The sequence below is a fragment of the Helianthus annuus genome, chromosome 16, assembly GCF_002127325.2.
Source record: "Helianthus annuus cultivar XRQ/B chromosome 16, HanXRQr2.0-SUNRISE, whole genome shotgun sequence".
Classification (NCBI taxonomy): Eukaryota; Viridiplantae; Streptophyta; class Magnoliopsida; order Asterales; family Asteraceae; genus Helianthus; species Helianthus annuus.
The window spans coordinates 12,878,120-12,950,208 of record NC_035448.2 but is presented as its reverse complement, the minus strand read 5'-3'; the positions used below and the strand labels follow the sequence as shown (position 1 = coordinate 12,950,208).

Below are 72,089 nucleotides of genomic sequence, written 5' to 3'. Positions count from 1 at the left end.
ACCCTGTACGGTGATAGAGCCTAATGGCAAGTTGGGTTCAAAGAACATTGAGGGAATCTTTGTTGGATATTCAAGTCCTACACGGCGTGTCTTTATTCCAAGCGAGAAGCGGATTATTGATGCAGCGAATGTTGAATGTCAAGGTTACACTATGCCGCCACAGAATCCTGGTGATTCATGGCGTTATCATTATGACAAACTTTGGGATTCCTTTGACATGAGAGAAGAATTAGAGGAAGAAGAAGATTTCTTTGATGAGCTGGATATTTTGCGAGAGTATGAATCGACGCTCAGGTTCCCAGCAGAGTATTCTAGACGACCTAGGGAGACTTCAAATGACGATGAAGCAGGTCCTAGTAATGCTGGTGAGCATGATGATGAAGTTGCTCCTGGAAATCAGTCGGAGGTGAATGATGATCAAGAAGCTGAAAATATGCCAGTTTTTGACCATGGTGACTCAGACCTTGAGGGGGAGCAGATCCAGTTGTCAAGTCAAACAAATCAAGTTGGTGAACAAGATGCAGAGCAAAATGTTACTAATCTGGAGGGAAATGTAGAAGTTCCAAGCGAAGTGATGCCGCGAACTCTTTCTTATCATCCAGAGGAGTTGATTATAGGAGAATTGCAATCGGGCGTTCACACGAGACGTCAAATTGACCAGGGCTTAACATGTTTTTATTCTACAGTAGCACCTTTACAAACTGAATTTTCATTAAGTTGTTTTATCTCGCAGGTCGAACCAAGAACTTACAAAGAGGCGCTTACTGAAGACTCTTGGGTCATAGCGATGCAAGAAGAGTTAAGTCAGTTTGAAAAGTTGGTAGTATGGAAGTTAGTTGATTTGCCGGATGGTCAAAGGAAAATCAATACAAAATGGGTTTTCAAATGTAAGAGGGACAATAGAGGAGTGGTTGTAAGGAACAAAGCTCGACTCGTTGTTCAGGGTTTTAGTCAACAGGAGGGGATTGATTTTACCGAAGTCTATGCTCCTGTCGCACGACTAGAGGCTATCAGAATTTTCCTAGCATTTGCGTCTTGGAAGAATTTCAAAGTATATCAGTTAGATGTTAAATCAGCGTTTCTTTATGGGAAGGTCAAAGAGGAGGTCTATGTTGGTCAGCCGCCGGGCTTTACTGACCCAGTCCACAAGAACAAAGTTTATTTGCTGGATAAAGCGTTGTATGGTCTATATCAGGCGCCGAGGGCCTGGTACGAGACTTTGTCTCAACACTTACTCGCTAACCAGTTTATACGTGGAAAAGTGGATGCCACTCTCTTCACTAAAGTCGTTGATGGTCATCTTCTGATAGTACAAATTTATGTGGACGATATAATTTTTGGGTCAACAAATGAGAAATTATGCAAAGATTTCGAACAGGTGATGAAGCAAAAATTCGAAATGTCATCAATGGGGGAGATGAAATTCTTTCTGGGTTTACAAGTTGAACAACTTCCTGAGGGAATTTTCATTCATCAAACGAAGTACGTGCATGATATTCTAGAGAAATTTGGAATGTCAAGTTCTACTCCAGCTGCTACCCCACTTGCGACTAATCATGGGATTCACCCAGATCTCACCGGAGACAGGGCTGATGAAACGTTCTACCGTTCCATGATAGGTTCTTTGATGTATCTGACTGCTTCACGTCCTGACATCATGTACCCAACGTGCCTCGCAGCAAGATTTCAGTCTAACCCGAGAGCATCGCACATGATTATTGTCAAGAGGATATTACGTTACCTGAAAGGTACTCCATCATTGGGGTTATGGTATCCTAGAAAAGGCGATTTTACGCTCGAAGGGTATTCCGATTCGGATTTCGGATGCTGCAAAGTCAACGCGAAATCAACAACTGCAGGATGCCAGTTCTTTGGTCCGAGATTGGTTACCTGGCAGTGTAAGAAACAAACATCTGTGGCGCTATCTACATGTGAAGCGGAGTATGTTTCTGCTAGCAGTTACTGCTCTCAGATCCTGTGGATACAGCAACAGATGCGCGACTACGGTTTGCAGTTTCTTAACACACCTCTGTTTGTTGATAATGAGGCCGCAATTAATATAACTAAAAATCCAGTACATCACGCTAAAACTAAACATATCGAAATTCGTCATCACTTTATTCGCGATTGCTTTGAGAAAAAGGTGATACGAATTGAGAAAATCCACACTGACGAACAAAAAGCTGATTTGCATACCAAAGCTTTTGATAAAAATCGGTTTCAATATTTGTTAAAACTTAATGGTATGAAATTGCTTTCGGTGTCGGATGGGGTTGTGAGCGTTGATGAGGGTACTGTTGCGGATGAAGATGAGAAACAATCTGCGATGGTTTGTCGGTTTTTTACGTGTTTTGGTATTTAGGGGGAGATAGATAGTTGTACATAGTTTATTTTCAGAAAAATACAAAAACAGTAAAAAATGCAAAAATCCAAAAACATGATAAAATTGAAAAAGAGCTTGTGTTTATAGGGAAAATGATTGTACATCGGCTAGACAATTACAGTATGCTAAGATTTGGAAAGTCAAAATGAGTTAAACAGTCTCACTAATGATGTGTCGATAGGTTTTCGTACATTTAGTAGATTTATTCGCGATATAAACCTAAAAATTTCAAACTTGCGAAATTCGTGGGGAACACTACTTGGATATATAGGTAACCCCTGAAATCTCGTTTGAAAGGTCTCGTATTCTGATATACTAGGTGTTTGTACTCTATGATGTCTGGGGTATTATTCCGGGACTTCTGCTGAACGGTAGTTCTGACCTAGTCCTTGGCTAATACTTTATCCAAAATGCTTGAAATATAGCATAAAGCCCTCAGCTGATTAGACAATAAAATTGATAATCATCTGTTGTAGCTGAAAAGATCCTCTAAAGGGGACACACTGCTAAGTCAAAGCTGATATCTCTCTGCTGAACGGAAGTTCTGACCTGAGATCCCTCAGTTCTCGCATTTAACCCCTAATTTATGTACAAACATCATTGTAGTGTGGATACCTGTAAGACTGAATATTGAGATTCTGGATACGGGAGTATATTCAAGAGGTGGGACACATGAATTGATCTAAGTTCTTAAAACACTTAAATGGTATCTTGAATAGATTGAAGTTTGTGTGAGAATTTAAAATGGATCAGTATATCGACAATCGAGGTGAATTGTTTAAGTCTAAGTATGAAATGTAGCTTAACGGTACTTGTAATCTGTCTAAAAAGCTGATATGATTCCCTGACACGCTCGCAAAAAATAAACCTGTAAATAGTTTACTTTCTGCAATTTAAGTTTTCTGTATTTCATTTCTTAGTTTAGATCACATTAAAAATCCAAAAAGATTTTACATTTCTGTTTTATTTTAGACAAACCAGAGTGGAAAGTTGATTGTCGGATTCTAGAAAGATAAAGCAGATGCAGGAGTTTATGAGCTGAAGAATGAGGAGAGCTTACATTGTTGGAAGATTGAGTGTTTTCAAAGTCACAAACAAGTTCATTAACTTGATACTTGTTATTTAAAAAAAAAATTTTGAAAATGATTTTACTAAATCAGTTTGATTCGTCAATAAGATCAACCAGGGTCATTAAATTGAACTTGGTAGATTAATCAGGTGATCAGGGTCATTAACTTGAACCTGAATACTTAAGTGGATGTTTATAACTGATTGAGTGTGAGTTTTATTGTTAGAAGAGATAGATTGTAACGTTATTGGTTGAGTAACAGGTTTGGAGACTTCATTATTCTCACGGAAGCAAATTGTCAAAGCTTGAACCAGATACCTCAGATCCCAGCATGCTGAGAGGGGGAGTCTGTGAAAGGGGGAGTCTGGATCAATAGCTAATGGGAAGCTTGAAGTTAGAGCTTGGAGACAATCCTGAAACCTGTGAAGAATGCTTGTGAGAATAGACAGAGTTGAGAAAAAGTCTAAGACTGAAGACTATGGAACTGAAGACTGATAAAGACTACGTCAACATCCAAGGGGGAGTCTGTTGATACACGGAATGTCTGTTGACTGCGTCTACAAGAAGTCTGAAGTCAAAATTGGTCAACAGGGGGACAAAATGTAAATATTATGTAAAATAGAAGTCGGTTCGCTTATTAGTCATGTTGCATAGTGGTCCGCTTATTTGGTCTTAGCTGGTCCGCTTTTTAGTCAAGTTGTATCAGGTCCGCTCATATGGCATGTCATATGAGCGAACCAGGATGTCTATAAATAGTGTGGTCATCTGAGCGGACCATAGACGTGTGTTGGTGCTTGGAGCCGAAACTCTGTCAAAATATCTTCAGAAAGCTAATAAAAGCCAGGAAATTAATAGTACAAGCTGTTGTAACCTTGCATATTCTGATTCCGCCTTTATATGTGAGGATGAGCTACTCTGACTGACTTTTCGGGTCAAAGAACGGTCCAACATTATCCCTTCCACGTTATTTATGCAAGTGACGCTCCTCAGCAGTTCGGAGCTTTGGGAGACTGTGGAGTTTGGGTTTGCATATATCTAGACAGGTTGATAAATAAAAAACCGTTGAACGATGGTGAAGATACTGAGGCAACTGCGTACCGAATGAGACGTCAACTAGCTTTACTTTTTTACGATTCCTTGTTACCTGATACTGCTAGTGACAACGTGTTAGATGACGAAGCCGTATTTGTGAGATAATTGTACGACTGTTAATGTCATATATAAATCGTTAAAAATTATTTTATTTTATTTTCATTTGGTTTAAAAAATTAAATACATTTGTACTCCTCTCTATGTGTATATATATGTGTGTTCCACCATTATACAAAAACACATTTTAAGATAATAGCAATGACAAGCATTTCTCTTTCCGTACAAAACACAGTTTGGATCAATCAATAGGATCGGGTTGACCATTGGTCTCCAAATGTTCTTGAATTTTACTACGATGGCGATACTCCTACTTGCTATTCTTCATACATGGGGATAACACCACTAGGAAAAGACTGGTGGGGGGTACTACTTGGATTTAGTGGAGCTGGTTTTATTCAACAAACGGTACCTTAATAAGAAATAATTTCGTAATAATAATTAGTTTAATAATTTTTTTAATAAATAAATTACCCTTATTTTATAGCACGTGAAAGCATGGTGTAACCAACTCATGTATCAACAAGAGATTGAAATAAATGGAAGTACGGTGTTGTCAAACGATTATTGTTGGACAATTCTACCGCCAAATTTTATCAACATGTTAAACGAACAAGATTTGCTGCAAACAGATACGCAGATGGTTCTACAGCTACATATCCTCCATTCTGGGAAATTGATACAGTAGGCTTAATCATTTTTTTTTATTTTTTTTATTCAATTTTAAATGAGATTTATATTTACGGTTGTTTTACCGGTAAACATGTCTACCATATATATACCGATGCACGAGTCCCATTCTTACTCCACACCTATTTAAACAAATCTTTGTCCACTACTAAACTGGTATCCCCTTTTTTTCCTCATGGCGAATCAAGAACACAACATTCACTTACACATTCATATCAACATCAACATTTCCCAAACGCCTAACCACCCAAACCCACCCTCAGATAACCCCAAACCAAACAATTCCCAAACCCCTAAAAACCTAAACCCGGTGCAACAGCCAACATGTGAGACACCCATGAACGACAATCTCCTTGTGCCGTTACCTAACACCCATGAACGACAACGTCCATTGGACCAGATTATTCCACAAGAATGTTTGACGGTTACTACTGACGAAGACTCTGACGAGGAATTGGATTTCGAAAGATATTACGATGAAGTGCGTTTTGAAGCTTATCGTGCAGAAATGGAAGAAGGATTAGAGTATGATTCTGAAGCGGAAGACCATGCCGACTAGCTTAGTTCAGTTTTATAAACGTTGGGGTTTTTTATGGAATAAGAGCTTAAACGTGTTTGATGTAATGTACTTTTTTGTTAAGATATATTTTTTTTAATTTACAACATTGATTTACAACCTAAGATTATACATTTTTTGCAGGTTTACATTCCTATACCGGACAAGGAACAAAATTGGTTGCTTTTTAAAATAAATATAAAGTCACTAGAATTAAATGTTTTTTTTTGCCAATACTTGAGACACGATTAATTGCAGAGATTCATTTTGCGTACACAGAAGAGTACATTAAATTGTGCTGGAATTTGAGTCTCTATTCTTGTGGTTCTGGGACGTATATCGTACTGGCAACACTCAGAAATATATGAGACGGGTGCCATGCAAATCGTAGGGGATGTCGTGTGGCCTGATCACACAGATCGTATTGGCAGAAATTCAGGAGTCATCATATGTATGCTAATGGAAAAACTTGTTCGCGAACGTTCGTTAACATGGAACGAAGGAAATCTTTAGGATGCTTGTTTTAGATATAGACGATACATCGTAGATGAACTCTACGTCGGGCGCTTCACACTTGTTAATGTTTAATGGTTCTATGTATGCATGTAATATAAAAAAAATAATAGAAGATTGAAATGAAATGATTTTCAATATTAACTATTTGCAAGTAAATAGATTTACTATGTTATTTGAGAAATTACAATACACAAAAAACAATTTATAATATTAAAAGTCTCCCAAGTTATAAGATGGAAACATATAATTAGACGGAGATTGGGTAAGATGATCAGGATCATCGGTTTCTTTCCCTTTCCCTTTGTCTGGGCCTTTGCGAATACGAATTTCTGACGGCATGGGCTGCCGAAAGACATCCCGATGATGACCGTATGAGCTACACTGGGTACAATACAGGGGAGTAGGTTCTTCCCCGCGGGACAAAATCCGGTGGTTTTCTCGAGGGCGACCGGCCTGTCGCTTTGTCATATGCGGTGATTGAAGATTGATAAGGTCTTCTGGAGTCTCCTATTCAGACCTATGAGGAAGAGGATTAATCGCTTCTTCATAAGTTTTTTTATGATTGGTGAGTTGACTCAAGCTCCGTTTCTACCGGTTTGAAGGCATTGAGTGTAAAAGAGTTGAAAGAAAGTTGGAAATCCTCCTTTTAATCTCTTACACCATGAAAATGTTTAGATCTGTGATAGATCTTAGCTTATTTATGTGGAAATCGGTTAGATCTAAGCTATTCATAGTGGAATGAGGCCAAAACATGATGTTCTTGAAGAACACCATGATGACATCATCCTAGAATGCTTAGATCTTGATGATTTCACGGTTAGAAATCAAGATCTGAAAGATAGAAAGGTGTAGGAGCATGTTTTGATCAAGAAAGTACAAGATTTAGGATGAAAACTTACCGGAATCGGATGAAATCTGAGAAAGGAAGGGGAGCACGAGCTGGTCGGTCAGAGGGTTTCCAAAAGTGGAAAGAATGACAATGGCAACCCTATTTATAGGCTCCAAAAGAGGAAAGGGTTGGCCGATCGGCCAGGCATCCCGATCGGACAGCCTGCTCGATCGGACAGTCCGTCCGATCGGCTAGGCTGTTCGATCGGCTGACAGCCTGATCCATCAACAGCCTGGTTCGAGTGTTCGGTGCGACGATTTCTGATATTTCGATTTCGATTGGAGACGATACGAGTACGATAGAGTTTTCCTATTCAGATTACTTTTAATCCCAACCACTATATCTACATACAAGCATCTACATTCCATACTATCCTTACGTTACCATTCGTCATAATTCAATTTCGATTGCATTCGATTTGAGATTCGAGTTTTGATTGATTCGACTGATCACCACACAAAACATAAAATAAACATGCACAGGTAACACATAAGGCACACACACAAGTAATATAACACCAAATTCGCATAGTTCGAGTCTCGAGTTCGATTGATGATTTGATTAGCTTGATTATTGATTGATTAACTTTATCGCATTGTTACTTCCTACTGTTCACAGTAGTAAATCGGTTCGCGTCGATTAAACATTCGATTACTTCGATTTCTTAGATTATCAACACTTACTCCACATAATACAATTAAAACATAAGATAGACTAATTATAGTCAAAGAAGTCAAAGTTGGCTTGGACTTTGACTTTGACTTTGACAATCGAAAACACGGGGTGTTACAGCCTCCCCTTGATTAGGGAATTTCGTCCCGAAATTAGGCTCGAAGCTGCACATCACCGTGAATGATTTTACCAATTTCTCGCTTTAGATCTCCATTCAAACAACTGCGGGTACTTAGCCTTCATGTCGCTTTCGAGTTCCCAAGTGAACTATGCGCCTCGTTTGCCTTCCCATCGGACTTTCACGATAGGGATGCGCGAGCGTCTGAGTTGCTTGGTTTGGCGATCCATGATCTCGACAGGCTTTTCCATGAAGTGTAGCGTTTCGTTGACCTGAAGATCGTCGAGAGGTACAATCAGATCATGATCAGCTAGGCATTTTCGGAGGTTTGACACATGGAAAGTCGGGTGGACGTTACTAAGTTCCTCCGATAGTTCGAGTTTGTAGGCGACCTTGCCGATCCATTCCAGAATCTTAAAAGGTCCAACAAAGCGCTAGTTTTCCTTTCTTGCCGAATCTGACCACACCCTTCCAAGGTGATACCTTTAGGAGTACGTAGTCGCCAACGTCAAATTCAAGGGGCTTGCGTCTTCTATCGGCGTAACTTTTCTGTCTATTACGCGTAGTACCTGCACTTAGTCTTTTTGGGAAAATACGTCAGTTTTCACTGGTAAATACAATTTAACTGACTCATTTTGAAAATGTTTTAGAAAATTGATTTGAGTGCAAACGGCACAAAACTTTTTATAACTTGGGATAATTATTTGAATATAATACTTGTAAAGAATTACATGTCTGTTATGCGTTCAGTTGCTCGGTTCATGCCAGGTTAAAGACTAATAGACACACCACAGGTATAATGCCCACAAGGTTATTCCTTTAAGTGGGATACCAGTTTTTACATATGCAGGTGTCAGGTGTACCCTACACCCCGTGCTTAGGTCGTGGCCATTTCATGAATGATGCCAAGGATATCCGGGACATGGTCATTAAACTCCCAAATGCGTAAAACAAACAAAACAAATTTTAAACGGGTCATCTTGCTAATACTTAACCATCAATCGATTAAGGTCAAATGCCCGACCAAGCGGTATTTTATATACCGTACCCCAAGCCCGTATAAAGAAAATAAGTTAAAAGTATTTACCTGAGCAAATTTATACAATTTATCCCAGCCGGATACCACCAAGCAAGTACATATAGCTTTTACTGGGCTCCTAAATCTGGAACGAAGGTTTTTAATAACCTATTAGATTCCTAACGGGTCTTTAATTAAGCCTAAGCTTAGACCGATTAGTTTTAAAGGAGGATACGGTTCAAAACGCATGATTAAGCGAGAACCGGATTAGAATGTGGTTTAGACCCGACAAGCTTGAATACTTGTGTAATAAGGGTAAACTAAACATATTCTGGATTTTGAGATAAAAATGATAAGGTTTGACCCGTTTCGGCTAGTTTATGCAAACTAGTTACATAAGCCGATCCAAACGCGAAAAGCGCGTAACGGGTAACCAAAAGAGTCATGAACAGGTTTCCTAAGTTAATATGCCTTGAATATGTTGTGATATCAGTAGGATACCTTCCATTATGCCCAAAACGAATTTAAAACCAATTTTGCCCCGTAGGGTATTTTGGTCATTTTAAAGGTTATAAGAGAGATTAAATATTATTCTGAGTTACAGGTCTGATTTAATCAGTAAATATACTTAATTTAATAAGTTATAACAGTAGGGTATCATATATATGTGAAATTTATTAATTATAACCATATTATGCACCATAGGGGCATTTTGGTAATTTCTCCTAGGCTTAAAAGGTCAAAACTGAAAACCTGAGTTTAAAACTTTTCCTTACTGTTAAAGTATAAAAATTTACTGAATATATCAGTAGGCATCAACCCTTATATGTTTAAAATAGTTTTGATACATACTATGCGTTAAAAACGCTTAAAAAGACGATTTGGAGCCATTTCCGGGTTTTCAAAGGAAAGCTGATGTTTTTATTATTCCAGAAGGCTCAAAATATTTTATTTATCATATTAGATCAGTAGAAAAAGGTTTGACATCAAAAGGATTTGTAAAACTCATTTTATAGCCCAAAAGGGCAAAACCGACAACTACCGAATCAAGCTTAGAACCCTATGTTATGCTCAGCCAAAAAAATAAATAAAAATCTTTAAAAATCCCAAAATATTATTTTATATCAGTGGGTAAAAAGTTTGGTATTAAAAATTGGGTTTAGATAGGCTATACGCTAATTATGTCGCTTAATTGACAAAAAGCTTTCTAATTACGCTATTGAGCATAACTCTTAATCTAGACCTCAAACTGATGTCAAGTTTTAAGGACAAGTTTATAAATCATTAATAAGGATTATTGTCCTCTCACATTTTCAAATTTCTCATTTTAGGGTCAAAAGGCATAACGGTCAACATTTAGGCATTTAACGGAAACATGCATGAACTAGGATTTCTATGGAACCAAGTTGCATAACCTTGGAGGGTTATACTAACTTATAATATGGTCCTAATGGAATCCTAAGGCATATCTAAATTAATCTAAATCGGGTCAGAACTGAAAGTCAAAGCAAAAGCCAACTTTTTGCGACTTTCGGTTCCGAACCGAGCCTATACTTAGAATTGTCGGGTTGAATCATGCTTAGGCATGTTCAACTAATATTTACCAAGTTATTTAAGTGATAAAACTGATTTTATGGCCTTTACATTACTAGATGTGAATTTATTCAAAAATAACCCGTTTGACTACCATTTGACCCGACAATTTAACTAAGTAAATGTGGTAATTAGGAGGTGCCCTTTTGAGGGTTAAACACCTACCTAATTACGGTCACGTAGCCATGTTCGTTGCGAACAATGGCTTAACCGTTTTAAAAGTCACAGCGTTTATCGAAAACGTTTGACTTTCGGTTATAACCGCTAAAAATTAAACTAAGCATGAAAGGACACTTACAAAGGGTCCAAGCAAGGAGGTTTGATCCCAAATTCTCAGGTATGAAGAGCAAGGTCTTCAACTTAGAGAATTTAGAATCAAGGTGTGAATGAAATCCAAGATCAAATGGGTTTATATAGGATTTCAAGAATCGTTAGGATCGTTTCTCGTAACCCGTGCTTCAATCTTGGCCCTCCATGTGTGCCCAAGGTTTCTAAATACAATGGGTGTTGAAAACCAGCTCATGGTATTGAGAATTTTACCTAAAAGCCCTTGAAAAATGACAAAAATGCTGAAAATATGAATCTGACCAGACCTGGGCGTAGGCTACGCTGCAGGGGGCGTAGCCTACGGCCTGCACAGCTCAAACAAACTTTCAAAAGTGTAGTTTTGGTCCCTGCTTGCATAATAATGTGTTTCTGACACATCTAAGGCATGTTAACCTCATTTCAAGGCTCTAACATGATGCCTAAATATAGGGGACATGAAACATACTCAAAAACATGTCGGATCTCGGTTCGTTTGGCCGTACGGTCACGTTGTTCTTCTAATTACGACGAAACACGGACGGACGCGAAAAACGATCAAAACTACGCGACGAATGGAATTTTATCAATCCAAACACTAAAATAAAATAGCTTAATGCTTACATAAATTTATGGGTGTCCGGATATATTTAGAATGCAAGATATGCGCGAAAATGCAAACTTGTGCACTTTTTGACACTTTTAGTCCCTGCATGACTTAAAAGTTTATTTTTGCGCACCAAACACCTCCAAGCCTATATCTAAGCTATATAAAGAATAAATAGGGTATGATTAACTCATGGACATATCCCGGAAGGTCCGTTACCATACGAATCAACCTACTTTTGCAGTTTGACGCAACTAGTCCTTTAATTGCGCAAAGTAGCGTGGAATGTCGTTTAATGACATCCAAGCCTTCCATGGACCATAATAGGCATTCCCATGCATATATTTAAATATTACTACGCTCCCGTTCACTTAAATGGTCACTGAAAGGCGTAGATTCAAAAGTTGACGCTTTAGGTCCCTCTATTGCGCAAATTTGCGCATCTCATCATTTAATAGCATTGAAGCCTCATCTAATCCATATTAGGCATTCTTGAAAGTATTATTAAACATCACGATGCTTCGGGTTCACTAAAAGGTCATTCAGAGGTATAGTTAAACATATTGACACTTTTAGTCCCTCTAACTTGCAAAGTTGCGCGTAACTTTACTTATAGGCATAAAAACCTTAGACGGCCATTATTTGGCATTCCCGAGAGTATAATTAAATACTATAAAGCTCCCGGTTTGTTAAAAGGTCACTCAGAGGTAAGAATTAATATGTTGACGCTTTTAACCCTTTATTGCGCAAACTTCCAATTAATTACGCAAACGGCTACACTTAATCATCAAGTGGCTCATTTGTGAATATAATCATCGTGAGAGGTTATTTAGAAACTTATTTTAGGTATGCTGTAGGACCGGTTTTCACACCGTTCGATTGCGTAACGAACGTTTCACGTGCGGAATCTGTGAACGAACGTGACCGAACACACGATAACGTACTAATAATGTGATTCCATTGCTGAATTTGACAAGATCGATACAAGAATCACGTATCTACAACTTTCTCTCTCTACTTTCTCTCTCTAGAAAGTCTTCTCCAAGTCTTCTCCAACTATCTCTCTAAAACTCTTCCAAAAGTCTCTACCAAAGTCTAACTAAAATCATGACATATCTCCTATTTATATGGTCAAGGCAACTTAGTGAAAGTTCACACTAATTACAAGTTTGCCACCTTGCCATTTCTAACTAAATATGACAATATGAACTTGATTTCTTCTCGGCTTTTCACTATGACTCGGATTAACCGGATTGACGAAGGCGATAGACAAAATATGCATCAACAATCTCCCCCTTGGATATTGCCGTAGTCAATCTCGTAGTGAAACTCGTAACAACTTGTCTTTCTCTCTCTCTAAGACTCGAACAAAGATGTAGACGACAGACAACTGCACTAACAAACTCCCCCTTGGATGTTGACGGAATCTTTAGTGAGAGTCTTCAATCATTCACAGCACCTCAATCTTGTTCGATCTTCTTCAGGAACTCAACCTGGAATCATATGCCTGGATCTTTCTCTGGCTCTAACTTTCATCAGACTCCCCCTATCATCGTGCTGGGATCTCTGTCTGGAAATCGTTATCACCATTGAAATCAACTCCTGGCTTTCTCTGTTTAAGCTCTTCTCTGGTTCTGATGAGTCTCCTGGCTATCCGTAACAACAGGATCAGAAACCTGCAATACTCAAATACACTATCACAAAACAACACAATTTGTAATTCAACTTAATGAATTAACTAATCGTATAAGAAAAACTATGAAGATCAAATTGTAGGTTACCATTCAACTTAGTCATCAAGTTAATGAACCAATTTTGCATTTCAAATCTTCACAAGTTAATGTACGTTATCGTGTTTTCACACCGTTCGATTGCGTAACGAACGTTTCACGTGCGGAATCCGTGAACGAACGTGACCGAACACACGATAACGTACTAATAATGTGATTCCATTGCTGAATTTGACAAGATCGATACAAGAATCACGTATCTACAACTTTCTCTCTCTACTTTCTCTCTCTAGAAAGTCTTCTCCAAGTCTTCTCCAACTATCTCTCTAAAACTCTTCCAAAAGTCTCTACCAAAGTCTAACTAAAATCATGACATATCTCCTATTTATATGGTCAAGGCAACTTAGTGAAAGTTCACACTAATTACAAGTTTGCCACCTTGCCATTTCTAACTAAATATGACAATATGCACTTGATTTCTTCTCGGCTTTTCACTATGACTCGGATTAACCGGATTGACGAAGGCGATAGACAAAATATGCATCAACAATCTCCCCCTTGGATATTGCCGTAGTCAATCTCGTAGTGAAACTCGTAACAACTTGTCTTTCTCTCTCTCTAAGACTCGAACAAAGATGTAGACGACAGACAACTGCACTAACAAACTCCCCCTTGGATGTTGACGGAATCTTTAGTGAGAGTCTTCAATCATTCACAGCACCTCAATCTTGTTCGATCTTCTTCAGGAACTCAACCTGGAATCATATGCCTGGATCTTTCTCTGGCTCTAACTTTCATCAGACTCCCCCTATCATCGTGCTGGGATCTCTGTCTGGAAATCGTTATCACCATTGAAATCAACTCCTGGCTTTCTCTGTTTAAGCTCTTCTCTGGTTCTGATGAGTCTCCTGGCTATCCGTAACAACAGGATCAGAAACCTGCAATACTCAAATACACTATCACAAAACAACACAATTTGTAATTCAACTTAACAAATTAACTAATCGTATAAGAAAAAATATGAAGATCAAATTGTAGGTTACCATTCAACTTAGTCATCAAGTTAATGAACCAATTTTGCATTTCAAATCTTCACAATTTTACACACTCTCCCAAACCACAAGTTCAACATGTTTAGCACTTGAAATGTCGAAAATCAGTTCTTCACACTCTGTTGTCGAAAATCTTTTTGTAATTTTCGAATATCAAACAAAAATACAATATTTTTGGATTTTTGAATTTATAGAAAAAACAAAAATGAACACTATTTTTGAGAGATTGTGCAAGAGGATCATATCGGTTTTTTAGACATATCACCAACACCGTTGATCTTGATTAATCAGCAAATGTTAAAAAACAAATTTACTTCTGATTGTCAGTATTGTTGTCCACTTAAACCTCTACACAAATTTTCAATTGATTCAAGATACGTATTTAATGTTTTAGAACTTAGACTTATTTGAGTGTCCCACCTCTTGAATATACTCCCGTATCCAGATCTCAATATTCTGATCTACAGGTAAGTATAACTACAAATGATATCTGTATATAAATTAGGGGAAAAATGCGAGAACTGAGGGATCTCAGGTCAGAACTTCCGTTCAGCAGAGAGATATCAGCTTCGACTTAGCAGTGGGTCCCCTTTAGAGGATCTTTTCAGCTACAACAACTGATCATCAATTTTATTGTCTAATCAGCTGAGGGCTTTATGCTATGTTTCAAGCATATTGAAGCAAGTATTAGCCAGGGACTAGGTCAGAACCACCGTTCAGCAGAAGTCCCGGAATAATACCCCAGACATCATTTGAGTACAAGAACCTAGTATTCCAGAATAAGAAACCTTTCAGACGAGATTTCAGGGGTTACCTATATATCCAAGTAGTGTTCCCCACAAAATAAGTAAGTTTGATTTTAGGTTTATATCTCGAATACAATTTACTAACTGTGCGAAGTCTACTGACACATCATTAGTAAGACTTGTTTAAAACATTTTTGAATTTACAAATCTCTAGCATGCTGTGATAGTCCACCGATGTACTATCATCTCCTCTTTTTGCAACAAAACTCATTTTCAATGTTTCAATTTTTTTAAATTTTTCAAAATTTTAATACTCCCCCTAAAATCAAAATATGTTTCAATTTTGATTTTCTGAAGAAAAATTGAAAACAAACTATATAAGCAACTTGACAACATTATGTGAATTACCTCAATTCACCATTCTCGTGCAAAAACAATCAGAACTCCCCCTCACAACAAACTATTTTCCCATTGTGATTTCAAAACACTTAAGTTTGTTTTAATCAAAATGGTTTTTCCGGAAAAATTAGTTTGTGTTCCAACCATTTGTAAATTTGGGGTTATCTCATCATCTTGTTTTCTTCAAACCTTTTAAAAATTTATCATTTCCAGTTTTAACATAAACCATTTGTAGAAAATCAAGTACAACTTAATGTCCTTGATTTACCACATTTGAGACGAAAAATCACCAAAGTGAAATTTCTCAAGAAATGTGCCGATTCATGATCCACGATACCATCTTGGGATCTCCGGCAAGTCAGGTTTTTCATTTAAACAGATTCACCCAAGCCTGACGGTCCTTGGGTGATTTCGAATTCTTGTTCAACAATGGTGGAAAATTTGCATCATCCATTGCTAAACCTGAATTCTCCTTTTTTACCTCAACCAGAGGCTCCTCTGGTTTTAACGAACCAGAATCATTGCCTGAAGGTGGCTTGTCTGACTTTGATCTGTCAGATTCATCGCCGACCTTCTCCTTTTTCTTCTTTTCCTCTTTAGTCCTCAGATTTGTATCTGATGAATCTGTCTTGCTAGACTTTGAAATCGAGGAAATTGATTCATCAGAACTTTTACTCTTTCTATTTGGTGAATCCGAGGACAAAATTTTCTCGAGATACTCTCTCGCTTTCTTCCTCTTTTTCCTCAGTCTGTCTTTCTGCCCCTGTGAAAGTTTGACTTTCTTTTCCGGAATTGACTTTTCTTGAACTTTAGGTTTCAAAACCTTCTGTTCCTGGGGCTTGACTTTGACTGGAATCTTTGCCGTTTTCTGAGAATTAACCCTCAATCTTTCACTAGATTTCCTTGGGCAATCTCTGGCAATGTGACCTTTGATGTTGCAATTAAAGCATCTCCTGGTCTCATAGCTCCAATACCGGCAGTTAACAGCAATGTGTCCATGATAGCCGCAGCTATAACACACTCTGTTATCGTACCTATCACCATTTTTAGTCCAAATGCTCAGATCAAAGCATTGTTTGGCTTGGTGATACTCTTTTCTCAAACTTGCTGGATTTGACTTTGAAGCACTGTGGTCCGACCTGCACCACTTATTACCAACAATTTTAGAATTTTCATTTTTTATATTTTTTAATTTTTTCTTTTGATTGGATGATCGATCTGATGAACTTTTATTATCTTTTTGTTTCTGTTCCACTTTCTTCTTCAAAGGTTTCTGTTTAGAACATTCACCTTTTTCAGTCGATTGTAAAACAGTTTTATGAAATTTTTCTTTTAAATTTAAAAACAATTTTTGTTTTTCTTTTTTAACATTTTCATCATCAGGTGTCTCATCACAATCTTCAACTTTGACAGTGTCAAGTTTGTGACATTGTCACTTATTGGAACAGAATTGATCGGTTTTGGACAAGGAAACTTCAAATTGTCTGATGAAGTCACAAAACCTATCAATTTCTTCTCAAGTTCATCAATCTTGTTTCTGGAATTCTCAGCTTCTTTTTCAAACTGAGATATTCTTTCAAGATGAGACTTGATTGAATTTTCATTTTCATTCTTCAAATTTTCAAGAACAGATTTTTCATTCATCAAAACTTTTATCTGTTCCTGAAATTTTGATTCATTTGCTTTCAGATTTTTGTTTTCAAGCTTAATCCAGAAATCTTCATCTTCTGACGATTTCTGTTTGCTTTCAAACTCTTTTTCCAGCTCTTTGATTTTCTTTCTAGCACATTCACATTCTTTTTCCAAATTAATAATTTTCTGAAGATGTGAATTGATCAGTTTTTGCTTTTCAATGTTGTTTTGGCTAAAAACATTTCTCCCATCTTCAAGAATTTTCAGTTGATTTTGAAATTCTTTTTCCCTTTTTGTTTTTTCAATTTCAAAATTTTTAATTTTCTCTTCAAAAATCTTTTCCTTTTCTTTCAATTTCTTGTTTTCAAATGTCAAACTGTTCAAACCAACCAACAGTTTGTCATTTTCAGCTTTCAGGTTTTTGCAATTTTCCTGCAAAACTAGAATCTGATTATCACCAGCTTGCTTCCTATTTTTCAGCTCTTTGACTTCCAAAGTCAAACTTTCCGCATCTTTCACGAGTTTGTCATTTTCGGTCTTTAAGCTGTCACATATAAAACATACTGATGCAGAATTTGAAGTTTCATTCTTCAAAGATTCTTCAACCTTTGCTTTTTCCTGGATATCCAACTCATGCTTTTCAATTATCTGAATAAACTGTGCCAGATTCATAACTTGAGACTTCCTCATTTGTTTTACAATCAACAGATAAGTTCCCCACTTTTGTTGGGGTAAAGCCTCAGCTAGCTTATCGACCCACTCATCATCCTCTTTCTTAATGTTCAATCTACCCATTTCCAATACCAGATGACAATATCTATCAATTGTTTGCTTTGTTGTTTCATCTTCAAAAGCCACAAACATATCAAATGATTTCTTCAATAACGCAGCTGAAACTGCATCAACCGATGTAGCAAGAGCATTGTAAAAGTTCTCTTCCATGTTTCAAAAATCAGATGATACTTAGGGAAATACTGGTGAAAATTCTGTGCGGACTTGAAAGTTGACAAACTGCGCGAACTGAACGTTTACAGACAACTTGACCCTTTGAAACTTTTGAACTTCAGTGCACACTAGAACAAACTTCCAAGCGAAATGATTTCTTTCAAACGAATCGAATCTTTTCACGCGACCTGACTAGACTTGACTGTATTTGAAATCAGATGAACTAAACTAGAAAGATTGAACAATTATTAAACCTCAAAAACCCACTAGACTAACATCTTATAGGGCCAACAAAATGTTTAATCTTTAACAACTTATTTGATATCAGCCATCGAAGACAAGTATTATAATATTGATTCACATTAATGGGCTACACAAATCCTTCTTTTGATTGGGCCGTGGAGTTTAATGGGCGGCAAATATGATCTGATAGGGCCAAACTTTTATAATGGGGCGGTGGGATTTCAACTTTTTATAGGGCCAAAATGAAGGGCGGTGTGAGTGATGTAAACAAACCCTCAAAAGCCAATGAAACAAAGACAGTACTGTTTCTTTGGGTCGGCAGGTATTGGCTATATGGGGCGGTTGGGCGGTGCAACAAAATTTAATAGGTGGTCAAGTGGGTCGGTGAACATGTGGGTTTCACATGGTACGGTGGAATGATGCTACTCGATGATTTGGCCTCCATTTGGGTTTGTTTATTGACAAGCAATTGTGGGACGGTGTTTATCAACCACTAGGATTTGGCTTCTAACATGCAACCGACAACAACCTGCAAGATTAGATAGTCACGTGAAGAAGATGATTCATAAGCGATCCATACTGACACAATGAGCGGTTTAAGATCGTCAAATAGGCGGTTCAACCCAACTGATTACGAGCGGTTCCAGAAAGTAATTTCGAGCGGTTCCAGTCCTGAATTTACGAGCGGTTCCAGACAGAATTTTCGAGCGGTTCCACACTTTAGTTACGAGCGGTTCCAGTGAGTATTTTCGAGCGGTTCCAGATGTTCACAAAGGCGGTTCCAAGCTGAAAGATGACGCAAATTCGGACCAAAAATTCGCGATTACTCCTAAACGGCTCGGAATTTCGAGCTGAAACTTGGTAGGGTTGTAGATCGGGACTAAACGCACAACCTATCCAAAAATCAGACGATTTGGACCGTATTTACCTGTTCAATTTGACGTTTTTCAGTAAAAAACGTAAGAAAGTGAAGAATTAGGATAAATCGGATCTGAATCTGCTCTGAATCGGCTGAAATCAGTACGAAAACAACGTGTTTGATCAAGCAATCGAGCTCCTAGCTCTGATACCACTTGTAGGACCGGTTTTCACACCGTTCGATTGCGTAACGAACGTTTCACGTGCGGAATCCGTGAACGAACGTGACCGAACACACGATAACGTACTAATAATGTGATTCCATTGCTGAATTTGACAAGATCGATACAAGAATCACGTATCTACAACTTTCTCTCTCTACTTTCTCTCTCTAGAAAGTCTTCTCCAAGTCTTCTCCAACTATCTCTCTAAAACTCTTCCAAAAGTCTCTACCAAAGTCTAACTAAAATCATGACATATCTCCTATTTATATGGTCAAGGCAACTTAGTGAAAGTTCACACTAATTACAAGTTTGCCACCTTGCCATTTCTAACTAAATATGACAATATGCACTTGATTTCTTCTCGGCTTTTCACTATGACTCGGATTAACCGGATTGACGAAGGCGATAGACAAAATATGCATCAACATATGCTAACACTTTCAGTCCTTTCATAATCAAAGTTTTCGATTTTTCGAAAAATTAGTCCCTTAAATTCAATATTGGACTTTGTTAGGGTTTATTACACGTGTCAATACATCATTGGATGTAATTTTACGAGGTGTTACATCAGATTAAGCGACGTACCAAGGGCCGCTTGAAACGTTTCCCACAATCGCGAAGTAAATCGAGCGTCACGGTCTGAAATGATGTCACGTGGCGTACCATGATTAGAAATGATCTCGTCGGTGTAGATTCGGGCTAGTCGTTCTACCTTGTAGTCTTCCCGTATTGGTAAAAAGTGGGCTGATTTGGTCAAACGATCAACTATAACCCAAATGCTATCGTGACCTGATGGCGTGGGCGGAAGTTTGGTTATGAAATCCATAGCTATACTCTCCCACTTCCATATGGGGATTGGAGGTTGTTCGAGTAAGCCAGAAGGTCGTTGATGTTCAGCCTTAACTCTTGCACAAGTCAGACAACTTCCAACATAGAGAGTGATATCCCGTTTCATACCCGGCCACCAGTACTTGTAACGAAGATCCTGGTACATTTTATCGGCACCGGGATTAATAGAATAGCGGGATTTGTGGGCTTCGTTCATTATAATCTTCCGCAAATCGGTCCGCTTAGGGATCCAAATTCGGTCCAGATAATAGAAAATCCCATATGCTTTGCTCACAAGCTGAGCTCCATCGTATTAGATTCTCTCCTTCTTCAAGGTGCGTTCGTTAAAACAGGCATGCTGGGCTTCGCGGATGAGAGCCTCGAGATTGTGTTGGGCTTGGGTATTGCGAATACTGAGCAAATAACTCCCTCTGCTGAGTGCGTCGGCAACAACATTTGCCTTGCCTGGGTGATAACGAATCTCACAATCGTAATCGTTAAGAAGTTCTACCCATCGGCGTTGACGCATATTAAGTTCTTTTTTATTAAAGATGTGTTGTAAACTCCTGTGATCGGTGAAGATCGTACACTTGGTACCATACAGGTAGTGTCGCCAAATCTTCAATGCAAAAACAACTGCGCCTAGCTCGAGGTCATGGGTTGTATAGTTCTTCTCGTGGATTTTGAGCTGACGAGATACGTAAGCTATAACCTTGTATCGTTGCATGAGAACACAGCCAAGACCAAGGTTGGAAGCATCACAGTAGACAATGAAATCGTTGTTTCCGTCCGGCAATGTGAGAACGGGAGCATTGCAGAGCTTCCGCTTAAGGGTTTGAAAAGCAGATTCTTGTTCAGTTCCCCAAACAAAAGACCTGTCTTTATGAGTAAGAGCGGTAAGCGGCACAGCGATCTTAGAGAATCCTTCGATAAATCGGCGATAATAGCCCACCAATCCAAGAAAAGATCGGACTTCAGACGGGTTCTTTGGCGTAATCCAGCTTTTAACTGCTTCAATCTTCGCGGGATCGACATGAATACCCTGACTATTCACGATGTGACCCAGAAACTGAACCTCCTCCAACCAGAATTCGCACTTGGAGAACTTGGCATAGAGTTGGTTCCCCTGGAGTAACTCGAGAACCAAACGTAGATGTTGCGCGTGCTTGGCTTTCGATTTAGAATAAATCAAGACATCGTCAATGAACACGATGACGAAACGGTCAAGATAAGGTTTACACACGCGATTCATCAGATCCATAAAAACCGCGGGCGCGTTGGTTAAACCAAAAGGCATAACAATGAACTCATAGTGGCCGTAGCGTGTGCGAAAGGCTGTTTTGGGTATATCTTCCTCTTGTATGCGCAACTGGTGATAGCCTGAACGTAGATCGATCTTCGAGAAACACTTAGCACCTTGCAGTTGATCAAATAAGTCGTCGATTCGAGGCAAAGGGTAACGGTTCTTGATGGTTAACTTATTCAATTCCCGATAATCGATGCACATCCTGAACGACCCATCATTCTTTTTGACGAAAAGGACTAGTGCGCCCCAAGGAGAGGTGCTCGGGCGAATAAAGCCTTTTTCAAGTAACTCCTGGAGTTGGTTTGAGAGTTCCCTCATTTCGGATGGCGCGAGTCGATAAGGGGCTTTGGCAACAGGGTTCGCTCTAGGAATAAGGTCGATACGAAAGTCGATATCACGACTTGGCGGTAGTCCGGGAAGATCGCCAGGAAACACCTGAGGAAATTCACGAACCACTGGGACGTCTTTGACTTCAACCTTCTTTTTCTTTTCCTTCTCCTCTACTACAATGTTGGCCAAGAAAGCGTTGTATTCCTTGCGGAGATACTTGCTAACTTGGATGCATGACATGAGTTTGAGACCTTTCGAAGCTGTTTCACCGTACACACATAAAAGATCACCATTCGCGAGCGAGAATAGAATCATCTTTTCAAAGCACACAACTTCAGCATGGTTTTCGCGAAGAAAGTCCGTGCTTACTATGACGCCAAAACTTCCGAGTTGCATTGGAATAAGGTCGATTGGGAAGATGTGATTGTTGAGCTCGAGGGTACAATCACGAAGAACAGAGTTAACAGCAACGGTTCTTCCAGTAGCAACTTTGACTTCGAATGACGAGGGGAGATAAGAGCGCTTACGACTAAGGAGCTTCTCGAATTTAAACGACACAAAGCAGTTATCGGCTCCAGTATCAAACAAACATGATGCATAAATACCATTCACAAGGAACGTACCATTAACCACATTGTTGTCAGCCTGGGCTTGACAGGCGTTGATGTTAAAGGTTCTGGCACGGGCTGCTTGCTGTTGCTGCTGAGGCTGCTGTTGTTGGGGTTCTTGTTTCACAACCCGGTTCGGGCACATGTGTTGCAAAGTGGTTAGGATCACCACATGCAAAGCAGACTCGAGCATTGACCGCGGGTGGTTGAGCTGCAGGTTGGCCTTGAGGGGCTGGGAGTAGAGCTTGATGAGCGGCGGCTTGAACTGGGGCTTGACGGGGACCATAGCGACAATTCGCAGTGAAATGCCCGTAGAGGTTGCAGTGGGCGCAGAAACGACAGGCGATTCCCACTGGGTGATGGTATGAGCATGTCGGGCAGAGCGGGTGGGGACCTGTGTAAGCGCGCTTCGCTGGCGGCGCATTGATCACTGGAGCTTGTCGGTGGTGAGACTGCTGCTGAGCCTGTACGGCTTCCAGAGGAGCAGCAGTTGTTGTCACAGCACAGTTCTTGTTGCTGGAGCTGTTGTTGTTGTTGTGCTTCTTCTTTCTTCTTGATGACTTGGAGGGTTGAGCAGTGGTGGCGTCGACGGTTGATGTGGCGGTGGCTTGGTGCAGAGACTTGGTATGCTTATCCCAAAAACCAGACTTCACTCGTTTGTCATTGATCTCAGCGGCAAGCATGAACAAAGTCGGCAACACAATCGGGTAGAGCTCGAATATACTTCTTGATGGCTATATCTGGCGTCTTAACTTGATCAGGACAGATAATGCTAAGCTGCTTGAAGCGAGCAGTTAAAGCAGCGTTGTCTCCATCCTTCTGCTTGATGTTCCAAAACTCATCCTCCAGCTTTTGGCGTTCATGGGGAGGGCAGAATTCGTCCATCATGATGGCCTTCAACTCCTCCCAAGTCAGCTCATAAGCTGTATCATTTCCGCGCTTGTTTCGTTCGGCCGTCCACCAGTCTACAGCTCGGGACTGGAAGACGCCTGTAGCATTGAGGGTGCGGAGATTCTCAGGACAGCCGCTTTGGCGCAGAGTGACTTCGACCGAATCAAACCATTGAAACATAGAGGTAGGGCCATCTTCTCCGGTGAATTCTTTGGGTCCGCATGCTTTAAACTGTTTGAAGCTGAAACCAGTCTTGTTGGCATCCTTAGGAGCTTCAATTCGCGACTCCTCGGACGACTTGCTGACGTTCTCATATACATCGCTTACAGCTTTTGCCACACTCTTGGCGATGATAGCAGCGAGACGTCTGTCTCTCTTCTCTTGGCGAGTAAGATGGTGTCGGGATCCAGACGACATTGTCTGCAAGAGACATCGTCACAGGACTCAACACAACATGATTGAATCTCACCTCACACGTCTACTACTAACTAAAGCTCAGGAACACGTCAAAATACGCATCACATAACACATAGACACATAACCACAGATTCACGTACTCACAGAAACACATAAGCACGTAGGCACGTAGAGCACAGAGACACATAAGCACAGAAGCACATACACATTTAATCACAGAAGCAGTCAGAATACAGAAACCTATTATCCAAAGCTCGCGAGTCGTTCGAATAGTATTGCATAATCGTATAGCATGTCGAGTATAGTATAGCGTATATCGTATCATAGTATCATCTAGAATTGCAGCGACTTGTTAGCGTATTGAGGTAGAATAGCAATGCGAGTCGTGTGTGTCGATCGAAGTGATAGCAAAAATCGAATAACGCTTCAAAAATTTAAACACGTAAACAGATATATACACATAAAATTAACGAACAATCAGAGTAGGCAGTTGCAGGCTCAGAATCAAAACTCATAAAAATCGAGAGATAGATTGTCTGCGGCTACTAGACATTGACTACCCAAAGCGATTCGACTATTCACAATAGACTTGTCATCACTCTTACCTTTCGGGCTCGCGTTGCTGCCTCGATTCTTGGGCATTCAACACGTATTCCCTAGGTCATACTTGTGAGTTCAGGTCGTTGGAGTCCGTCGAGGCTTTGGTGAGATAAATAAAATCCGGAATAAGTTGTCAAGGTTAAGGTTTCACCCCTAGCTTAGCAACTTCTTCCTTGTTTTAGTAAAATTGAGGAGATTATTCATCAAAATATGGATTTCACTCCTGATTTGGTATAATTCTCCTTGTTTGTTATTGAAAATAATGAGGAAATCACTGATAAATTGATAAGGTCAATATTGACCAAGCAATTTAGTCGAGAGTTTGCGGTTTTCACACCTAATCCCTGACTGAATCGCTTGATTCTTTTTGAAAATCCGAGTGCAGTGATAGTGAAGAGTAGCAGGATATAGCACCTAAACTTGGTCTGTTGGCTCCTAACTATAGTCTAGGTCTCTAAGACAGCGACCCAGACTAGGTCGTGTCTAGCCTAATTCCCTATAGTTATGGCTCTAATACCAATCTGTCACACCCCAACCGATGGCGGAATCATCGGGGCATGGCACTGAGCGAAATAGATTGTCCAGAAGTTTCCACAACAACTATTGATACTATTCAGTTAAATGATACGTCCCATACCGTATCCCAAATAATACAATCAATTATTACAGATAACAACTAGTCAAGTAATTCTGTTCCGACAACTCAGATTTAAATAAATGACATAAATATTGTTCAAATGCTCCTAAAGACCCAGTCGGACAAGATCTACAGACAACTATGCTCTAGACGCTTGATCCTGACAGACAACTATTTGTTGGGGGCCTCTAGAGCTTTATTCTAGCCTCGCTTTCCTAGCAAGCAAACATCTTAAACACCTGTCACATACGTTAAAATAAAGTCAATACATAAATGTAAAGGTGAGCATACAAGTTTGATAATAGCATATAGAGTTCGAAATAGTTTACACGTAACCAGCACGTACACAGAGGAAAACGAAGCATGTTAATTATCGACATGGATCTATCGATACCAATGACTGCGGGTTGACTGTCCGAGATAGTTCGCAATACATGATTACCACCGTAATCCATGCAAGTAATTGTCCTTAACAACCCCCGTGTGAACGGGTGCTGAGTCCAAACTATAGTACTACGTCGTTAAGGCAGGTAGACAGCATTCCACGTGTAAACACAATCAACAAGCATTCATTTAGTCACGTAATACATGCGAATCGGTTAGCGTTCAAATAATTGAGTAGTGTGTTCGATTGTAATTTTGATAAGTAACGTATGTAACACCCAAAAGTGCTAAAAGCAAAAAGGGATCGAGTATACTCACAGCGATTGATTGATGGATTGAAGGGAGCGCTTGAGAGTAGGGTTAGCCTGAATAGTTCGATAGTGTAACGATGAGCAACACGTAAAATGGAAACAGGTGATGATGGGTCGAACAGCCTGGTTGATCGAACGGTTGGTTCGATCGAACGGGTTATTCGTTCAGTTAAACAGTCCGTTCGGACAGTCTGTTCGATCGGCCGGTAGGCTCGATCGGCTGGACTGTTCGAGTGGATTGTTTCTTCCTTTGTGTAGGATGTGTTTGTGTATGATGGTTTGACCTTTTGAAGTTTTCGTTGTAGTATTTGAGAACACTGAAGTGTTCTTACCTTTCAGTTTGATCGATCGAACGGTCTGTTCGATCGGCCGGCTTAACCGATTGGTTAGGAACTTCAGAAGTAGTCCTCAGCAGGATGTCACTTGATCGAACAGCATGCTCGATCGGGTGGCACTCCATACTACGAACGAGTTGTAAAATCGATTAAGTGTTGAAGCATAGTATCTCATGATCCGAAGAGCAATGTTGACAAACAGCTCGTTCGATCGAACATCACCTCGTTCAATACTATACTTCATGAAATTGTCAAAGTGTGGGGCCATATGCTAACCGATCGGCTGGCCTGGTCGATCGGCTGACATGTCCGATCGGTTGGGCTGTTCGTTCGAACAGCCTGTTCGATCGGTCAGCATCCTGACCTGGTCGGCCTGTTCGTCTAACACTTGGCTGTTCTGATTGTTTGACGTCATATCGAAGTATTTTGACAACGAGCTGAACCTTGGAACCTTCGTTCTTACTTGTTTCTCCTGCTCGGACAGGAATCACCCAAGTCTGGCCGGCGAACAGTTCGGAACGGTGGTTTAACGTTTAACCCGAAATCGGTGAATCTCGTAGATAGAATCCGAATCTTGAACCACTCATCCATTAGAATGATTGGTGAGTTGACTCAAGCTCCGTTTCTACCGGTTTGAAGGCATTGAGTGTAAAAGAGTTGAAAGAAAGTTGGAAATCCTCCTTTTAATCTCTTTCACCATGAAAATGTTTAGATCTGTGATAGATCTTAGCTTATTTATGTGGAAATCGGTTAGATCCAAGCTATTCATAGTGGAATGAGGCCAAAACATGATGTTCTTGAAGAACACCATGATGACATCATCCTAGAATGCATAGATCTTGATGATTTCACGGTTAGAAATCAAGATCTGAAAGATAGAAAGGTGTAGGAGCATGTTTTGATCAAGAAAGTACAAGATTTAGGATGAAAACTTACCGGAATCGAATGAAATCTGAGAAAGGAAGGGGAGCACGAGCTGTTCGATCAGAGGGTTTCCAAAAGTGGAAAGAATGACAATGACAGCCCTATTTATAGGCTCCAAAAGAGGAAAGGGCTGGCCGATCGGCCAGGCATCCCGATCGGACAGCCTGCTCGATCGGACATTCCGTCCGATCGGCTGACAGCTTGATCGATCAACAGCCTGGTTCGAGTGTTCGGTGCGACGATTTCTGATATTTCGATTTCGATTGGAGACGACACGAGTACGATAGAGTTTTCCTATTCAGATTACTTTTAATCCCAACCACTATATCTACATACAAGCATCTACATTCCATACTATCCTTACGTTACCATTCGTCATAATTCGATTTCGATTGCATTCGATTTGAGATACGAGTTTCGATTCGAGTTTTGATTGATTCGACTGATCACCACACAAAACATAAAATAAACATGCACAGGTAACACATAAGGCACACACACAAGTAATATAGCACCAAATTCGCATAGTTCGAGTCTTGAGTTCGATTGATGATTTGATTAGCTTGATTATTGATTGATTAACTTTATCGCATTGTTAACAGTCGTAAATCGGTTCGCGTCGATTAAACATTCGATTACTTCGATTTCTTAGATTATCAACACTTACTCCACATAATACAATTAAAACATAAGATAGACTAATTATAGTCAAAGAAGTCAAAGTTGGCTTGGACTTTGACTTTGACTTTGACATTCGAAAACACGGGGTATTACACTAGACCCTTCAATTTTTTTAAAAATCTTCTTCTGTGCCCATTGTGTAAGTAAATGTTTTTCATGAATACCTTGCAACCGGCGATCATAAAAACCATTTCTGCACAGATTGCCGGAAGAACTCTAAGAGTTGGGTTATCGACATTTTACGTGAGTGTCTAGATAAAGCTTTAATAGACTCCACGCTGTTAGATGTCATATAATGATATCGATTGCCGGGACAATGCGCCCTTGCCCATCTACCGAACCCAATACTTGTTAGAGTGTGACGTACTATAGGAACGGCAAGACAAAGAGCATTGAATGACTCATTAAAATCAGACAACCTGTACCATTTGCATGTCTTCCACCATAGCCTCTCATTTTCTTTTTTTTTATCGGACGGTAAACGTAGTTTCATCATTAAATGACGACAACATAGCCCGTGATAAGCACGTGGAAAGACGTTTCTGACAGCTAGGTGTATAGAATTCGCTCTATCTAATATTATCGTCATGTCGGGTATTTCATTGACACATTCTCTAAGCTTTGATAGAAACCATGTCCAAGATTCACCATCCTCAGATTTTCCTATTCCATAGGAAATTGGTAAATTTGGTTGTTTCCATCCATCCCGACTGCTAAAAATAAGGTGCCTTTATATTCACCCTTTAAGTGTGCCGCATCAATGATCACCACAGTCTTAGATTACACATAAAGGTATGAATCTGAAATGAAATAATTTAAAAAAAGGTCAGCAAGATGTAGTTTGACGAAAAAAATAGAAGCTGTAACTTACCACAGCACCAATCGCGACAAAGACCATTTCAAACCGACGCTCGTCATCAGTCTTAATATGAGTGACAGAACCTGGATTTGCCCGCTCTAAATTGTAACAGTAAAATGGTAGTTCTGCAAATGAATCTCTGCTTGTTCCTTGTAAAAGCTCTAGTGCCAGACTTTTTCCACGCCAAGCTTGACTACTGGTTATCTCAACTTGGAATCTTTGTCTAAAATCTTTCACTATCTCATTACATCGATATATCTACCACTGTCTTTTAAAGGTTCTTTTAAATAGTGAGCCACAACCTTTGGGTTTGCCTGACGAAGATGTGGGTACGTTAGCGTCTTCGAGCACGTGTGTTTATTGTTAAAACTCTTAACAAAAAACAACCCACTACCGCCAAAACTATATGCACGAAAACGCCAAGCGCAACCGTCCACCAAACATGACACTTCGTACCGCGTTTTAGATGATCTATCTACTTTAAACTCAAAGCGTTCTAATAAACATTTTTTCCCAACTCAAGTTTCATTTCTTCCTTGTTATTAAATACGTGCCCTAGCTCAAAAGTAATTGATGAAGATGGCATACACTTTTCAAATGAATTATCAGGATTTGGTTGGTAGTCGTTTAAAACATCATAATTTTCTTCATCAATACAGAGATTTAAATCAGGAACTGTAAATTTATTTGGAGGTGAAAAAGTAGATGACCCAGCACAACCCTTGTTATTATTTAATTGAGTTAAGTTTTTGCTCAGTAGTTGTGTTTGTCCATTTTAACCCTTTTGCCTAATAGTTTAAAAACTAGGATTAAGCATCACGGCGTTACGGCGGGGGCGACAACCACCGACACTGAAGTTGCGGCGTGTTAACGCCAATAAATTAAACCGAGACGTAAAACATATAAAAGAATAACTAAGTCGATCAAGGACCCGTGCGTTACGATGAACTTGTCAAACGGAAAAAAATAGACAATGTAAAAATGTTTAACCACACATGCACGTTGCCCCGTGTTAACTCGCAAAATTTAGAACGGAATGTAAAGCGGAAATTTTGTGAAAAATGAAAAGTATAGAGGACCAAAGATGATGTACAATAGCTTAATGCATACAAGTGTTACAAATTATATCTATAGTAGGAGCCACATGTCGGATAATGCCCAAGGGAGGAGCTTGAAGTTCAACTCCCACTACAATAGCTTGCTACAGACTCACGCATTATCATGGGGCACCCTATGGAATAATCCCTTGTACTCTCTTGTTGCTCAAAGTTGTAAACCCACATTGAGTACAACCATAAGATGCATAATACATCTACAAAGCTTGATGTACAAGCTTTAATGCAACAAAATGTTGCAAATTATACTATTATATAATATAATATATAATTATCATTTTTCTTCCTAATGTTTCAGTTTTGTCGTCAGTTTGCTCCCTGCTCTAACTCAATATTTTGATAACTTTATAAATAAGATAAGAGCATTTTTGTCTTTTAATACACACACACACACACACATATATATATATATATGTGGGGAAAGTGAATACGGTGCTGTTAGACATATAACCTTACGCGCCAAACCCATCAAAACTATGTAGTTTTGATTAAAATCCTTAAAAAGATAAAATAAACCTTTCATTTCTCAAATCCCTAAATAACTGAAACAAAAAGAACGTGGTTCATCCCCAAATCCAAATCCCCAATACCCTCATTAATCGACTACAACTGCAAATCCCCATGGCTTCTTTAATTTGATCTTTATTCAGATTCTACATTCTCATCATACGGTTTTGAAGGGGTATGGTCCCAGATCTCGCGTCAGCATGACCGCGAGTGACCATTACCCTTATCAAAACCCCCACTAGCTAACAACCCACCTATGTCCATGCGGGAACGCACAGACACAAGGGTTGAATCCAAACTGCCCATTGATAGAGGAGGACTTACCTGGGATATGAGAGCGGTAGAGTGATGCGGCATAGCATCACATCTGGTGTATGAAAACGGAAGTATTCACAGTGATGCAGCCTGGCACCGCGTCCAGTGAACACTTCTATCAATACAAGGAAGCTGGACAACAGCAACAGTCACCACAGGCGACGATGCGGCTGGCACCGCATCTCGCGTATTTCTTGATCACAAGCAAGGGACGCGGTAACATTAGATGTTACCGCAGGCAGCGATGCGGCTCGCACCGCATCCTATACGCCCAACAAGTAGGACTGACACCACAGTGCAAGTAGCACCAATGACAATCATCTGTTATGGCTACGTAAGTAACAGACTGACGTGGCGTAACCTCCACACCCGACAAGCCTGACACACCTGCAAAGGTGCAGCACGTCGTCAGTCTGTCCATCATCCTCCTCCTTCACTCCTCGGCTATAAATACCAACCCCAAACCAGGTTTGAGGTATCTCTTCACAACTCTCTCACTACTACTACTATCACACTTTGCTTCCCAAGCAGATTACTGATTCTCACGCCGGAGAGTGGTAACAAGGAGCACCCCCCACCCCATCCTCCTTGTTACGAGTCACGGTTTGTTTCCTTGTGCAGGAGATCAACCCACCGGTGATCTAGCCAGCGATCCTCGAGAGGAAGGGATTAACCCTTCTTGACGAGACCAGTGAGTTAACCATGCCCGGTTAACCATTGTTTCATCATTGGCGCCCACCGCTACTCTTAGCACTTTTTCAACCATCTTTTTCCCTCTCACAAGATCATGACCGATCACCAAAACAACACCGGGGATAACCAAAACCCCGCAAACCCAGGGCCGGTAGGGGTCAATCCCTCAACCTCACACCCTGGACACATCGGCACGTCGATGCAAAGGGGCCCATCCCTTACGTTCGGACATGACTTATCACAGTACGCATCTGTGATCCCACCAGGCACGGACCTTCATACCTGGTATGACTAGCAGGCAGCCCTGCTGACTGCAACATACAACCGCGCTTGTGCGGAAGCACAAATACAAGCCGGGCCCACCCCAGCACCGCACACCCCTGCCGATCGTATTTTACAATACGAAGGAAGGGTACATTCACGTCCAGCTTCGAGAAGCAGACGTGAAGACCGCGGATCATCTTACTGTGAGGTCCGCACAATAAACGAGGATGATTCCTCGTACGGGTCCCACACCAGGGGGCCAGTGCATACCCGCCTAGGTCCTTACGGTGAGGACAGGCGATGGTCCGCATCCCGACATGACTCTGGAATTCAGAGCCGGTTGGGCCCGCAACCGTATACCGAAGGGTATGGTCGTACCGACCCGGACGACCATACATATATCGGGGATTCGCATGACACCAGCAGCAGACCGGGAGGACGCAACTATGTCCCTCCCACTCACCCCCGCAACACATACCTCAGGGCTGCAAAACGCCCTGAGAACCAGCCCTACAGGCCGAAAGCTGCGGCCGAAAACTCAAAATTCGCCCCGCGAATTGCCCACGCCCATGTCACCACAACAAAATTCTCATTCAACGTTGGGAAATACAACGGTTTGTCCGACCCGGACGACCACATGAACGTTTTCATGGGCGCAGGGTGCAACGGCCTATGGGATGAACCCACTTGGTGCAATTTTTTCCCCCAAACCCTTACGGGTCTGGCCAGGGCTTGTTTCAATTCTTTGCCAGTGGGATCACTGACCTCATTCGAGGATCTGCATGCAAAGTTCCTCGCTCACTTCAGCCAGCAACGACGTCACGTACGTGATTCGTTAGACGTCATGAATATCTGGCGCAGGGACGACGAATCTCTAGAAGCATTCGTCGTCCGGTACAATAAAGAGTGCCTAGAGATAGGTGACATGCAAGACCAAATGGCACGGAACCATTTCATCAAGGTCGTTAAAGATAGGCAGATGGTTATGACCATCTCTGGCAAGGAGGCCTTGCCTAAAAAATGGGAAGATGTCATGGCCGCAGTCAAGACATACGCCCAGACACAGCGGTCCCTCGAACCGCATATGGCAAAGGCACAACCCCAAGCCGAAGCCTCCCACCAGGGGTCCAAGCGTAACAATAAACGCAACCGGGACGTTGGAAATCACGACATTTCCAAACCTACTTCCCGTGGACCAACCCGTTTGACCCAAGGAACTACAATCCCCAACGGGACAACCGGGCGCCAAAGAAAGATTCTCGGGACCGCAACTGGACCGAAATCACTGCGTCGCCAAGCGGAGTCCTTCTTACGGGCGCACAGCCCTTGCGACCGGCCCAACTAATGAAGTCCAAGAAAAATCAGGATCTCACACTCTATTGTGAGTACCACAAGGACTCAGGCCACACCACAAACAACTGCATCAGTCTCCGGCTGGAGATTGAGCGAGCCTTAAAAGAGGGGAAACTGCAACATCTTTTGCCAGGTGGACAAAAACCCACCAAGTGCATCACCCCTCATGGCGAAGGCACCTCCTCAGGGAAGAGGACCATGTACGTGGCCTCCACCCACATGATCAACGGAGGTAAAGGTAGGCCGCGCAAGGCGGCAAAAAGACCGGACAATGACTGGAAAGACGAGCAAGTCGTCTTTCCAAAAGTCCGAGGCGGTCCGCTCGACAGACGCGCCGTCGTTATTACAGGCCAACTGGCTCATTACTGCACCGAGCGTCTATTCATCGACCCGGGCAGTACTTCCGATATCATCTATGAGCAATGCTTCAACCAGTTCGATCAGGAGGACAAAGATTGGTTGCAAGCAGTGGACTACCCGTTGGCTGGGTTCGCAGGGGAAACTGTCTTTCCCCCGGCCAAATTACGTTTCCTGTGCGCCTTACCAGCGGAAGGCACACACGAACAGAAGAGGTAAACTTCATGGTTTCACCTCATACCTCCAAATATGACGTGCTCCTTGGGAGAGAATCCCAAGGTGATTTCAATATGATTACATCCGTACCCCACTCTGCGGTCGGTTTCCCAACCGAAACGGGGGTCGTGATAATCTACGCACGTAGAGACGTCATGATGTCGGACGAAATACGTCCGACCAAGATAGAAAGGCCCACCCACAACAACCAACCAGAAAAATGGGTTCTCCACGCGAGATACCCAGAACAAAAGGTTATGTTGGGCCACGCCTTGTCACCCAACACCAAAGTGCACCTGAAGCAACTTCTCTTCAGGAACCAAGACATTTTCACGTGGACACCCGCAGACATGACTGGGGTCCTGCGTGAAATTGCGTAACATTGCTTAAATACCATGCCAGGTATTAAGCCGGTGATCCAAGGCCAACGCCACCTTGGATCCGCTAAAAACCAGGCGATGCATGAGCAGGTGGAAGAACTGCTCTCCGCAGGCATCTTGCGGGAGGTTAAATACTAGACTTGGTTATCCAACCCAGTCATGGTAGAAAAACCATCCGGGGGCTGGCGCATGTGCGTCGATTACAAAGATCTCAACAAAGCCTGTCCCAAGGATTGTTACGCACTTCCGGAAATCGACGAAAAAGTCGACAACCTCGCACCATTCAGATGGAAGTGTTTCCTCGATTGCTATAAAGGCTACCACCAAGTACAGATGGCAATCGAGGATGAAGACAAAACGGCATTCCGCACTCCCTCCGGAAATTACTGCTATAAAAAAATGCCGTTTGGATTGCGCAACGCGGGCGCAACCTATCAAAAACTGATGAACGACACTTTCCGCGGGCAAATAAGCAAAAGTGTCGAAATCTACATGGACGACCTAGTCGTCATGAGCATGGAGGAAGATACCATGCTCACTGATATTGAACGTACATTCCAAACTCTGCGAAGCGTTAACATAAAGCTCAATCCAGGGAAATGCTCGTTTGGAATGGAAGAAGGCAAATTCCTTGGATTCATCGTCACCAAAGATGGATTCAAGGTAAACCCGGAGAAAGTTCAGGCGATCGAGCACATGCCGTCGCCTTCAACGATGAAAGAAATGCAACGGCTGGCCGGCAGGTTAGCCGCACTGAATAGATTCTTAGCCAACCATGCAGCTAGGTCATATCCTTTCATCAAAACCCTGCGGAACTGTTTAAAGAAGGAACAATTCCAGTGGACCGCAGAGGCCGAAAATGCTTTCCGGGAAATGAAGGAGTGTTTGATACAACTCCCAACTCTAACCGCACCACGCAAGGGTGAACCACTCATATTATACTTATCTGCCGCAGACAACGCGGTAGGTGCGGTACTGATAGTGGAGCGCGAGGGGGTTCAAACACCCATCTATTACATCAGCAAGATGCTCAACGACCCAGAAACAAGGTACTCAATAATGGAAAAATTGGTATTAGCACTAGTGCACGCATCACGACGGTTGCGACGCTACTTCGCGAACCATGTTATCACGGTGCTAACCAATTATAGGATCGGCCCGATCCTATCCAAACCTGACATTTCTGGGAGATTAGCAAAATGGGCAATCGAGCTGGGCGCGCACACACTGAACTATAAACCGCGTCCCGCGATTAAAGGCCAAGTCTTAGCTGATTTTGCCGCCGAGGTACCGGCCGATCGCATTCAAGAATGCGAAGCAGCACAAAATCCTACGCCAACACCAGCTTCCTCGGAGATATGGGCACTTTTTACTGATGGTGCCTCCAACGAGGAAGGTGCAGGCGCAGGTCTGCGACTCGTCAGCCCTGATGGCCAAGAACTCACATATGCAATCTGCCTCGATTTCAAAAGCACAAATAACGAGGCAGAATATGAGGCCCTACTGGCAGGACTACGTTTAGCAGTCAAACTCGGCGTACAACATCTGGAAGCACACGTCGACTCTTTGTTGGTTGCAGGACAGATACGCGCGCGACTATGCCGCAAAGGGGGATATCATGATCCTCTACCTCGAGCAAGCCCTGCAACTAACATCAAAGTTTACTTCATTTAATATCCGACATATTAATAGAAGTGAAAACAAATCTGCAGATGCACTCTCAAAACTCGCATCCACCAGCTTCCAACACCTGGCAAAGGAGATATGCATCGAAATTCTACAAAATCCTTCAGTACCCCTGCGCCAGGTCAACGTCATCCAATACGGCACAACATCTTGGATGACACCAATTATTGCATATTTGCAATCAGGTGTGACTCCCGAAAGCAAGTCAGAGGCACGCAAGCTACAATACAAAGCGTGCCATTATCAAATGGGAAACGGTATCTTATACCACAAATCATACCTAGGGCCACTCCTACGATGCGTCAACCCCCAGGATGCCACATACCTCATCAGAGAGATACACGAGGGTATGTGCGGCATACACGCAGGACCACGCATGGTAGTGGCCAAAATCATGAATGCTGGGTATTACTGGCCCGGCATGCACCTGGACGCTGTCAAAGAGTTGCGCAAATGTATCAACTGTCAACGACATGCTCCAAAAACTGTGCGCCCCAAGAACAACCTGGTCCCGGTCACCACCGCATGGCCCTTCCAGAAATGGGCAATCGATGTGGTCGGACCCTTCCCAGACGCACCAGGTGCGGTCAAATTTATCATAGTAGCGGTTGATTACTTCACAAAATGGGTAGAGGCAAAACCGCTCGCCTCGACCACTGCTATGATAACAAGAAAATTCATATGGGAACACATCATCTGCCGTTTCGGTCTACCAATGTGCATCGTCACCGATAACGGCACCAACTTTGCTGCCGACGAATGCCAAAAATGGCTAGAAGAACTGCATATTGAGCACGTATTCTCATCCGTGGCACACCCGCAAGGGAATGGCCAAGTCGAGAGTATCAATAAAAGTCTAGTCGAAGGCATCAAAGCACGGTTGGGAATAGCCAGACGTGGTTGGGTTGACGAACTCCCAAACATCTTATGGGCTCACCGCACAAGCCCAAAAACGAGCAACGGGGAGACACCTTTCAGCCTAGTTTATGGCTCGGAAGCGGTGATCCCCGCGGAAGTAGGCCTCCCTTCACCCAGAATGTTGGCTATTGAAAAAATAGACAACAGTATGGAACGCAGGATTGACTTAGACCTCTTGGAAGAGAGGCGTGAAAACGCTGCCATCAACGAGGCTAAGTACAAATCCAAACTGGAAAAGTACTACAACTCGCGTGTCCGCGTTTGTACTTTCAACCCAGGAGACTACGTACTCCGCGACAACGAGGCATCTAATGCTGAACGCCCAGGGAAACTTGCCCCAAAGTGGGAAGGACCCTACCTCATAAATGAGGTCTTGGGCAAAGGGGCGTATAAATTACAAACATTAGAAGGCGAACTTATCGCACGTACATGGAATGCACAACAGCTTAGACGCTGTTACATGTAAGCCATGTTTTTACATTTTCATGTAACCTATCGGGCCGCAGGCCATTTGCAAATAAATAAACGAGCAATTCAATGCAATATTGTTTGTTACTACTATTACAAATGTGTGTTCCACTTTGCGGTATCCGCAAAAACAGATTGGCAAAATCTTCATTCGCGATACCCACGCAAAGTGCTAACCACACACAAATATTGTAATAAGCCTGCAAAAGGCAGAATATTAAGTGTCTATCCAGCTGGATAGACTAGTTTTTACAAAACTTACACAATTCCTAAACCCTAATAAGGTAAACAATGGAATTGACGCATACTCATACGACAACGGTATGGAGTATACTCAACCCCATTCCCAATGGGTAGAGCTCCATACAAGTTTTTACTAAACTTACACAATTCCTAAACCCTAATAAGGTAACCAGTGGAATTGACGCATACTCATACGACAACGGTATGGAGTATACTCAACCCCATTCACAATGGGTTGAGTCCCGCATACACACGTTCAATCATGCAAAAAGTAAAAACACTTGTACAAATTGAACAACAAACTTTATATTCAAAAAATTCAGGCACCCACGCGGTGCATAATGGATTTACATAAAGTTTCCAACATATACAAGAGGAAAACAAAAAAGGGGCACACAGGCCAACCTAAACCCTATTTTGAACCACTGGTACCCGCGCCATCGTGGCCGCCACCAGCAGGATTCTCCTCTTCCGCATCGGCATATAGCATCCGCAACCGGTCCACATAATCCGCGGCCTCTAAACATTCGTCCAGTTTCTCCACACAAGAGAGAGACATATCATAAAAGGAGGCAACGGCCGCATCAAGAAGCGCTTCGGTGTCCACGTCACGGAACCCGGACCGTTGGTCAGTATAGCCGCCATTCGACATGATGTTTATATGACCGACACAGCGACTATAACCAGCTTTGAAACCAGCGTCACGAGCACGCTGCTTGATCAAATCTATGCCAGTTGCGGTTTCAGGAGCATCCATGATGGCCTGAACAATCTGCAACAAAAGAATAATAAGGTCATCATGTGGTCAACTTTTGATACAAAGTCACGAAATACTTACATGTGCAATGCCATGACTCCGCATCCACTCACGGTCAGCCTCCAGTTGGTGGAACAAAGAAGTCAGAGCATCTCTGGCCTCAACGGCCGCATTAGCCCGCTCTTCCGCTAAAGTCACGCGGGCTGTAAGGTCTTTAACCGCGACCTCCCGGGTCTGAACCTCAGCCTTTCAAAAGCAAGAAACAGTTTACACGACATCAGTAAACATTCTCAAAAGGCAGAAGGAAAAATAAACACAGAAAAAGCAACTTATACCTGGAGGCTCACAACAGTTTGGTTTAGGCGAGTGCGGTCAGCATTCGCCTCATCAAGGGCATTAGCAACACGAGCCCCCGCTTTCTTGGCCTCTTCAAGAGCCTTCGCGGTCCGGGCCTCATCTTCCTTAGCCCTGCCTGCAACTACCTCAGCCGCAGCCTTCTCCTTGGCCAAAGCAGCATTTGCGGCCTTCAGATTGGCCAACTCCTGACGAGCACGAAACAGATTTTCATTCTGTTTAGCCCAAGATTCTTTCCATGTCTTGCGCTCAGCAGAAAGGGTTTCTTTCCAACTCTTACGCTCCTCAGAAAGTAACTTGGCAAGAGTACGCACCTGTTTAAGCTCGGCAGTCGCAGCCCATTCCTCAGTCTGCTTATGCTTCTCAAAAGCAGCCTTGTCTTTTTCAAGCTGCTCCGCACCTGCGCGAGTAGCCCTAACCAACTTCTCAGCCTCCGCCCGCATCCGCGCAGCTTCTTCCTCCCTCCGGCTCAACAACTTATAGTCTTCCATAGCATTTGCCACTATGGAACTCCCCACAAGCATGGTGGAGAGTTGGTTGATGCGAAGTTCAGAGGATGCGGCACGAGCGCGATCAACTTCAAACGGGGTGCCCAGACCACCCAAAATTTCCTTGCATGAAGAAGGATTATTGGAAATATCATCCCCCTAACAGTCCAGGGGGGTCGATGATAACTCGTACTCCGCTCCGGGGTGTACGTGCGGTAATAGTACTCCAGCTCAGACTCTCCAGGCTGAATTGGAGGTCCTTCATAACCCGCACCCCCGGATGCAGAACCAGAAACCTTCTCCGCAGTTGGAGATTTCTGCGGCTCAGCATCCGACTTCTGCTTCCCAGCATCCGAAAACCTCAAGTCCAACCCATCGCCATCAGTTGGGCTGATCAGGTTGTTGGAGGAATCCACAGTATCAAAAATCTGGGAAGCAGTCTTCTCCACCGACTTCTCCACCTGCACGGTGGGATCATGAATCACCTCAACAAAAGGTGCCGCAGGCTCCTTTGGCACCCCCGCATCCACAGCTGCGGTATGCGAGGGAGACAAAGGAGCATCAAAGAAAGAAAATCCTGCATCTTGTGGTTCTGCAATGCAAAGAAAGCAATAACTATTAATCAACAAGTTGTGCAAAACACTGAAAAAAGTTATACTCACCAGCAGTAACCGCAGGTTTCTTTTGCGCCGGAGCTGCCCTTTTAGACTGCAGCTTCCGACGCTTCAATTCACCACCACCAGCAGCCTTTTGCTCTATTTCTCTCTTCTTACCAACAACGGGGGGGCCCGCAGCGGTTCCACCCGCAGCCGCACCACTACCTAGAACACCCAAACCCTCAAGGGTATCAGATACTACCACGTAATCGGTATATCTGTGATAACAAGATCGATAGGTACCTGCGGCCTGAGACACCGGAGGGGGGGCAACTGAGCCCTCAGTCTTCTCCTTACCACGACCCCGCGTGGTTTTCTTCACCTGCTTCCTCTCCACATGCTTCTTGGGGATGCGCTTTTCAAACTTCCCTAAATCCGCAAGGATAGCTGCATTGGAGAAATCAAGCAAACAAATTACAAGGGTGAACTTGGAAAACAAGTACAACTTAGAAAATACATTTTTCGCCTTCTGGCACAGGTACCTTCAACACATCCCGTCTGGGTACGCGGAAGTTGCCAACAATTTCTAGATTAAAACCTTCCCGTACGTCAACCGGAATCAGCTCAACTTTGCCCTCAAAATCGGGCTCAAACATCCTCCACAGACCAACCGCAGTCTCTGATACAACACATGCATATTACTACAAGGATAATGAAGCAAGGAAAACAATAAAGAATAACAGGCTTACCACCACTCTTTTCCCGCAGAACGGGCCTTGCCTTCCTGTCCGGCCTAGTAAGCATCATCCGCAACACCCACAACTGGTTGTTGTCTAACTTCTTGAGTTCAATAGGCCGCAGCCTAGAGAACCAGTCCACAGTCTTCGCGGTGGCAACAGGAATATCCACATCAGTGACACCAATATTGACATCCCGGAAAGTCATATTGGCGTATACCGCGCAGGCTTTAACGTAGAAGAATTTCATCTTCCAATGGGTCACACCCTTGGGAGGTGTCATCAACTTTAAACTCCCATGACGTTGAGTAAAAGAAAAAAAACCGGTGTTCACCGTCAACTGGTAAAACCGCCGGAAATTCTCAACAGTGATGGCCAAGCCATGGGCACGAAAGGTATACTCAAAGTTCCTGATTCGGAACATCCCAAATGGACTAAGTTGGGAGATATGGAGATGGTAGTACTCCAACACCTCCGCAACAAACACCGTCACCGGCAACCGAAGGTTGCCTTCGGTGAAAAAATCTGCCCACAAGGTAATATAACCGGCCGGAGCATCGACACCGGTGTCCCCCTCTTGTGGGTAAGTGGCTTTCCAATCATCAGCCATTTATACGGTGGTCATTAAGTTCTGAAAACCACCCCTCGACCATTTCAACACCGGTAACCCACCACCAAGAGCATCACCATCATCATCTTCGTCTTCATCAGCCGCCACTACCGGCTGTTCAGGGTTCTCACCCTCCACATTGTGTGGATTCGATGGTTCAGCCATCAGAAATATAGAAGATGAACACTAAAAACTCAAAATAACCTCACCGGAAGTTCAGGAAATCTCTTCGGAGAAGACAAAGGAAATGTTTCTCTCACCGGAAAAATTTTTGAAATTTCGAGCAAGTGAGGGGAAACCACGAACGGTTTCCCCTTATATACTCATCGCAATTAATGGGAGGGAGAAAACGAATCATCACGTTCGAAAAGGACCAATTATGCGGCAACACGTGTACATCAACAGTTCCGCTGACGGTTATCACGCGCGCGTGGCTGCCCACGCGCCTGACAAGAGAGACGTTTACACTCCTTGCTACAGTGCATTTAATGCCTCGGGCAGTGCAAATGTCCTTTCATTTCAGCACATGCCTGAAAGATCTCACCAACTTCCACCAACTCACACGTGTGATCAGCCACGTATGCAACAAAAAGCGACTACATTATCCAAATTATAAGCGGCATGCGGTTTTTTCTGGTATACCGCACCATAACCCATACTGCATGTCGTTTTTTTACATACCCCTAAAAATAGGCAAAAAAATATATATCTCTACACTATAAGGGGGTATAATACCTATCCGCGCTACCCACGAGCACACGTGGAATATGCGGAGATGACACACACGAGCCCGTTCAGGTGTGTCAGATACTCAGAACCAGCGTTGTTCTTTGGACTGAACCGCATCTCAGAAACAGGTAAACCGCATTACCTTCATTCTCTTCAAGCTTCAAATCCCTCCTGTCCGGTTCACAACCACAGAGGGTGCATAAACAACTTCTTCAACGAGAAGAAGGAAGGGAATATACGTACACGCACATCAGCAACCCTGACTCCTGATCCTTCAAGAGCCACATCCGAGCAACACACCCGCTTCAAGCGAGTATGGGGTGACAAAACTGCAGACACTCATGAGTCACTGCGGACACAACCATAGCTTCCGCAAACGGTTGCTACGGAAGAGCCACAACTAAGTCATCACATAGATGAACGAAGCTACTTCAAGGAAAACTCCTCGGTATTGGAGCGTGAAGGAAGGTGGCTAAGGAAGAGGTGCAGACGAGATCCCTAGTGCTCATACGAGATCTCGTCGAACAACAAGCGGCCGAACAGCGGTAACAAGTCTGCTTATGACTTTGTTACCCTACTTGTACGACGGATAGAATAAACAATGGTGGGCATTACCATGCCTATGACCATGTTTATTTCACCATTATCCAGATTCACATTGTTCGACCAAACATGGCCAACAATGACGCAAATACCCAACATTGTTCCCACATTCGTGGCCAACAATGTCCAGCAACGAGGTAACCGCAAAGGACGTGCGGTTACTTGAGAGCTAATCAGAAGAACATGAAAACCCCACAAAAGGGATCATCATTTCATGTCCAATTACTGCTGACGACCACTCTCTTCTTCATTCACCACCTCAGAGGTTGGTTCGAAGTTTGTGTAGGACAACTTCAACCACCATCTCAGAGGTTGGATCGAAGTTTGTGGACACTTCCAGCTCGATCTCAGAGGTTGGTTCGACACACCAACAGGTGGCACCCAACCCGGAAGACGTCAGAAACGGTAGACCACACTACCGGATCAAACCTTGAGGCTGAGAATTTCGCATCAGACGAAGTTTTTTCACCGATACGGAAGAGGCTTCGCATGACTCTTCCAGATCTCCAGCTTGATTTACGAAGCGCAAAGACCATCTACATGGTCTAGAATCTCCTCCAGACTCCAAACTACCTTCTAGACACCATAGTCCAGTACTCCTCCCACATGCAACTTGCATATGGCAGCAACACTAGACTGGGGGACTTGAAGGGATATGGTCCCAGATCTCGCGTCAGCATGACCGCGAGTGACCATTACCCTTTTCAAAACCCCCACTAGCTAACAACCCACCTATGTCCATGCGGGAACGCACAGACACAAGGGTTGAATCCAAACTGCCCATTGATAGAGGAGGACTTACCTGGGATATGAGAGCGGTAGAGTGATGCGGCATAGCATCACATCCGGTGTATGAAAACGGAAGTATTCACAGCGATGCGGCCTGGCACCGCGTCCAGTGAACACTTCTATCAATACAAGGAAGCTGGACAACAGCAACAGTCACCACAGGCGACGATGCGGCTAGCACCACATCTCGCGTATTTCTTGATCACAAGCAAGGGACGCGGTAACATCAGATGTTACCGCAGGCAGCGATGCGGCTCGCACCGCATCCTATACGCCCAACAAGTGGGACTGACACCACAGTGCAAGTAGCACCAATGACAGTCATCTGTCAGGGCTACGTAAGTAACAGACTGACGTGGCGTAACCTCCACACCCGACAAGTCTGACACACCTGCAAAGGTGCAGCACGTCGTCAGTCTGTCCATCATCCTCCTCCTTCACTCCTCGGCTATAAATACCAACCCCAAACCAGGTTTGAGGTATCTCTTCACAACTCTCTCACTACTACTACTATCACACTTTGCTTCCCAAGCAGATTACTGATTCTCACGCCGGAGAGTGGTAACAAGGAGCAACCCCCACCCCATCCTCCTTGTTACGAGTCACGGTTTGTTTCCTTGTGCAGGAGATCAACCCACCGGTGATCTAGCCAGCGATCCTCGAGAGGAAGGGATTAACCCTTCTTGACGAGACCAGTGAGTTAACCCTGCCCGGTTAACCATTGTTTCATCAGGTTTCCACTCTCAATTAATTGATCAACTCCTTCTCGTCATACGATCTCCACTCTCAATTAATCGATCAAGTATTTGCTAATCGATTATGTATTCAATTAATTAATCTCCATGTTTTTTATTTGAAAGTTCCTTGGAATGGATTTAGTACTGGTGATGATTTGCTAATCGATTATGTATTATGCAATAAATCTCCATGTTTCAACTAAATTTACCTTAAATATCATGATCCTACATGTTTTTTAGAATGCTTTTTTTCCCAGGTCGTTCATCAATTTATCGGTTTCGACATATTTGTACTTTTGTTGATGCAGAACTTTCAGAAGCTAAGCTTATGGATTCAAGAGTTCAACGAGAGGAGGAAGCTTTAGAAACGAATTTGATCGATGATATTGATGCAAATGGGTATTTAGTTGTACATAGCAATTCTGATGTCGAAGTAGAGAATATAAAAGACTTTGACATGGATTTTGAGTTTGAGAAAGAAGTAGATGATGATGTGATCGGGCAGGTTTTTGATACTCTTGGTGACGCATATGATTTCTACAATCGCTATGCATTTGTACATGGGTTTGGAATACGTATTAACGGGTACTTAAGATGTAAACATGTATTAACGGGTACTTAAGATGTAAATATGTCTATAACCTGTTTAACAAGAAAATTAATAGGTTCTCTCGTGTCTTCCAGTTTAGTACACGAAACCTGTTAAGGCTGTGCAGGTTCGTATCGTGTAATTGTGTTCGTGTTTAAAGTTGCCAGCCTTGGACCATGGTATTCAATATTAGAATAGTATATTTTTTGAACATTTGTTTTTCCAAAGTCTTGATCTAAATGTACCTCACTTTTACTAGTTATACCCCTTTTGAGAAAAACAGTGGTGAGCCCCACCTGTAAGTATATGGGAGGAGGGGGATATAACTAGTAAAAACGGAGGTACATTTTTTTTGAATGGCAAATGATACAACCCTTAATCACTGCTAAATTGCACCAAATTATCATCTTACTTAGGATTGAACCCAATATCTCCTACTAAGAGGTAAGAGCCCCTATCAATTGAGCTAGCCCTACATTGGCAAGATTTTTGAATGACAAATGTTACTTTACTCTAATTTACACCAAATAATCCAAAATATTCGCCACACCCATATTTAGGTTTGAACCTGTAATCTTACCTCTAAAAGGCAAAAGTCTTTACCAAGTGTGCTAGCCTCTCGTTGACGAAAAAAAGAACATACATTAGTAGCACCATTTCTGTTGGGGAATTTCAGATTGCCGGATAATCAGAGAGGCGTGATGTCACTCTCAGATCAAATTATTTCGGTGGTTCACCCGAATAATTCAATCGGATACAACTCTGATTTTCGAGAATAGAACCAGGGTATGTTGTTTTTGTCTGCGAATTTGTGAACCAGGAAGAAGAGTGATCAGAAAACTGTATGGGAATTTGGGGGTGTTTTTGCAGATAACTGCCTTTGGCAGTTATGTTCGAATTTAATCAAATTGCATTAAAAATTGCCTTAATTTTTTGTCTGAAAATTTAGGACGAATTTTCATAAATTTTATTTTCTAAGGCATTTTCCATAAAGCAATTCAATTAAAATAAAATTTTTCCAAGCTGGCTCTGCCCCTTGGACCCCACCAGGGGTTGTCGCCCCTTGGACCCTGCTCCCGGCCCCTTGGAGCCCCCGTAGAGTACGGGCTCCGCCCGTATACTTGGAATTATAATAACCCAAACAAGCGTGCACTCCCGCACCTCTTAACTTGCTTGATGTGTATCATTATTCGCTTTAATCACCAAGTCAATCCCAATTACACTAAAATATCTTAACACTTTCCAAAGTGATCAATAGAAAACTAGAAAAGAGTGTTGATTGTTACTTTTTTGTTAGTTTTTCTGTAACTTTGGTGGTGATTAGGTAAAGTTTTGTTGAGATTTGGTGGTGGACCAGTGGTGGTTGGGGTTGATGATAACAATGGGTTGCATACTACAATCAAAGCCATGTGCATTTTTCTTTTTGTCCGAATGCATTTTGGATCATCATAATTTGTTCAGCTTCAGGTTGTTTGATTGTTTTTGTTACCTTACGAATTACGGCAAGATATACTATACACAATATTTTTATGAGCTCCATATAATTAAATATAATACACAATGACGTTTGGTTCATAGAAGTTCTATTTAAAGAAAGGAAATATGTAAAAAAATAGAATATAGTATAATTGAAATAAAAATTATTACCAATCATGTTTGATTTGTAAATTTGCTAAGTTAATTAGAACTAGGATTTATTACCCGCCGCAATACGGCGGTGAGCTATTCATATGTGTCATACCAAATAAACCCATGCATTTGTTACACCAATGTTCCATAGTTACATCGCCTAACCTATACATCCAAGATGTACAAAACAAAGCTATACCCTTTTCTGCAACCTTCTTTATCAGCGTAAAAACACTTATGTATCATTTTCTTTCTCATGTGATATCTGATTAATCAAAGTCTGTGATATTCTCTCATCTCAATCTCTATAAACCCGAAGGCTGAAACTGATCACTCTTTGCACAACTAATACCCGTATAAAAGTTTGTCTTTTTACCCGTTACGCGACTGACCCGTTTGCCTCATATCGGTCTATTATCCATTCAACCATAAATGTAAAACTACCTGCTACAATTAAAAAAAACGTATAGAAAATGTAACCAAGATGACAAACTTCGTAAATGTTTTGAATTTAACGGGTCTAGTTAAAAAAAATTGAAACTATCTATATCAAAATTAAAGGGAATCCTGGACCAACCTATCCATTTAGCAAACTGTTTAAAAAATGTCTCAAGCGTTGACCTTGAGACCATGACCATGAACATGAACATGAACATGAACATGACCATGGGCATTTCCATTTTTATGAGAATGATCAGCAATGACACTCCCATTTGACAATAATTTAAAACATCCAATAAAGAAAAACACCTACGCAAATGTCTATACATAAATGTAACGCATAGAAGCCCATATTTCACATGTGCATTCTGATCTAATATAGATTAATACTCCCACTAAATATGCATTCTATTTATCAATCTACTCTTCGGTAAGTACAGCATCTATTTTGTTGACAACTAAAAAATGGAAATATAAAACCAAACTGTTTAATGATCAAGTACAGATGATCTTGCAAGAACATAAACATTTTTGTGGTAAATTTTCCAAATAAACCTTTTAGAGAAGATGACAATGATATTCATATGCTAAAATTTCATAGACATATATACTTGCCTTTAAAATGTTATAACGAATGGAAATCACAAGACAAAAAACGAAAAATAAAGTCATCACATGCCTAATTATTAATAAGCGTTAAATTTACATCACACTAAAAAAAAAGATGTACCTGATGCTTGCCACATTGTTCACAGGTAGAGCACGGAACATAAGTAAACCAAGTCATAATTTGCGTCACCAGTTTCATCATAGATCATAGCCCCCAACGGGTCCACACCTCATCCTCTGACTGCAAATATCAGTTTCATCAGCAAAGACACATCTGGCTTACATTGAATTACAACCCAAGTAAGTTTCGCCAAGTCATTATGTATTTACATCATACGTAATGTAATATTCAAATAACATAATTCAATATCATATTTAGAGGAGTTAAGCAAAAGGGTTTCTTATGGTTCAGGGAGTTTCATTGATTTCAAATTAGAGCGCAATGAATGAAACTGGTTGACCATAGCCCATCATATTTACCTATACAAAAGGTAATCGATTAAGTAGCATCCATTCATCAATCACACGTATATATTCAGATTAATAGCAATAAACTAAAGATGAAACAAAACCAATAGATACTTAAACATCGCCTTGGACACAATCGGAGACGCACGTCACAGAACAGACGCCGGAGACGGCTTGATCACGTCGTTCGTCGTAACCGCCATAGGTCTCCGGCAACGGCTTCCTACATCCCTTAATCGCAACTCAAGTGTCAACATCACAGATCATACAAAAAGGGTAAGGTTTACATAAAGATCAACCACCATCATCAAGCCAACATAATCAAGGCAGCAATACCCACAACCGGCGGCGAAACAAAAGCCACTGCCATAAATGAAGCAAGCAAAACCACCAGAAAACCAAAAACTCTGATAAAAAAACATACCTGAGAAAGACACGAAGAAACAGGGGTATGGCCTTTTCTTAGGTTTAACATAAACCTTGACAACTTCTTTGCTCACCGTATTTCGAGAGGTTTGATTTTAGGGTTTAAACGTTTTAGGACTGCCTTCGTCGGCGGTGGTTGGTACTGATCTTCAAACCGGATGAGATGAGTGGCAGTGGTTTTGGACTGAAAGGGAGAGAAGGTATGTAACAAATATGTGGATGTACACCATCAAGTTTTTTTTTTTTTTGAAACACTCTCAAAGCACAAGTTACAACCAACATATGCACAAAGTACTTGCTTCTTTATATAGGTTTTAATATGACACTCATAGTGATCTATAAGATCGTTAAATAAAGTAGAATATGACACCTTTAGTGGCGGTGACCATATTGGTGATGAGGAAATATATTTTGAGTTGTATGTTTTTTGAAATGTAGAAAAATATAAGTACATTGCAAAAATATATTCAAAATTTTATAAAATATTATATTGTTAAAAACTTAAAATAACGAGATGAGTTAATTGCCAAAATCGTCTCTGAGGTTTGGGCACATTTGCCATTTTCGTCCAAAATGACAGTTTGGTATTATTTAGCCCTCCACGTTTGCAACTTTTTGCCATTTTCATCCAAACCCCTAACCAAGTTACCCAAATGCCTAACCAGGTTACTTTTTACCCACTTTAGGGTATTTTTGAAATTTGAAACTAATAAGGGGGTAAATTGTAAAGTGGCCAATGCATACATACCTTATATACGAGTATTCCGTTGTTCACAGATCATTCACCTCCCCCACCCCCACTGCACCACTACCGCCACCACACCACTACCACTACCACCACCATCCCCACCACCGCACCTCCACCGCCCCCACTACACCGCCACCGCCACCACCCCCACCCCCACGGTACCACCCTGACTAGATCAACAAACTAGGGTTTAATTTTGGTAACTTAGGAGGTCTCCCACCTACACCATGAGTATTCCGGCAACACCAGGTGCAATCACCGGCCTAGGTCCCTCGTCAATCCTCGAACTCAAGGCCAATTATACAAGAGCCGATCTGGAATCCGGCGGCTATGGAGTCACACTCGAGTCAGAACTGGTGGTGGTGGAAGCGATTGAGCGGCGGCCGAAAGCTTGTGGTGGCGATTGAGCGGTGGCGGCCAGAATATCGAAGTTCTGTGGGTGAAATCAAAGTTCTGTGGGTGAAGTCGCCATAGTGGGTGAAATCGAAGTTCTGTGGGTTTTTGGAAGCCTACCACCAGCTTTCGGTGTCGTCGGTTGTATTTTTGGGGCTTTTAAAGCACAAGTATAAATCTGCGTATATATAAATTTTTGGGGCTTTTTTATGTCTGTAAATGTAAATGGGTTTTTATGAAGGAATGTCATAAAAGACTGGATGATGATCGGGTTTGGATGTTGTTTCTGCGTATATATAAATTTGTGGCGATGATCGGTTGCAGCCGTGGCTGCATCTGGGCCTCTTTATTTTGCAAGACGACGATGATGATTACAAATCTGAGTCGGATGTTTATTTTTTCATTTTTTTTTGTAAATTTGATGATGATGGTTGCTGGGTTTTATAGAAAGATAAAGGGGTATTGGATTTTAATAATCTCAAGTTTTACTGGTTGGCCGATAATAATCCCAACTTCAAAAATTGCCTACAACAGTCCCAACTTGTAAGATATTGGCCACCAATGATCCTTGTTTAACTGGGTTAGTTAAATGTGACGTGACAGGTGATTGGTGGCCACGTCACCAGCCACATCAGCTGCCACGTCACCAGCCACGTCACTAGTTAGACAAGGATCAGCCACGTCACCTGCCACGTCAGCTACCATGTCACATTTCACCTGCCACGTCAGCTGCTACGTCACACTTAACTAACGCAGTTAGACAAGGATCATTGGTGGCCAAAATCTTACAAGTTGGGACTGTTGTAGGCAATTTTTGAAGTTGGGATTATTATCGGCCAACCAGTGAAACTTGGGATTATTAAAATCCAATACCCCAAAGATAAACACTGGGTTTTATGAAGAAGGAAATAAGGAATGTTATAAAAGAGTGAGATAAACACAAGTTACCCCCTTATAATTGAGAAATTTCAAAAACACCCCAACCGACGATATAAAGTAACTTGGTTAGGGATTTGGATGAAAGTGGCAAAAAGTTGCAAATATGGGGGGCTAAATAATACCAAACTGTCATTTTGGACGAAAATGACAGATGTGCCCAAACCTCAGGGACGGTTTTGGCAATTAACTCTAACGAAATGGAAAACAACATGACTTTACATAAAAAAGAAAACTATACTGATTTTATATATATTTGTAGTCTTTACATATATATTTGTACTATTTACAACCCGATTTCTTTTATTTCTTCAAACAATTTATACTTTACAAAAAGGGGTATTGGATTTTAATAATCCCAAGTTTCACAATTTGGCCGGTAATAATCTCAACTTCAAAAATTGCCTACAACAGTCCCAACTTGTAAGATTTTGGCCACCAATGATCCTTGTCTAACTGGGTTATAACCCAGTTAGTTTTCTGAAGTTTTGAGCGGCGGAGAAGGTCACTAGAGGTTGGAGATGACAAGTGGTGGTCTCCTTTGGTGGTTTCAGGGGTAAAGAAGGTCGTCGGAATAAGTTGCAGGTCACCGGAGTTGCGTAGATGGTGGAAATTTTAAACTTTTGAGAAGCGGAGGAGATTACAGGAGGTCGGAGATGATTGGTGGTGGTCTCGTTTGGTGGTTTCAGGGGTAAAACGGGTCGCCGGAATAAGTTGCAGGTCACCAGCCCAACAAGGTTATAACCCAGTTAGACAAGGATCATTGGTGGCCAAAATCTTACAAGTTGGGACTGTTGTAGGCAATTTTTGAAGTTGGGATTATTACCGGCCAATTAGTGAAACTTGAGATTATTAAAATCCAATACCCCTTACAAAAATAATAATGTTATTAGACCTATATAATAGTTTAGATAGGATTCGCTTCAAATGAAAACCCATACGAGTTGCAAGAATCGTGAGAATTTTTTGATTCGGCGCGAGTTGGGCCAAAATTTTTTTGCACAAACGTAGATGAAAACATTGTAAACACATCTGTAAAAAAAAAGTAAAAAAAAAATTGTCGAGGCGTTAGTTTTGACTGATGCAAGTTTTCTTACGCGCTAGTGTAAAATTTTACAGTGGATAACTATTTTTTTTATCAGAACGTAAAAAAAAACTTGAATCAGTCAAAACTAACGCATCGACAATTTTTTTATTTTTTTTACATATGTGTTTATAATGTTTTCATCTACGTTTATGCAAAAAAAATTTAACCTAATTCACACCGAATCAAAAAATTCTCACTGTTCTCACAACTCGTAGTAATTCGCATTTTAACTCATAACATAAAAGGTTGATTTGAATTTTGTCATATAAAAAATTTAAAAGTCAAAATTAATATTTAGCACTTATAATATTCCAAATTTCCAATAACCCATTTTAGTGGTGATGGAGAAGGAGAACAACTGTAGAAAATGAAAAGCCCTAGAAAAATTGCTTGCAGAGCAATTGACAAAAATCTCCAAATTACACATTAAAATTCACACACTCTCAGATCCTTCAACCCTACAGTGGTAAAATCTTTCAATTTCCACCATTAATGAAGTTATTCGCATTCATCAAGTCGCTTTCGTTCAAGTCTTCTTTGATAAATTAAGCCAACCAACACATTTATACGAGGTTAGATGCACGTCATTCATTTATTATATCGTTATTGAGCATTTCAAAGCATCCATTTCTATAAAATAAATTCAAAATTGTCAATATTGTTGTTCAACAAGAAACCGAAAAATCTGTCAATCTGCATATTGATTCATTGTTGTTTTGAATAAAGTTTGACTTTTGTTGATTCCTGGAGTCATCTTGTATTAGTGTGGATTGATTGAAGGGTTTAATTCTTTGATTTGGTGCCAAAAGGCCCAATAGTGGCAGAATTAGGGTTTCAGTTTGGGGATTATTTGATTTGATAGGATGTTTCTGTTTTGATTTTGGTTTTGGTTTGGTTGAACATTGTGTTGTGGTTGTGAAGATTGGTTAGATTGGTTTGGTTTTGTGGAAGGGTTGAGAAAAATGGATAAATGGATGGTTGCGATTGCGGCTGGTGCGGGTCATATAGCCCAGCATTTTAAAAAGTTTCAGCAGACGGATGAGCGAGTTACATCGGAGTCATCCGAGTCACCCGTTCGTGGTTCGTGTAGTGAGAAACCGCACTCGCCGAAGCAGCCGTCTGGCAAGAAATGGCCCTTCCACATAAGGAGAAGAAGTTTGAATAACGATGAGTCCGAAGTAAAGAATGAGGTTTACGGGTTTGATGGCGAAAAGGATGTAGTTTCGGGGAATTACGAGGGTAGTGATGGAATTTTGGATAATGTTGAAGCGTTGACTCCTAGAAGTAGAATGTCTTTTAGAAGTAGAAGAATGGTTAGACAAGCGGTTAGACCGCTAAGCTCGTTAGAAAATTGTGTTATGGCTCATGTTGAAATGGAGTATACGTCAAGTTCGTTGACTTCGCCTTCTATGCAGACCGTGAGGCCGTTTTTGGTGACTGATGGCAATAATGTAATTAACAGGGCAAGTGTGGATTATATTGCGCCACACCATACCGTTGAAAAGAAACTCCAATCATATTCAGAAAAAAGAAACAGTCCCGTAGATGCAACACTCCTTGTTTGTCTCGGTATTTCTTTCGGCATGTTGTATTCTTTCATGGAAAATAAACGTGAGGTTGAAAAACTGAATCGGTTATTGAAGCAAAAAGATAATCTGATTCAAGATCTTGAAGAGGAGATTGAGATGAAAGATTCATTAGTCATGCAAGAGATTACACTTGATGATAATAAATCACAAAGATCGGATGAATCTGTCGATGATGGGTCACCTCATTCTCTTTCTCATGAGCGTAATAACGAAGATTCTGTTTTTATGAAGGCGGAAGACGATTCTTTTAGTAGAATTGAAACAGAGCTTGAAGCCGAACTTGAGATGCTTGAACTTAGTATGAGTTCATCCACCTTAGAAAGAAAGATTTCCAATCTTGTTGAGGTAACCAGTTTACATACCTAAGTTAAATGCCATTTTCGTCTTTGCCAGTTTTGCGACTTTCGTCCAAAGGTTTGTTTTTCCGCATCTGGATCCAGAAGGTTTGAAATCTTGTCATTTTCATCCGGCTCATTAACTCCATACATTAACATTTTTCTTCGTTAAGTCAGGGGTATTTTCGTCTTTTTTGTTAACTTAAAGAGCAATTCGGTCTAACGAATTCGGTCAAGGGTTTTAAATGCTTGTACATAAAAGTGAAAAGGACCGAATTGCCCTTTAAGTTAACAGAAAAGACGAAAATACAACTGACTTAGAAAAATGGATGAGTTAAGTCAGTTAACGAGCCAGATGAAACTGACAAGATTTCAAACCTTTTGGATCCAGATGCAGAAAAACAAATCTTTGGATGAAAGTCGCAAAACTGGACAAACCTCAAGGACGAAAACGACATTTTACTCTACTTTTTTTTTATGTTACAGTATTTGGGTCAATGTGGTTTTGTTAATTTATACGAGTCATTTGCAGCTTGATCCGGACTTTGAGCCAGGTGTAGCTCAGGGTGAGTTAAGGGCAGACATGCTAGATAACAACATCACAACTCATTCACCAAACTATGCAGTTTCTCCCCGAGAATTGAGCTTACGGTTGCATGAGGTCCTTCAATCCCAACTTGAAGAACGAATCAGGGAATTGGAAGCAGAAATCGAAACACGAAATCAAAAATCTTGGAAAGATTTCTCAAGCAGTGATGCGGGAGATGAAAACCGTGTGGATGAGCCTGTTGTTTTAAATCTATCTGGTGATGCTTTAGATGCTTATAACGAGGCTTGTGATGAGTTTGCAAAGTTTGATGATGATGTAACGCCGCAAAATGGTGCCGGTACTGGCGGAGATGTGGTGGATTTTGATGAAGATGAGATGGAGAAATTATTGATAAAACATATAGTGGAGAAAGCAAGACAAGGGTCTCCTGCAGTTTTGAATGCACAAAGGGCTTTGTTTTCGAAATAAAATTTTGGAAACTAAAAATAAGTCATAATTTTGTTTGTAAACAATATATATAGGTGTTGATGATAGTATTGTTTTTTTACATGAACCACAACTAATTAGCATGTTCTTTTAATCTCAAGCTAGAATTTGTAGCATAGGAGCTAACTGGCGTTCATATGCAGGTTTTGCGCAACTGTTCAAGTCGAAACTAGTCACAAGTTCTTTAATGAGAATTAGAGTAGATTATACGGATGGTCTCTCTGGTTATGTCATATTTTGGTTATATCGTCTTTTTGAAAATCTGAAAGTGCATACATGATTCTCATTGTTCACTTAACAGTAACGCATTTGGTTCATCGAGTGGATGGTTGTTTGTTTTCAACGCAAAAATACTGCAAGCGCATTTTAGTCTTTTCAAGTTCTTTAAGGACGTAACCCTCTTATTTTACAGTTTACTTGAAATCGATTTAAGCATAAACGGAAAAAAAGTTGTCTTTTGAATATTTGAACACGACCCACAAAATGTTGAAATATTATACGCCATAAATACTTTAGTCGTCACTTCTACTATTGCCCTCATTTGGTTACTTGATAAAGTGTTCAAATTTGAAATTGATTGTTCGGATGAACTTATAGAGCTTGAAATGTCACAATATCTTGGTTGGGACGATCCACTAATGTGCATTCGTGTTGTTGAGGCTATTCTTAGGGGTGAGCAAAGTACACTACCCGACCCGACCAAATAACCGAGAACCCTATAAAATACTGCCCGGATAACTACCCTAAATCAACACCCGGTTCCGATTCCTATCGGACCAGTGGGTACAGGACCGAACCTTTATTTTAATATCTTTTTTCCCGGAAACCCAGAACAACAATCTGTACGCTGAATCACTGATGATCGATTGAACACAAGTAGAGGCCGGAATCTGGATGACATTTCAAAACAATCAAGGTTCCGTGGTCAATTTTGTTTCAATTTCAATCCATTTTTGGTTTAGCACAAAAGCTACCAAGAATTGAATGAAGATTGTAAAATATTCAATTCACGTCCAGTCTCTAATGGGTTTCGGTCCAGTAGGTTATTGTCGTTTTTTTTTTTTGTGTACCAGAACTGGAACCAACCCGAACCCGAATCCAGGATAATTCTAGGAACCAAACAAGTAGACTTCATGTTAAATCTCGATTCGGGTTCGGTCATTTAACGGGTTGGTACTCGGTTTTTTTCAGTCCGACCCTAAGTATGCTCACCCCTAGTTAAACTTGTGTCAATAATGTCAATGTGTTCTTCAAATGGATTATGTAATTGTGATGCAAAGGAAGTTGTAATAGAGACTTCAATGGTTCCATCCATGTAACTGTTTTTGCTTTGTAAAGGTTTCTAGTTTGTAGTACTTGAAGTGCAAATGAGCAAAGCCACTTGCGAGCTGCTTCATATCGGACTAATAAAAAGCTCAAAATGAGTCGAGCCTCGAATAAAACTCAATTAGTTATCAAGCCCGGGCTTGAGCTTTGAATAGAAAGATTGTTTAGGCTCGATAAGCCTCCAGTATTTTTAAGTTTAAACTTAAAGCCCTTTTTAGACTTTAGATGTATTAACTAATCTGCAGCAAGCTCGAGCTGAGCTTTGGCTCATTGTTCACCCAACAAACATCAACTAGTACTGATCAGACCAGGAACAGTTGCATAGGTGGCGTAGTAAGACTTGCAACATTAAAGCTAAATAAAAGGCACATAAACTTGTGTCGAAAAGCAAGATCTTAACAAAATGTTGATGCTAAGACATGAATCAATCCTTTTATCCTATTAATCCAAGAACACTAATTGGTCTCACAAGCATGGATGAAGTCTTAACCGCTTGAGACTGTAAGGATTAAAAAGTTTCACATATTGCATATTCAACATCCAGAAAAAGAACACTTGAAAATAACTGATTATAGAAAGTTGCAAATAACAGTCCAGTTGAAACAAACTCGGGTTCATGGGTCAAGCCCGTTTTGCAAAGTCATCAGGCTCATCATGGTCCCTGTAGCTTCCACCTACTTGACCATCAGCATCACCGAAAGTGTTTCCGGGATCAGCATTATCATTACCAAAGCTGTCACCACCACCAAAGCTTTGGCTTTCTCCGCCAAAACCACCACTAGCACTACGATAACTGTTTCCACCATCGTTTCCACCATAACCACCACCACCATAGCCGCCACCGCCACCATAACCGCCACCGCCACCGTAACCACCGCCTCCACCATAGCCACCACCTCCCCGGAAACCACCACCACCTTGTGGTCTCTCATTTGCATAGTTCACTCTCACCAATCTACCATGCAACTCCTGCAAAATTTGTCCATGAATTACGTACTTTTAACACATTCATCCTATTAATGTCTCAAATAATATGAAGGTATTTTGGATATTTAACAAAGCTAACTGATTCTTCAAAAATATATCGTACATGACAATACAAACACTGCAGTTTTCATGGGACAAGGTTAACATAAAGCAACCGAAAAGTGTAAGAAATGGCAAAAATACCCTTTGATCCATCGCTTGGATTGCAGCAGAAGCAGCCTCAGTGTCTGCAAAAGTAACAAAGCCAAAACCTCGGGACCTGCCGGTTTCCCGATCCACAATTACTCGTGCTGTTGCATATCAAAAGAAGCTATGAGAAATTTATCACAGAACATAACTTCAATTTTAAACCAGGTGGTACTGACATAGGTTTATGAAATAAAAAACCACAATGCAAGATGAAAGAGCAACAACTTCCATTCATATCAATCTTTACAAGTATGCAAGTACTTGTAAAAGTTGGCATAAACTTTAAAATAGAACATATAAAACAAATGCACAAAAGCCCAAAGCAGATCATTGACGTCAAATAACTTATGCTATTAACCAATGTATCTAAGGACTTCCGTAGATGTTTCGACTCATCACCAACTCATAAAAATAAATCTAATCATATGCACCGACATGAGAATGCCCATTTACATCCCATAGTTGGTGTAAAGCAACTTTTTTAATCTTATTTACGAAACATTAAAATTCATGTTCAAAAGCCCAACTGTAAAGGTCTAACAAATCCAAATTCTACATGCATCCTGTTCTACACTATTTTAACATCCATACCTTCATAGACTTCCCCATACGCGCTAAAAGCTTCTCTCAAGCTCATATCATCTGTAGCCCATGCCAATCCTGCAACAAAAAATCATGAACATAACAACTATTAACACAGATTTCTGAACCTAACATGAAAAGCGCTATTCAAAGTTGAATTTCAACTGTTAATTAATTTAAGATTACCTCCCACAAAGACCTTTGAGCTCGCATCACTTGACATGCATCTTATCATTTGAAACATAGATGGGCTTGCCACTGACATTTCATGGTTGATGTGGATGTGCTTACTCACACTCTGCCTTAGCATACTACCAACTCTACTTAAGAAAGCCATGATTGTACCTTGTAACCTAATATACAGCAAACAAATAGATCAATAAACAAACATATATTCAATAATAAAACCTAACAGATCAGAAAACATAAAAGTATTATGCAATAAAAGATAAAAAGATAAAAAGGATGAAAGCAAACAGAACAACACACTTGCAGTAAAAGATAAAGCTGGAACACTCCTTTAATTTCAAATTTTCCACCAACTTAAAAAGTAAAAATCTTCACTTTTAAGTTTTAATAAGTTTTAATTATACAATCACATCCTTTAATTTGGTATTGCAAATAACAAATCCAAATCAATTTCATCAAATAACCAACAAAACCCTAAAACATGAATCTTCATCATATAACTTCTTAAATTTGTAATAATATCTTCAAACAAAAACACAATCAAGCAAAAAGAATCACCCAAACCTCAAATCCAACAATCAATAACTCAAAACCCTAAAAACTAATATCATACATAAAACACATACAAACAGAAATAAAACAAAAAGAGCGACATAATCGAGCATATAGATTCAACTAAAGTACTGAAATATGATCAACAACAACAACATCAACCTCTACTCACAACTTTAACTGTAAACAAACAATTAACAACGGTGAACAAATATGTAAACAGATCAGAAACTCATATTACCAAAACCTCAATTAATTTGACAATAAGGAGTGAAAACCAGTGAAGAAAGTACCTCTGTGCTCTGATGTTTGTGAGCGTCGGTGGATGAATAAAACCCTAGACGACGAGGGTTTTTTGGCTTTTGCAGCTGATAACGAGGGTTTATGAGATATTTTCGGGCTATTTCTATATAGAGAGGTTGAATCGGTATTCACCGTTGGATCGGACTCCAGTAAGTATAGGCCGTCGGTTCATGTTTAGGATGTATTACTATATAGAGTGGTTCGGAATTCATCCCTGAAGTTCTATTTCTTGCATTTTCAGCCCAGTTTGACTGAATAGTTTATACTAATAACTAATAATAACTAGGTTATTTAACCACGCGTTGTGGCAGTACATTACCGTGAGCACTGGATTGGTATTGGTTTGTTTTACACCGAATCTGACAGAGTTGTACAAATGAAAAATTATATGGTACTAATGTTGTTTGATACGGTACGGTAGCGATACGGTGTTAGCTTATGAAAAGTAAAAAATAAAAATAAGTAACGGTACATAATTGTATAAATGAAAAAAATACATACTTCATAATAATAATAATAATATACCATTCATTGTCAGTTCCTGGTCGATTTGTATGGCAACAACATGGTATCCATTTTCGATATAACTTTATATCGTATTGTTGAAAAGAAAACATAGATATCGATTTGAATGTTTTTGAAAGGTTAACAAATGCATGTAATTAGAAAAAATAAATAAATTGAATGATGAATAAAATATGTTATACAAAAATATATAAATGTTGAAACAGAATTAAAAAATAAATGAAACTTTGGTACAGTAGTGATATAGTGTTAGCTTATCGAAAACAATAAAAATAAATATTGGTACAGAGTTTTATGAATGAAAATAAATACTTCAAAATAATAAATTACCATTTGACGCCGGTTTCGGTTTGGTATGACAATTGCACAGTATTCATTTTCAATAAAGCTTATATTGCAATGTTGAAAAGGAAACATAAATGAGATCTAATATTTTTGAAAAGTTAACGAACCCATGTTATTAGAAAATATATATATAAATTGAATGATGAATAAATTGTTTTATACAAAGTAAATAAATGTTGAAATGGAATTAATAAAACTATAAAAATATCAGAAACTTTTAAAATATTAGATCAAAAGACATTTAATTCATATATATATATATATATAATTTTTTTTTTTTTGAAAATTTAACGAATGCATGTTATTATAAAAACAAATAAATTGAATGATGAATAAAATATTTAAAAAATAAATAAATAAATGTTGTAGTGGAATTAAAAAATAATTAAAAATTTGTTACAATAGTGATAAGGTGTCAGCTTATCAAAAGCAAAATCAATAAAAATAAATATTAGTATAGAGTTGTATACATGAAAAATAAATACTTCAAAATAATAAATTATCATTCATCGTCGGTTTCAATTCGGTTTGGTGTGACAACAACACGGTATCCATTTCAATAAAACTTATATCGCAATGTTGAAAAGCAAACATAGATGTTACTTTAATTTTTTGAAAAAGTTAACGAACGCATATTATTAGAAAAAAATAAATAAATTTAATGATGAATAAAATATTTTAAAAATAAATAAATGTTGAAATAGAATTAAAAAATAAATGAAACTATAAAATACCATAAACTTCTAAATATTAGATCACTATTAATGAACACTTTTAATTCATATTATTGTATATATCAATTACTAACGTGTGTTTGCGCCAGGAGGTTTCATGTTTTTCTACTTTGGCCACTAACTTTCTTGTCTTCCCACTTGGGCCTACGATTATATATATCAATTACTAACGTATGTTTGCGCCAGGAGATTTCATGTTTTTCTACTTTGGCCACTAACTTTATTGCCTTCCCATTTGGGCCTACGATTTGCCTTTGAAGACAGGTTCCACGTGCTCAGTTGTCATCTCTTAGTATTATTATAAAAGGTAGCGGTAGGAAGTGATTACTTCTGGCTAAGGACGAAAAATTGCAACAAAATTTTTTTATAATCAATTTATAGATAAACAACTACATTTTTTTGCAACATTTGTGCGATTTTTGTTGTGTTTAATTGTTTTTCCCTTCATATAACCCTATAAATTTTGTTAAAAAAGTTATATTCCATATAGAGTATTATCTTTCGTATCATAACCTATACGAGTGTTGTACTGGTACCGTGACGAATTAAACCGATTTCGTCCGAACAATATTGGTATAGGTATAATCGGAACCGCTACCGGTATTCATTTTTACGGTTTTCGATGGATGTAAAACACGTGTAGATATTTGACTTTATTTTCTAAGCTTTATCTTTCGGGTGTTATCGCGAGTATCGATGCCCTTATGATCCAAACCGATAACGACTGAATTCCCGCCGCGTAGTGTGGGGGATTCCACTAGTTTATTACAATAACTAGGGTCGTAGTTATCCGTGCCTTGCGCAGGGACGCGTTTGGAATTCAGAACGTATAGCACACCATGACAACTGATAAATAAATTCGTAAAATTAAATAAAATTATATCTAAATGTGTTATATTATTTGTGTCACACCCCAACCGATGGCGGAATCATCGGAGTGAGACGAAATAGATTGCTTATCACAGATAACACTATTCGCGGCAATAATTAATATCCGAATTTATGAAAAAAATAAAACAAAAAAATGTATTTCGTGCATAAATTAAAACTAAACTTGTACTCGATTTCCAAATTTTCAACATTGAAAAAATAATTCATAAATCCACATTTGAATCCGATTATTTACTATTTTTACCATATTTAAACTAAACAAAATGCTCATATTTAAACTAAACGTAGTTCTTATTTAATATATACTAGGTTATCACATGTGCACGATACAAAATCGAGGAAATTGTTTTTATTAATTATTTATTATTAATTATTAATTATTAATGATTAATCTATAATGAATATCATACAAAGAAATTGACATTAACTTGTGAGATAAAAAAAACAAACTTATAAGCTTATTCACAGGTTATGAAGTTATTGACGGGTTATTACCCTTGAGCTTCCCGGGTCAGTGCAAGTTATTTGTATTAATTGTTATTATTAATGATTAATATATAAAAACTTGATGATCTGTATAACAATTGTAGCCAATGTATGAAAATGTGTATTATAAATTCTAATCGTGTAATTATTCTTGATTGTGTGATTGTAATTTGTAAGGCTTCCATGTGGTAACAAAATTGGAAAAATGTTGATACAACATATCACCATTATGTGTCTAAAAAGATGTTGGCTTTGACTCAAAATGCATCTTGACTACAATACCCATAATAGGAGAATCATGTTTCGTGTGAAGGGCACTTGCCCATCCTCTCGAAGGTCCAAGTTTGATTATTTCGTGTATTTTAACTGGTTTTAAGTGTAACAAGCGTAAATGTGTACTGTGCAAGTATAAAACATGCATAATGGTGTTTAAAACATTGATTTTGCGTATGAACATATAAACAAGTATATAACATAAATGTGAATAAAATGCTTTGAATTTCATTATGATCGATAGTCTCGGATTACAAAGTTGAAACGAAATAGAATACAACACAAGTACAAGTTTCCAAAAATAGAATTACAACAATATGTAACACCCCGAAAATGTAAATCATTTATTTTAATTATAATGTTGGTAAATAAACAAGTGAACTAACGAGGATTAAAATAACCTAGTTAGGAAAAGTCTTGTAGCGACTTACAAATGAGTTAAAACACTAAAAATAAGAATCGAATGATAGTAGAGGGGCCAAAAGTGTTTAAATTGAAACTAATATTAATAAAACAAAAATTTAAAACTCAAAACACACTTGTGTGTGTGCTGAGATCAAACCAGACAGGGGGGGGGGGCGACCAGGGTTCTTCAAAACCCTAACTTCCATAAATTTCATAAATTGAATGTTCAAATCTGATCAAAAACGAAATCCGAGTTAAGATTAGTGATCTCCGTTGCAAGGGGGTCATAAGGTATGTAAAATTTCATACAAAATCTCTACTGTAAATTCTCATGAATTTAGGGAATTCGAAATCTGAGTATGCATGAATGATATGTAGATGAAATAGGAACATTGAAATGCTTAGGAGTAAACCTTAGACAAGTGCATGTTAAAATCTTGCTTGAATCTAATAAAATCCATAGACACCATTGTAGGTGATTAATGGGTTATGTAGAACTTGATAAACACTTGGAAATTTGGGGTTGTTCTAGTGTAATTTGACATATGTGAACCCGATGTGGTCTCAGGTCCTTCCAACTTACCGCGGCTGAAGCAAATACAGAACCCGATGTAGTCTCAGGTATATTCACAATAAACTCAATTCCTGCACGTGTATTGTTTGATACAGGTGCGAATAAATCCTTCATTTCACATGGATTTATTCAACATCCTTCATTTGTATTGACGAAATTATCTGTGCCCTTAGAAGTTGAAATAGGGGACAACAAAAGTTTTATAGTTTGTGATGTTTGTCGAGGCTGCAAATTAAGTATCGATGATGAGGAATACTTAATAGATCTAATCCTGTTGTCGATGGAGGAGTTTCAAGTAGTTGTTGGGATGGATTGGCTATCTCAGCACCACGCAAAGGTCGTGTGTTTTCGTAAGGAGATAAAGCTAACATCTCCGAGCGGAAAACACGTCACCATCTATGGCGAAAAAGGAGGTAACCCTATAATATGCTCGATGTTGAAAGCTCACAAGCTCATGAAGCATGGATGTAAGGCGTTTATGATATACGCGAATGAGCCCGAGAAAGAGTCACTGAAGATAGGAGACGTACCGGTGGTACGTGACTTCGAATTTCCAGAAGATCTACCGGGGACGCCGCCTGAACGAGAGGTAGAGTTCGGAATCGAGTTGGTTCCGGGTGCGAAACCCGTAGCTAAAGCACCATACCGACTCGCGCCTTCGGAATTACAAGAATTGATGTCACAAATTCAAGACCTGTTCGACAAAGGATTTATAAGGCCGAGTGTGTCTCCTTGGGGCGCACCGATGCTATTCGTGAAAAAGAAAGACGGAAGCATGCGCATGTGTATCGATTACCGGGAGTTAAACAAACTCACGGTAAAGAATCGATACCCGCTTCCGAGAATAGACGATCTATTCGACCAATTACAAGGAGCGAACTGGTTTTCAAAAATTGACCTTAGATCGGGGTATCACCAACTAAAGGTCAAGGAGGAAGATGTGCCGAAGACGACTTTCCGCACGCGATATGGACATTACGAGTTCCTCGTGATGTCATTCGGGCTCACAAATGCACCCGCGGCTTTCATGGACCTCATGAACCGGGTTTGCATGCCGATGTTGGATAAATCGGTAATCGTGTTTATTGACGATATTCTGGTATACTCGAAAAATGAAGCAGAACATGCACGCCACTTACAAAAGGTGTTAGAGACACTCAGGCAAGAAAAGTTGTATGCGAAATTCTCAAAATGCGCCTTCTGGTTGCGAGAGGTGCAATTCCTCGGCCACATCATAAGCGCCGATGGAATATTGGTAGATCCTTCAAAGATAGAGGCCGTGTCAAAATGGAGCCCTCCAAAGAATCCTTCGGAAATTAGAAGTTTCTTAGGGCTTGCGGGATACTATAGGAGATTCATTCAGGATTTCTCCAAGATTGCGTCGCCGCTAACTAAGTTAACCCGGAAGGAGGAGAAGTTCATTTGGGGTGTTGAACAAGAAAGAGCGTTTCAAACGCCAAAAGAGAAGTTAACTCAAGCTCCGATATTAACATTACCGGACGGGGTCGAAGACTTGGTAGTTTATTCGGATGCCTCACTAACGGGGCTCGGATGCGTTCTGATGCAACGGGGCGAAGTTATAGCTTATGCCTCGAGGCAATTGAAGATACATGAAAGGAAATATCCCACGCACGATCTCGAATTGGCTGCGGTAGTGTTTGCGTTAAAAATATGGAGGCACTATTTATATGGGGTAAAGTGCACCATATTCACCGATCACAAGAGTTTGAAATACTTCTTAGATCAGAAGGAGTTAAATATGCGACAAAGGCGATGGTTAGAAACGGTGAAAGATTTTGACTGTGAAATACATTACCACCCGGGAAGGGCAAATGTGGTGGCGGATGCCCTGAGCCGAAAAGCAGATTATGTCCCAATATGAGTAAGGTCGATGCAGCTTGTTGTGACCTCGGGTATACTTGAACGTATCCGAGAAGCGCAAGTAGAAGCAGTGAAAGAAGAGAATTGGAAGAAGGAAAGAATAATCGGTCAGCTAAAAGATTTGTCGGATGGAAAGAACGAGTTGAAGACTCGATCCGGAAGAATATGGGTTCCAAATTCTTGTGGAGTTAAGACGCTTCTACTCGATGAAGCTCATAAATCTTGATACTCTATTCATCCGGGTGCGACCAAGATGTACAACGATCTGAAACAAAACTATTGGTGGCCCAGGATGAAGAGGGATGTAGTAAAATACGTGGAGAAGTGCTTGACTTGTTTACAAGTCAAGGCGGAACACCAGAAACCATATGGAAAATTGCAACCTTTGGAGATCCCGGTTTGGAAATGGTAACATATCACTATGGACCTATTGACCAAACTACCTAAAACGATTCGGGGATTCGATGCTATATGGGTGATCGTGGATAGATTGACGAATAGTGCCCATTTTATTCCTATACGCGAAACATATACTTCGGAAAAGATGTCCGAGGTATATACAAATGAAATAGTGGCACGTCACGGAGTACCGGTATCCATTGTGTCAGATAGAGATACCCGGTTTACTTCAAACTTTTGGCGAGATTTTCAAGAACAAATGGGAACGAAACTTTTCATTAGCACTGCCTACCATCCTCAGACGGATGGGCAGAGTGAAAGAACAATACAGACGCTAGAGGATATGTTACGGGCATGTATCATCGACTTCGGCGGAAGTTGGGATGTTTATCTACCTTTGGTCGAATTTTCGTATAACAATAGTTACCATTCGAGCATCGGCATGGCACCTTATGAGATGCTATATGGTAGGAAATGCAGAACCCCGGTGTGTTGGGGTGAAGTGGGACCACGTGAACTGGGCCATAAAGATGTTGTCCAAGCCACTAATGAGAAAATTGACGTGGTTCGAGCTCACTTGAAAGCGGCCCAAGATAGGCGAAAGTCTTATGCCGACAAAATATGAAAACCAATTGAATTCCAGGTAGGCGACATGGTTATGCTCAAGGTTTCCCCATGGAAGGGTGTTGTTAGGTTCAGAAAGAGAGGGAAACTAAGCCTGAGGTTTATCGGGCCATTTAAAATCATTGAACGGGTTGGCAAGGTAGCTTACCGCCTTGAGCTACCGGAAGAATTGAGTGGAATACATGGCACATTTCATGTATCACAGTTGCGAAAATGTCTAGCGGAGGAAACAACTTATATCCATCACGACGATATCGAAGTGGATAATAGCCTCAACTACGCAGTAAAGCCATTAGAGATTCTAGATCGAAAGGTTAAGGACTTGCGAAATAAGAGAATCGATCAAGTCAAGATCAAATGGGAACATAGGAAGGGTTCGGACACTACATGGGAGTCCGAAGAGGAGATGCGGCGTCTCAACCCGACATTATTTGGTATGTATTTCCGGTTTCGAGGACGAAACCCCTTTTAAGGGGGGTGGACTTGTAACACCCCGAAAATGTAAATCATTTATTTTAAATATAATGTTAGTAAATAAACAAGTGAACTAACTAGGATTAAAATAACCTAGTTAGGAGAAAGTCTTGTAGCGACTTACAAATGAGTTAAAACACTAAAAATAAGAATCGAATGATAGTAGAGGGGCCAAAAGTGTTTAAATTGAAACTAATATTAATAAAACAAAAATTTAAAACTCAAAACACACTTGTGTGTGTGCTGAGATCGAACCAGACAAGGGGGGACCAGGGTTCTTCAAAACCCTAACTTCCACAAATCTCATAAATTGAAGGTTCAAATATGATCAAAAACGAAATCCGAGTTAAGATTAGTGATCTCCGTTGCAAGGGGGTCATAAGGTATGTAAAATTTCATACAAAATCTCTACTTTAAATTCTCATGAATTTAGGGAATTCGAAATCTGAGGATGCATGAATGATATGTAGATGAAATAGGAACATTGAAATGCCTAGGAGTAAACCCTAGACAAGTGCATGTTAAAATCTTGCTCGAATATAATAAAATCCATGGACACCATTGTAGGTTATTAACGGGTTATGTAGAACTTGATAAACACTAGGAAATTTGGGGTTGTTCTAGTGTAATTTGACATATGTGAAATTATTTCAGAATTTTAGAGGTTAATATTTATGTCAGATAGTTGAATTGATGAAAATTTGGGCTATATGACAAGTTATAAACTTGTTAATAAATCATGTAAAATTCTGCCCTTAAAGTGTTTGTATAAATGCCTCAAAGAAGGCTTAAAACTGAAATCTAAGATTAAAACGCATAATTACGATGTTTCGGCAAAATGTGCGTTATATGTGAAACAAAGAGTTCTAAATGTAAAGTGATTGAACTCTATAGGAAAGGAAGCCGGAGCATCGAGCGGACAAACCTGTGTGGACGCACGTTTGAAGGGCTTGCTTTAAAGGTATGTAACTTGACTCGTTACATTAAGTGAATTGTTGTTAAATTATGTATAGTCGCATTGTAGAATAGAAGTTGCGTTGATTATAGCGACCATGATCGTTACTTGAATTAATAGGATTAGAATTGGCAAGAAACCGTTTGGTAGTCATCATATTGGAGGATTCCACAAGATGAGCCAACGGGTCGAATAGTGGTGTAAATTGTAATACTAGTGTTTTAATGGTTAGCAATGGCGATAACAATCACAAGAACATTAAGCCATGAGATTGGTAAGGAAATGCAGGTGATGATAAGCCCCGGATGTTGGGTATAAGGCGCCATAGGCTTACTTGTGAAACTGTAGCAAAATGAGTAAAGCTAGAGTGGGTCGAATAATTGCATAGTGACTTTTAGTCGTTCGGCCCGTAAATATAATTTTCGGCATGGTAATTGTAATAGGTACGTCGGTAGTGAATTTACAGACGTATAGGAAAAAGAATCACCTAAAACGGACTTACGAGTCAAAAGTTATGGTCGATTGAAGTCGAAAAACTGGATTTCCGGAACTGGCAGAAAATGCAGGTCAAAAACCTGCATCTGCTGGAAAACTGTTCCCCCCGCGCCACGCGGCAGGACCACTAGGGTCTGGCGCGACACGCGAGGGACATCACGCCACGCGAAGGCCTTCCGCGACACGCGACAGGGCAGAAATCGAAATTTTATTTTATTTTTCACGATTCAATGTTGGAACTTGTTTATACACTCCGTATTAATGTCAAAACTAATATATTAAGTGGTTTTGACCTTAGGTGACAAAGGGGACTTTCCGGGCGGCGATCAAGCAACATTTTGAAGAACCGAACACAAACTTATCAAGCTTCCGCACTGTTTTAACTTTGCTAGACAATGATAATTAATGTAGACAATTTCGCTAATTGTGTTTTGAATGTTTTAACTAGTGGTTAGATGTTTGTTACTTGATCACTCTAAACTTTAAATTTTGTACTTGTGATCTAATTAATCACTTATTTATATAAAATCACGAATATATAATTAAACTCATATGGAAATTAGACGGTTGTTACACAATACTTTCTAAATAAGGAAAGTATAGAAGTGCGAGGTATTACAATAAGAGTATAAATAAAGGATAAATATGTTATGAGGCTAAGGGTTGTGGGAAGGGGAAGAGGTCGGGGAGCCGACATGGCCTTCTTTCCCGATGGGGAACACACCCCCTCCCCCGGTGATTTCTCCAGTGCAATCAGTGGCCTATTCTCATCCTCCTCGATGCATGTTGTGCGGTGAAGATGATGATTGGAAGGGAAGGGGATGAAAGGGCCACGATACCCCTTGATGTGGGAAGGGGAAGGTGATGAGGTTGAGGTGATGTGAAGATGGGGGAAGGAGATCCACACCCTTTAGCCTGAATATGATATCTCTGATGAATCAAAATTCTTATGACTCACGACACAATTTTTCAACGCTTAATCATTTCCAATGGTGATTATAACCTGTTTCCATTGATTAGTGATGGTTATAAACACATGTACATGAAACCCCATTGTAGGTCAAATTTTGTCAAAATCCAAAAAAGAAAAAAGTATAACCAAAGTCTTGGTTAATCTAGTGATTAAAAAAGAACTTAATCTAACAAGTTCTAAAAATCATATTTTATGTTTCTAATCTCTTGGATGCGTTAAACATTTTGAACATTTTGAATTTCTAGAAATTGATAGATGAGTTGATCACAAACCCGTTTAAAATCCTAGAATTTGATAAGAGACTTACAAGATGCTTAAAAGATATAATAAAGTTCATGTATGGGTTTATAGGCCCATTTAAATTCCTAAAGTTATAGAAAAGAGTTACAAGAGAATCATCAAAGAAATATATATGGGTCATAAGAGAGCCCATTAAAATTTTAAAACTGAAGAAATCCATAATCCGTATATCAGTATATGGGCTCATAAACCCATTCAATCTAACACCTTTAAATTTAATTTACTAAGTTCTTGAATTCGCTTGACAAGCTTAGGATCCATGTTTTCTTTTACTGTTGATGAGAACAAATTCTTTCCCTTTAAAGGAAATGAGTTTACTTAGATGGAAAGAAATTTGATTTGTAAACATAAAAACTGAATATTTACACTTTTGACTTAATTTTAGATACTGTGAGAGGTTGTGGATTACATTGGCGGATCTTTAACTTAGTTGTATAGGAGTTTTAGGGGTTTTGCCTAGAGAATTCCTTTCCTTATCTAGGTGTTACAAACACCGTTCAAAAAATAATAATTTAATGTAGAGTAAATTACTATTTTGGTTCCTGTGGTTCAACGAGTTTAACTATTTCAGCCCAAAAATGAATCTTTTAACATACGAGACCCTGAGGTTGCATTTTATAACGGTTTTGGCCCCTGACACTAGGGGTGTTCATGAGCCGATCCGATCCGATCGAGGGTCTGCTCATGCTCGGATTGAATTACAACCGATCCGATCTGATCGGATCGAATTTGCAAAACCGAGCACAAAAGTGATTCTCATGCTCGAATTGAATTTGAATCGATCGGATCGTTTTCGCTCGGTTTTTATCAAATCCTAACTAAAATCGAGCAGATCGTTTTCGCTCGTTTCACTCGATTGAATTATATGGCTGCGTTCAACAAAAACAAATCCTAACTTAATTAAAACATGTCCAACACTTTACTAACAAAAGCAATACATAACTAAAATCATGATTCTAAAATTGTTCTTAACAATATCAAGAAGCACACAACAAAGTGCGAAATACAAATTTTTATTTAGTTCGAAAGCCATAAACTTCTTCTTTAAGCTTGATCATCTCCATCCACAAAATTCAACTTCAAATCAACATATAACCTATAAAAATAAGCATTAAACAAAACCATTAAGTTCAACACATTACATAACAACTTTTATGGTTTGTTAATTATAAAAATACCTTTCATTTATTATCAGACCCGTCTGCAGCGAAGAGGGCTTGATTGTGTGGCAGATAGGCCGCGACGAGGGCTTGATCTTCGAATTTAGGGTTAGATTTTGGTTGTGGCAAGGCAACTAGCATCGGCGATATGCAGATCTTCGAAGTCGAACAATCAGTTTATGAGTATTGTTTTAGGAATTAGGGATCTAGGGTTAGATTTTGATATTAGCTATTAAGTTGGGCTAGTATATATTTTGGGCTTTTATTTTTTTTGGGCTAGTATATTTTTTGGGCTAGTATATTTTTTGGGTTTTTAATCTTTAAAATTTATTATATATATATATATATATATATATATGGTCGGGATTTAGAGAAAACGATCAAAAGTGTGAGAACGGTGAGAACGCTTAACGATCGTCCGATCAAAACAATCTATGGACTAGATTGGCGCGGTGACATTTTCATAAATAACATCAATTTTATTACGTGGACGCGCTTCATTAAGGGTAAAAGGGTCTTTTGACTACTCCACATAAAACGCCAAATCATAAAATAAGACGCCAAAAACAAAAATCACAGACTATTCTAAGTAAAACGCCATTAAATATAAAACGCCAAACTTAATTATAGTAAAATCCCGCCTTAAAAAACCGCCAAAAAAATCCTATATATACAACATCTCAGACCTTCAGTTAAAAACACACACAAAAACCCAAACGCCATATTTTATATAACCCATTCGCCTTAGAAACGCCAAAAAACCCAAACATCAAATATCTTCAACCCCAAAAAGTTTTTTTTTTGAAATTCAGTTTGGCTGTCAGTAAGATTTCGCTCAATGAAATAGACAAAATCCTAAAGTGAGGATATAGTCCATTTCATTTAGTAAAATCTCATTGACTTATCCTAAACTTTCATCAAATTTATAACGCCAAAAACATACAAAAACATTATTGAGGTTTGTTGTCAATAAAGTTTAGCTGTTTGGGGTGGACAACATTGTCAGTTATCTTTCTTAACCGAGGATTAACAATGTTGTCCATCTCATACAACAAAACACTATTGATTTTAGCATGATCAAAATTTGAGGTTTAAGGTGATCTTATTTCGTGGCGTTCCTTTTATCGGTAAAACGCAAAAAAGTTAAAAAATCAAACATCGTTGATTGTAAAAATTCAAGATTGTTGGCTGAAGGATATAAACTCAATAACATTTTGCTGCATGAGATGGAAAAATATTCAAGAAAAAGATGCTGATGTCAGACTGTGTGCTTCCAAATAGCAACACAAAAAACTACTTGAAAAACAAAAAAACAAAATGAATCATGCGAAAGTCGAATCAGCCAGTTAACATGATTCAAAAAAGAGAAAGAAAGAGACCGGAGACAGAGAAGAGCTTATAAAAAACACTAATTACAAAACAGTAACTGAAAAGACAATACTTTATTATAATAATGCACCGCCTAATTTAGGCGCCAAAAAGACATCCTATAAAATGATACATCTCAGCAACTTCCATTTAATCAAACCAAAAAAACAAACACCAAATACTACTAAATACCACCCACTGTAAAACGCCAACAAATAAACTGAATGAATTGTTATCAGAGGGAAGTACCTCAGAAAAGATTTTGCTGCATGAGATGGACAAAATTTCAGGAAAAAGATACTAATGCCAGTCATATGGCATTTTGTATTTTTTGTTCTTGAAGAAGGTTTGGATGAGAGAAGAGGTCAATGACACTGAAGAGTGGGTTCATTATAAAAGATGAAGATCCAGATAAAGAAAAAGCGAAAAACCCACTCACACGGCATAGATCTATGTCCCCAAACATCCACATAAAAAACACAGTTCAACAGACGAGCAGGTAAAAAAATCAAACCCATGGGTTTGTTAAATTTTACATAAAACGCCAGATATTTGATGACAGTTCTTGTACTATTAAAGAAGAGAGAGACTGATGACACTGAAGATTGGGAAAAGAGATCCGATTAGGATTTTTAATTTATTTCCTTCCCTTGTATTTTTTTCCTGTGGTTGAAATATAATTTAACAATAGTAAAACGCCAAGATACCACAAACGCTAAAATGTTTATAAAAAATAACAGATCAATAGGCCAACTTGTTTAAACGCCTTGGAAAACGCCATTCAAATAGATTTCCTGCCCCCTGGGTTCCATTTGGCATATGACGTGAATAACGCCATAAACGCCAAAATTTTGATACAATGGAACCATTAAAACGCTGTTAATTATTGAATTTGGTTAACGCCAAAAATCTCAAAAACCAAAAATTAAAACAACATTGGGAAAAAGCGGAACAGGAAAAGCAGAAGATGAAAGGACAAAAAATCCCCTCCGCCCTTCTCTATGCCGCGTGACACGCGATCAGGAGAAAACACTCAAAAGTGTGAGAACGGTGAGAACGCATCCTGGCCCAACACGTGTCACGCGGGATAGAGAAGGGCGGAGGGGCTTTTTTGTCCTTTCATATTTCTTTTTTTAAACGCGAGTCACTTCATCTTTTCATTTTTTGGCGTTTAATAAATACGCGGCGTTTTTATTGTTTTTAGATCAGAATCATAGTAAACATTTTGACGTTTTAAGTATTGTTTTGGCGTTTTTATTGTTTTTTAGATTAGGATGCAGACGTTTAATGTAAAAAACATCAGTAATTTTCTTTGATTTTATTATATCAAGTGTTTTGCCATTTAGGATACAGGCCTATAATGTGACAGGCAATTATGACGTTTTGAAAAGATAA

General features: G+C 40.0%; 4 protein-coding genes and 1 long non-coding RNA gene across 6 annotated transcripts; 1 reads left to right on the top strand and 4 right to left on the bottom strand.

Annotated features, from left to right (window-relative positions):
- Positions 1-37,387: 37,387 nt before the first annotated feature.
- On the bottom strand, positions 37,388-39,454 carry LOC118488449 (translation initiation factor IF-2-like). The gene is made up of 3 exons (XM_035986053.1): positions 38,111-39,454; positions 37,857-38,021; positions 37,388-37,790 (listed from the first exon to the last, which is right to left on the bottom strand). The coding sequence occupies exons 1-3, from the start codon at positions 38,651-38,653 to the stop codon at positions 37,431-37,433; spliced, it is 1,068 nt and encodes a 355-aa protein (XP_035841946.1). The 5' UTR covers positions 38,654-39,454; the 3' UTR covers positions 37,388-37,430.
- Positions 39,455-39,525: 71 nt separating this feature from the next.
- LOC118488448 lies at positions 39,526-41,060 on the bottom strand. The gene is made up of 2 exons (XM_035986052.1): positions 39,756-41,060; positions 39,526-39,660 (listed from the first exon to the last, which is right to left on the bottom strand). The coding sequence occupies exon 1, from the start codon at positions 40,558-40,560 to the stop codon at positions 39,862-39,864; it is 699 nt and encodes a 232-aa protein (XP_035841945.1). The 5' UTR covers positions 40,561-41,060; the 3' UTR covers positions 39,526-39,660; positions 39,756-39,861.
- Positions 41,061-45,684: 4,624 nt separating this feature from the next.
- LOC110916953 lies at positions 45,685-47,883 on the bottom strand. The gene is made up of 2 exons (XR_004884796.1): positions 46,808-47,883; positions 45,685-46,080 (listed from the first exon to the last, which is right to left on the bottom strand). It is a non-coding gene; the product is annotated as an uncharacterized LOC110916953 (long non-coding RNA).
- Positions 47,884-51,067: 3,184 nt separating this feature from the next.
- LOC110915743 lies at positions 51,068-53,820 on the top strand. Of its 2 annotated transcripts, XM_022160493.2 has the most exons (3): positions 51,068-51,316; positions 51,666-52,678; positions 53,201-53,820. In XM_022160493.2, the coding sequence occupies exons 2-3, from the start codon at positions 51,707-51,709 to the stop codon at positions 53,684-53,686; spliced, it is 1,458 nt and encodes a 485-aa protein (XP_022016185.1). In that variant the 5' UTR covers positions 51,068-51,316; positions 51,666-51,706; the 3' UTR covers positions 53,687-53,820. The 2 variants fall into 2 exon arrangements, with proteins under 2 accessions (XP_022016185.1, XP_022016184.1); XM_022160492.2 differs by having other exon boundaries at positions 51,068-52,678.
- A 1,588-nt stretch (positions 53,821-55,408) lies between these two features.
- Positions 55,409-57,978, bottom strand: LOC110915083 (glycine-rich RNA-binding protein 2, mitochondrial). The gene is made up of 5 exons (XM_022159704.2): positions 57,823-57,978; positions 56,975-57,141; positions 56,798-56,866; positions 56,201-56,307; positions 55,409-55,999 (listed from the first exon to the last, which is right to left on the bottom strand). The coding sequence occupies exons 2-5, from the start codon at positions 57,123-57,125 to the stop codon at positions 55,652-55,654; spliced, it is 675 nt and encodes a 224-aa protein (XP_022015396.1). The 5' UTR covers positions 57,126-57,141; positions 57,823-57,978; the 3' UTR covers positions 55,409-55,651.
- Positions 57,979-72,089: the final 14,111 nt, after the last annotated feature.

Coding starts and splice junctions, on each gene's coding strand:
- LOC118488448 (XM_035986052.1), bottom strand. CDS start 40,560: ATGGCTGATGATTGGAAAGCCACTTACCCACAAGAGGGGGACACCGGT.
- LOC110915743 (XM_022160493.2), top strand. CDS start 51,707: ATGGATAAATGGATGGTTGCGATTGCGGCTGGTGCGGGTCATATAGCC. Junction 52,679..53,200: donor AGATTTCCAATCTTGTTGAG/GTAACCAGTTTA, acceptor AGTCATTTGCAG/CTTGATCCGGACTTTGAGCC.
- LOC110915083 (XM_022159704.2), bottom strand. CDS start 57,125: ATGGCTTTCTTAAGTAGAGTTGGTAGTATGCTAAGGCAGAGTGTGAGT. Junction 56,867..56,974: donor CTCAAAGGTCTTTGTGGGAG/GTAATCTTAAAT, acceptor TTTTTGTTGCAG/GATTGGCATGGGCTACAGAT. Junction 56,000..56,200: donor TCCAAGCGATGGATCAAAGG/GTATTTTTGCCA, acceptor CAAATTTTGCAG/GAGTTGCATGGTAGATTGGT.
- LOC118488449 (XM_035986053.1), bottom strand. CDS start 38,653: ATGCTTGTGGGGAGTTCCATAGTGGCAAATGCTATGGAAGACTATAAG. Junction 38,022..38,110: donor AAACTGTTGTGAGCCTCCAG/GTATAAGTTGCT, acceptor TGCTTTTGAAAG/GCTGAGGTTCAGACCCGGGA. Junction 37,791..37,856: donor GGAGTCATGGCATTGCACAT/GTAAGTATTTCG, acceptor CTTTTGTTGCAG/ATTGTTCAGGCCATCATGGA.